Source organism: Prunus avium, chromosome 7 (assembly GCF_965620075.1).
Source record: "Prunus avium chromosome 7, drPruAviu1.hap1.1, whole genome shotgun sequence".
Taxonomy (NCBI): Eukaryota; Viridiplantae; Streptophyta; class Magnoliopsida; order Rosales; family Rosaceae; genus Prunus; species Prunus avium.
This window is the reverse complement of record NC_142290.1, coordinates 21,811,130-21,883,218: the sequence shown is the minus strand read 5'-3', so window position 1 is coordinate 21,883,218 and position 72,089 is coordinate 21,811,130. Positions and strand designations below refer to the sequence as shown.

General features: G+C 37.1%; 1 protein-coding gene across 1 annotated transcript; it reads right to left on the bottom strand.

Moving 5' to 3' along the window:
* Positions 1–34,423: 34,423 nt before the first annotated feature.
* On the bottom strand, positions 34,424–63,835 carry LOC110758098 (ferredoxin-dependent glutamate synthase 1, chloroplastic/mitochondrial). The gene is made up of 33 exons (XM_021959889.2): positions 63,313–63,835; positions 61,364–61,676; positions 59,629–60,071; positions 59,393–59,524; positions 58,160–58,258; positions 57,345–57,415; positions 55,931–56,027; positions 49,008–49,100; positions 48,131–48,276; positions 46,879–47,038; positions 45,358–45,468; positions 45,005–45,220; positions 44,457–44,614; positions 43,853–43,982; positions 43,345–43,403; positions 43,044–43,149; positions 42,248–42,344; positions 41,850–41,965; positions 41,525–41,722; positions 41,289–41,399; positions 40,779–41,018; positions 40,597–40,695; positions 39,738–39,833; positions 39,436–39,633; positions 39,043–39,117; positions 38,716–38,844; positions 38,529–38,627; positions 36,953–37,095; positions 36,757–36,850; positions 36,127–36,365; positions 35,951–36,029; positions 35,126–35,209; positions 34,424–35,010 (listed from the first exon to the last, which is right to left on the bottom strand). The coding sequence occupies exons 1-33, from the start codon at positions 63,592–63,594 to the stop codon at positions 34,846–34,848; spliced, it is 4,878 nt and encodes a 1,625-aa protein (XP_021815581.1). The 5' UTR covers positions 63,595–63,835; the 3' UTR covers positions 34,424–34,845.
* Between the last annotated feature and the right edge of the window lie 8,254 nt (positions 63,836–72,089).

Sequence of the window (72,089 nt, the reverse complement as noted above, 5' to 3'; positions counted from 1 at the left end):
CAACAGATCGGAGATGAAGCGGATTTGCCTATATCTGATCCAATCCAATAGAAAAACTTTAGAACCCAATTCGATCCGATAATCTAACGGATCCTTCACAACTAGATCCATATTTGATCCGTTGGATTATCGGATATCAAATCTAATAACCCGATTCGAATTTCTTCAGCAGCTCAAATTGAACTTTTCTGATCTATAAAAGACAATTGAAGATTGAGTAGATGAAACGCACCAAATCAGAGAGATAACAATGAACAAGCAACTCAAGTTAAACATGGCTGGCTTCGAATCCTCCATAGATAGAGACAGAATAGAGAAGAAGAAGACGAAGACAGAGGTAAGAAAAAAGTAAGGAGAAGAAGAATAAGCAACATGAGGAGGAGAGAGGGAGAGATATGGAAAAAAAAAATTAGAAAAAAGAGAGATGGAGATAGAGGCGGAGACAAAGACGGAGAGGGAGAGAGAGAGAGAGAGAGAGAGAGAGAGAGATGACTTTTGGCTCTTGAGAGAAGAAAAAGAAAAGAATTAAAAAAAAGAGAGAAAGGAGGCATGACAGAGGGAATAGAGGGAGAGCGATGCAGTTGTCAGTAGAAAACATTTTTTTACATTACTTTAATGGCCACTAAAGATTGATATATATATATATATATATATTATATTTATATATATTATATAAAAAATCAGATCGGATTATTATCGAATCAGATTTGGCTAAATTCATATCCGTCCCGTTAACTTATCAGATTATCGGATTCGACACATAAACAGATCCTGCTATTAGATCCATCTCCTATTAATTTCATTGAATTTGGATCTAGATCCGACCCATTGACAACCCTACTTGTAGGGGGAGAATGATCATGAATGTGATCATGAATGTCTGTGAGTAGATTACCGGTGGAGAATAGACATCAAGCTCTATTGTCCCCACGGTGGCTGTGGTCTCCCCATTGAAGCTGGTTAGTGACCTGACTAACTTGTTGATCTTGTTCTCCATGCCTATCTGTAGGACAACCAAAAGTTTCAAGATGTTGGCTATGCTTCCCTCATCCACGTGAAGTCATTTGATCACGGCCTGAAAATTCTAGATGTTGATGACGAGGGTTTCATTGTGCAGCAGATCAAGCCCAATCAGATCTTTCTTCTAAAGCCGATCACAAGATCGTCTTCTATTGCTGGGCAGCTGGTTAAGACTTAGGAGATCACAGTTGCATGCTTAATCTTCCTCTTCTTTTCCTTGCTGGTTGCCCAAACTCCTTGGAGTCGGCCATGATTATGCTAATCCTTATGGTCTTCTGGGGAGGTTCCTTGGCTGCATCATGGTCCTCGATTTGCTGGATAGCCTTCTTTGCCACAAACTCGATGCAATGACCTTCTCTGACCATCTCCTCGAGGTGCTTTTTCCAGGCATAGCAATCATTTATATAATGCCCGTGCGTCCCAAAGAAGGCACAATACGTGTTGGTATCCCTCTTAGTTGGATCTCCTTTCAAGGGTGGTGGTCTCTTTAGCCAGGCCTTGTCTTTCACTTGGGCCAAGATTTGATGTATTTGGATGGAGAACTTAGAGTAAATCTCATTTGCTGGGTGACAAGACCCGCCCTCAATTCCTCGAAATCCGTGACAAACCCTGTGGTTTTTCCAACATCAAACTAATGCCGAGCCCACTTACTAACAATATCCTCTTCTTCAAAACAAGGAAAAGAGGGTCGAGACTTTCTGCCAAAATTTTGGTAGAATCTCCCCTGAAAAACAGAGTTTCCCAAAAAAATTTAACTCGTCAAACACATTAAAATAATCCCAACAGCAACATGCACAATGTAAAAATATACAATTTACATAATAGACCTCTGGTCTTACATCCAACCCTATCGTGGGCGATAACAGAGCAATTCTAAAGAATTTCAATTTACAAATGCAATAAAGTTCAACGGGAATAAAAACAATTAAATGTAGCCCTACAGAAGTTCGGGCTCGGTAGTGCAAGTCTGGGCTTGGCGCTCGACTTAGCTCAAGTTATTGCTTGGGGGGCTCAAAATAGAAAACTTGTGAGTGGACAAAAACAAAGTTTTACTTAGTAAAAAACAACATACTAACCCCACCGTTTGGAAAACGCTGCTAAGACATGCATCCAAATCCGAAATATACATATATAGTTAAGGGTTAATTACAGTTTAGTACCCTGTGGTTACACCCTTAAGACATATTAGTCCCTATTTTTTCAATTTTAACAATCACATACCTCGGTCTTTTAAATTTTTTACAATGTGGTTCCGTCGTTAGGATTTCCGTCAGATCTCTCCGTTAACTGCCTACGTGGCACTTTGAGTCCCACATTATTTATTTTTTAAATTTTAAATTGATTAAAATATAAATAAAATATAATTTTTTAGAAAAAGTTGAAGAAAAAGATAATAAAAAATATTGGGACCCACCGACCCAAAACCAGCGCCCCCTTCCTCCCCCCCCAACCCCCCATTTCTTTCTCCCCTATTACCACCACCTGCACCACCTCTCCCTTGCAACCTCCACCCTCCACCCTCGCCACAACCCCGACTTCCACCACGCCACCTCTCCTATCACCGCAGCTCTCCCTCGCATCCCCCACCCTCCCTACAGCAAGCCACCCCTCCCCTCACCACAACTATTTCCCTCTCTCTCTCAACAGGGGAGAAGGAGAGCGCATAGAGGAGAGTTTTTTTTAAAAATTTTTTTGTGTTTAATTTTTTTTATTCATATTTTAATCAATTTAAAATTTAAAAAATCAATAATGTGGGACCCATAGTGTCACGTATGCAATTAATGGAGAGATATTACGGGACCTAGCCTCGAATGGAGATTTGATTTACTTGGGTTGGAGCTCACAGATGCTTGTGACATGCCAGCGTGCTGGGTAGCGCATTCTTGTCCTCTTCCTCGCCTTCTGGTTCATGCTGGACCTACTTGGGACCTCTCAAACTGCCTGTTGGTGAGTTCCACCATCATTTTTTCTTCACTATTGGATCCAAGGCCAAGGTCTCAGACTAAGTCAATCTGCTTGAGGAGCTGTCTAACCAGGTTATTTTGGTCGTCTACTATTTAAGTCAGCTGGTCGACTGTAAGACTGAGGTCTGCTAGACTGTGTGGATCAGGAGGAGAGAATTGTGTGGAGCCCAATTGCACGCGGGCTAGGGTTTCATTGGATGTGTGCCAGGAGGATACGTCAAACACAATGGCAAATGAGGGAATGGATGTAGTTGTTCCACAACAGAGCCAAAATTGGCGGTTGTACCAAGATGGCCGTGACTGGCAGTTGCTACACCGTGAGCCACGAAGGCGCCATGGAGGTGTGCCTCTAGTCCAACTGCAAAGCTGTGAGGGAGGTGGCTGCTGGAGCCGGCTGCTAGCCCTTGCTGTAGCAAGGTGGTGCTAGTCGCTGTGCTGCTAGGAGGCGTGGCGGAAAGTGGTGGCATAGTGCTCTCGGCTACGAAATATTCCTTTTCCCACATGTCATCTTCTTATTGGTAACCAAAGTATATCTTCCCACAGCCACGCCTATAAATAAACCAAGCACACTTGAGCCCACTTGACAGCCTGGGTAATTTTTCTTTTACCCTTCGTTTGGATGAAGAAATTGAAAATTACATAGAATTCTAAAATGACAGAATTTAGATTTCCATCATTTCAATTTCTAGCAATAGAAGATTTCGATCTTTGGATTTATGTATGTCAAATTTTGTAAATGATAGAATTTTGTAAATGGCACTATGGAAATTGTGAAATGACGCCTATTTTGATGGAAATTAAACTTGGGAATTTGATGCTCCAATTTCCATGATTTTTTCCGCACTTCATTTAATAAATTTTGGGCTTAACTTGCCAAACAAACCAAACAAGGGAATTGTCAATTTCTCCTCTTAAACTCCCAACTTTTAGCTAATTTCCGAGTTGTTTTCCCTCATCCAAATGGAGGGTTAGGGTTTTGAGAGCAATGGAGAGAGAGGGAGTGGGTTTTTTTATTATTTAAATTTCTTATTTTGTTAGGCTTAACTGTTGTTGATGAACTATCATTCAAATCTCTAGTTTGCCCTTGAATTTTTTTTTTTTTTTTTTCACTTGAACTTAACTTTCATGTTTGACAACCCTACTTCTTTCAATTTTGTTACCGAAACTATTAATTTACTGATGTGGAACAAGTAAGCCCCATTTTTGAATTACTTGTGAGCTTTGTTGGTACCACGTGGATAAATAAATTTTATATATACAAAATTTTCTTTTTGAAAAATGTTAAAACAAAAAATAAAAAATGAAAAATGAAAAAATAAAACCAAACCCCACTCTAAATTTTTATTCTTGAATATTTTCGAAAAAAATATATTATTTGTTTACCACATGAACTGATAAAAATGGCCTCGGAAAGTGACCTTGAGAATCTCATGTGGTCTTATTTGACGGCCTTTTGAATGGAAAGTTAATGTGGTACATTATCACTTGTTCATAAGTCTAGATGGTTGATTGTAATTTTTCTTAGTTTATGTTAAGACTCAAGATACGACATTGGAAAAATAGCATATCCTAAAATGGTTTAAGACATCATGGGCACCCTTCAATTACAAGTTGGTTTTTAGGGGCAAGTTCTACCCATGGATTCTTAACAGTTTGGATGGTAAATCCACAAAAGTGAAAAAGTCCAAGTGCCATTTGTGCAATTTCCCTTAATTTAACCATAGTGCCAGTGGCGGAGTCAATGGGGACCCTATGGCAGCCCTAAAAATGGCTTGGAGGTCCCTTGTTGGCCCTTAGCAGCCATGGGAGATGTCACGCCTCGAACCCGGGGGTCGGTGGAAACCCAATGCCCGATGCGTGAGAAAGTAAAATAAAATAAAAAGAAGCCGAAACATGGGTTTAAAATAAACTTCTCTTATATAAATAGCTCCAATATCTTACAACTTTACAGGAAATAAATAAAGCTCTATCACTCTCATCTAATTCAGCCTCAACTAGTTTAGTCCTTGTCTTGCCCATTAATTCATCTGAAAAATTAAATAGGGTGAGAGATGAGCAACCACCACTCAATAGGGATATGAGACCTTACCACAGTAAATTGATATAACTAAATTAAGTGACATGAAATCACACTGCCAAATATCACATTAATAATATTAATGCATGAATGCTCTTCATCTACTCCCGTTAGTTCATATAACTGGACATGTAGACATGCATGTCCCATACCATGCTTATATCACTTGGTCCCAAATTCCCATTTATATGAACTAACACCCATTTCAATTATCCCATAATTCCCTTTTTGTTAGTCATCTTATCTAACTCCCTGTCGCCAGCCCCGCATCACCCAATAAAAATCATGTGCACTGTGGGATCCCTGAGATCTCATACCTGCCAAGAGTTAGACTTAACTACACAAAAAATCATTTCCATTAACTCAACTACACAAAAGATCATTTCCATTACCTTATTTTCCATTAGTATCTTTCCAACCCAAGAACTTCAAATAATTTTCATGACATGATATAGTTCTTCTTTTCGCATATATCATAAAAAATAATGTAAATATCACCAATGTATATAAATAATCATGCCAACATTATTCAAATAGTTAACAACACGTAAACACCCAATATGAAGAATATCTATATAATATTAAGAACATCCATCAAATTATAATATCACGCATAATATAGTGCTCACGAAATTTAATTAAATCAATTTTTGTAAAGGCCACCAAAAAACTCCTACCTTGACACCAAAGCTTTTGCTAGAAATGTAAGGTGTTTTCCCAATTTTCCATGGTATCCACAAACTCAATCTCCCACTCTTTTTCTTAACAATTCTTCTTCTCTCTAAATTTCTTTCTAATTTCTCATGTTTTGAAACTAAAGTTATGTTCCTATTTATAGTGGTTATAGGGATAGGATAAACTTCAATATTAAAAGGATAAGAACATCCAAATTTATCCAAAAGATGAATATCTTAACAAGATAAGATCATCCAAGTTTATCCAAAAGATAATATCGTCCAAGTTTATCCAAATGATAAATATCTTCTTTTATCTGTTTAAAATACGGTCTTCACAGGAGACGACCCCGTGGAGAAGAAAATGCAAGCTGTGAGGGAGAAGAAAGAGAGAGGGAGGGAGGAAGAAGAAGAAGACAATGATTGATAGGGAGAAGAAAGAAGGCACGGCACAAACACAAATATAAAAAAAGAAGAGATGTGTTAGGGTTTTTTTTAATATTTTTATAATTCTGTTGAGTAGACCTATAAATACTAAAAGTATACATAAATAAAGTAAAGATATCACTTACCCTCTGAATTTAAAAGGAGCTTTAGGTCAAGGGTTCACACCCATTGTGCTCTTTATTTTTTTTGTAATATTCCAGATATTTTATTATTTGGGTTATTTTTTGGTGTATGTATTTATTATTTGGGTTGGTGTTATTATTTTGATGAAATTTATGGTTTACATAATACATATATGAGCTTGATTTATTGAATGTTTTTGTTAATTGGAATAAGTTTGGTGTGTTTTTTAATTTTTTAACATTGTTTTCATCTTTTAAAAAAAAAAAAATTCAGAACTTTAACACTATAATTTTATGAGGTAACAATCCTGGATCCGCCACTGGATAGTGCTAATCGTTAATAAACATGAAGTGCAAAGTCTATAATCCAATGGTTGAAGAAAATTGTATAGATAGAGATACATGGGGAATATATACTACATATGTAATATGTTTGCCTATGTAAGTCAGAGGATAAAGATAAAAAAAATAGAAAAAAGACAAAGTTTCAAATATATGACCCTGCACAATGAACCCATAAATAGTCCTTGTATTAATTCGATGTAAAATATGTTTGGTTGGGTGAACCAAGACAGAGACAAAAAGTGGGGTTTGACGGAGACAACGGCTATCTCTAGCCACCTAACCTACTTCATATCTGCCCTGGTACTATTTCTCCTCCTGTATTTATATTATTTCCCTTCCTATCATTTTCCTTCACGCTAACTCCTCTTGAATCCTCTTGTTCTATATCAGAATACAAGATCTTGGGCTTCATTTCGAATTAATTTTGGGTTGGATTCTCTTCTATCAGCGTCTGCACGGCTACACATTGACAGTGTTTTATTTGGCTTTGAAGCAAAGCGTATGTTTTGATGTTGCTAGCATGGATGACGAGGACGATGGCTGAGAGTTGGACTAGGCAACAACAACTATAGTATTGCTGTGGTCAGAGATTGATGTTCAAGTACTTTAGCATCATATCAGTCATGATTTTAACAATTTTGACTGTGTTTCTTGTGGTACTGCCGCTGGTTTTGCCACCACTGCCGCCGCCGCCTTTAGTACTTCTTTTTGTTCCGGTTCTGATCCTGGCTGTTCTCGTTTTAATGGCGTTTTCTCCTTTGCCGCGAGTTCCAGGTCATATGGCCGTCGCATCTGTTTTGATATGAGTATTAATGAAGCAGCTTTCTTCAACTTTTTGTTTGTCTGGAGGTTTGGCCAAACTCTCCCATTACTCTCTCTTTTTATTTTTATTTTTTGTAAATATATATTAACGTGAGATTGGAACTTCTTTTTTTTTTTTTTTTCTGGGAATCTTGATTTTCTTTACCTGTGAACTTACAGTCAATGAAGATTTCTTGAATGATAATGCTACTGACTCTTGTCTCTTTTTGTCTTAGTCTCTAAATTCAAAGTTATAAACATATTTAAGAGAGTGATGATCACACATGTCTTTCTGCAAGTTTTTTCCGTACCTCTTTTCTTTTGTTAGAAGGAAGTCAAAAGACAAACTTGGTTGAAACTCAAGAAATCCACCGCAGGAATCCAATCCATATCTCCATCTCACACAACTGAAGAAAAGTGTTTCAAGAGCCTCTCCAGATTAATTTTTTTCCAAGTTTTGTTTCATAGACTAATTCTCCTTCATTTATCTCTCCTCTCTCCCACTACTCTATCTCAGCACTCTTTTTCATCCTTCGTTTCCCCACATGTTTCCCTACAGCATTAACGAAAAATAAATAATAAATAAAAACGAAGAGGTGGCCTACATTCTTTCCGAATCACCGAGCGAGAGAGGTTCCCATTAAAATTTCCAACAGCTTCCCTGAGCACAATGGAGTCAATTATGTTGAAGATAACCAAAATTAATTAATGGATGAAATACTAGTGGTATAGTTAAATTTAGAGATATGGGTCATTGTTCAATATTGTACACGATTTGTTAACACGATATGAATTCACACGAAAAATTCAGTATTTGGGTTTGAGTTATCGTGTCGTGTTGATATCGTGTTGACCCGTTAAGCTAACATGTCGTTTCGTTGCTCATTCGCGAATTCACGAACCAACCCGCTAAGCGGGGGTAATTTTGTAATTTTCAATTCTAAAAAAAAAAACCCTCCTAACCCTGAATCTCTTCATTCCACATTGTTTGAGTCTGGGAGTCTCCTCCTCTCCGCAGCTCTCTCTCTCTCTCTCAAGTCCTCATTTTCTCCTTCTTCTTGCAATCTCTCATCTCTCTGTCTTTCAAGATCTTCCCCTGCCAAATCCTCTCTCAAGGTACGAATGTTTTTCAAGATCTGTCCTTCTTTCAACCCAAAAATTTATTCTTACTTCATTTGAAGAAGTATAACAAGGCCACCGCAAACACAGAATTCATATATAAAAAGTTGAAGTTTTAGGACACAGAGATAAGAACAATACTACAGCCAGGTCCACCAAACACAGAATTCGTTTGGAATGATATTGATTTTTTCGGCATGTATTATTTGGGAATGATATTTGTTTGGAATGACATGTATTTTTTAGGCATGTACTGTTTGCATTTAAAATTTGTTAAAAAATATAGGTTTTTTAAATTTTTATTAAAAAATTTATTTTCTTAACAGGTGGAACGGGTCGTGTCTTGTGATTCGCCAATTGTAGAGGGTCGTGTTCGTGTTTGATATTTTCCATCCGTTTTTGTATCGTGTCGTGTCGTGTCAACCCGTTAAGAAAAGCGAGTCTAGGTACACTACTAACAACACCGATATTATTCCTAACTTAACCACCTACAAAGCCCAATAGGTGTGGGGTTTTATCACAAAAGGCATCGGTTATATTTGTAGTGGAACCATTCGTTATATCTTGTATTTTATTTATGGCCAATTTGGCATTGTTATGCTGTGAAAATAATCGCTATTAGATTTGTTGTGAGAGAAATCAGCTGTGAAAAAAAGCAATTTGGTGTTTGGTAAACTTTTTGTTAAAAGTGTTGTTGGTACTAATTCCCCCATAATCAGAAAATGATTGCCGCATAATCATTAAACTCAGCGTCTCTTTGAAACTGATTCCTACATAATCAGAAAATGAAAGCACCTCATTAGCTGTTTTCCCTAGCTTTCTCTCACATCAATTTTTAACTATAAGTGATTTTCTCAAAGTTTACCAAACAGGTTGGGCTTCCCAATTTTTTTTTAAAATCACTTAACTACCACAGTGGGCCACACGTGGAGCCAAGTCAACATTGGAGTCAAACATTCAAGCCTAAGACGTGAACACCACATATTGGATAAGGGGTAAGGATAAACATTTAAGCCCAACATGTGAACACCACATATTGGGTAAGTGTAAAGGCCCAATTCAGGCCCAGTCAATCAACCCGCTCTGATACTGAGTTAAATTCAGAGAGACGGGTCATCGGTCCACTCCTAACAACATCGATATTGTTCCCAACTTACCACCTACAAAGCCCAATAAGTGTGGGATTTTATCACAAAAGGTCTCGGTGATATTAGTAGTGGAACCATTCATTATATCTTGTATTTTATTTAGTCAAGTTTCCGATGTGGGACTTATATTCGTCAACATAATAGACACCTCACAAATATGCATGTTGTTAAGTTGTAGATAATATTGATATTTGTAGTAGTGGGTCGTTGTTTGTGCCTGATAAATCACGGCCATAAGCTGGCCGAAGGAGCCCCTTCTCTCGGCCCTGGCACTTGTTCGTAAAAACTGAAACGCAACGTTTTGCCAGGGTACTTCGCCTTCCTAAAGACAAAAGAAGAAATGCTAAGGCATGATCATCTCGGCCTCAAGCGCAGGCCGAGGCCTAGGCCGAACAAAATCACGGCCAAGGCATTAAAAGCAAATCATCACGTGACAGCAGGGTCCCAGGCTTCATTTAATGAAGTAGTGCCTGTTTAATGCAGCAAACCCACTGGCCACAAAGAAGCATTTAATGCATGAGGGAAGATGGGAAGTGACTGAAGTCAGGATTTGGTGATGAGGATCAGAGTGATTAGACGTGGACATTCTCACAAGAATTCTGACAGCCTGAGATATTGGTTCACCAGCTATCCAGGCCATAAATACGTCTCCACGGCCAGAAGCTCAGAACCCACGATCAAGAGCGGCGGCCGAGATTCACCGGGATTTCTGGGGTCACACCACCATACTTCACGATCCCAAATGTCGATTGGACTGCCCACTTGCTCCAATCAGGCTCCACCATGCAGATTTTTAGCCTCGATTACTCCTCCAGAGACTCTTCCTATAAATACAAGACTCGAGCTACATTCAAAGGGTTCAAACACCAAAACAAAGCCTCCCACGGAGCAACTTATTTTTTCCTGTAATGCACTTTCAATATTTTTACTTGCTTTCCTAGGAGTAGTGTTAGATTGTAAGGAAAATCCATTCATCAATATATCATACGACCCTTGATTTTCAAGGCGCCGGAGCACCATCCTTGTTGTTCGTTCACTCACCCCATATATCACACGACCGTCGCTCCCTGAGCAGCGCGCCGGAGCACCGCCCAAAACCCACCACCAACACTATCACTCAACGGCCTTATAGTTCAGGCCGTGAACCTAACAGCCGAGACCAGTTCCTCTTTCGGCTACAATCGTTTGATTAGGAAGACGAGTTCAAACAGGCCCACCACTTATCCATCCAACACTCATCAACACATCGACGCACGGTAGACCGTGTTGGCACGCCCGCGCACAAACGCTCCGCACCCAAAAGCTGGAAATCGCGTGTTAACGCATATCCCCTCGGCCTGGAACTCCAGGCCGTGAGATTTGCGCGGCAGACAGTCGTGTGTTCGTCCCTTTGAAATCCTAACATGATATCATAACGGATGGTTGATTGGACTCGATCGAACCATATAAAAAAACATAGACATTGTGATACCACAAATCCCACAGAGAAAATGGGATGGGAAGATTTAAGTACTTAGGTAAGTGCGTCCTATAAGGTTATCTCCAGCCATGGGCTATATTCCAAATATAGCCCTAAAATAATGTAAAACCCATCTCCAGCCATGGGTTAAACAAAATTTTGGCCAAATTTAGAGGGCCACATTTGGCCCTTTAGCCTTCCAACCGGGCCACATTTAGCCCAGCTTTGCCCTAGGCCAAATTTTTGTGGGCCCCATGCATGTGCTTTTGAAGAAGATAAGTATTAAGTGTGGGCAAGAGCACGAATCATCTCGTGCAAATGTATATCCAATAGTCAACAATAAAAATGCTGACGTCATCGATAAATTTTTAAAAACCTTTTTAAATGTTTTCAATTCGTGTTGTTTAAGAAAAATTTATAAAAAAATTATTGGTCATGATCGTTGGAGGTCAGACCATTGAAACCTAACCATTTTTTTTTAATTTTGAAATGTGGTCACCTTTTTAAATGTTTTCAATTCATAAAAAAATTATAAAAAATTACTGGTCATGACCATTGGAGGTCAGACCATTGAAACTCATCCTTTTAAAATAAATAAATAAATAAATGTGATCACCTTTTTAAATGTTTTCAAGTGTTGTTTAAAAAAATTATAAAAAATTATTGGTCATGGAATATTGTCTCTAAATAGTAGTTTAATTAAATTAAACAATACATAGTTGTTGAATGTATGAGTGTTGTACGATAGTTTTTTTCAAAATAATAAAATATAAAAGACCCTAAAATATAGCCCTACATGGTTGGAGACAAAAAAATTTAACCCTACTCTATTCTTTAAAAAATTAATATTTTGGAGGGCTAAATATTTATTCCTGGACTACATTTAGCCATATTACTGAAGATGGCGTAAGTAACTAAAATTCAGCTCTCGGACGAGGCTTTTGGTCATTATACAAAAGGTATCAGACCGAAACGTCCCAACCCATTTCCAAAGGCCACAGGGGGACCATGGGCCAATTTTTTTTTTTTCAAATATTACATTAATTAGCTCATGCGGTGGAAAAGACATGCATGGTAGAGATTGTGATAAGGTATGATGTGAGCGTAGAAAACCATATTGTAGTGTACGAATGACACTATTAAAAAACCATATTATAAAATGCAAAAATTTCAAAAGATGCCATTATTATTAGAACATTGTTGCCCCAACACCTCGGGATGATGGTGACAAGTATGTAAGACAGGGATGAGCCTGCATACTCAGTAGAACAAAAATTATGTTGTATATCAAAGTGGTTATTATAATTAAAGAAAAGGTATATGTTTGTAGGGACAGGAAATGAAAGGATATGGTTAGAATCATTCCCTTTTCTCAAACCTTACGTAGGAGTAGTGCTGATAGTTATATCTTGTGGATGAGAGAGAGAGAGAGATGCATTGCATGTTGTAGGAAAGTGTTATATATGTCAATTGTCAACAAGGTTCGTTATCATTGCAGGTAAAGCAGCAAATGGAAACCACAAGTACGGTGCGGTTAGCAAATTGCCACTTTCAATTGGTGAGCTACCTGGTGCTTCAATAACAGGGGTTCGAAATTCGTTGAAAGCACTTTGTGGCCAGAGGAAAGCTGAACCCCGAGCAGGATTTAAACCCACCCTTCAGGTGCGGGTACACCTTGTGGTACTTACCAAAGAAAAACAGTAGATGCAAAATTTTATCAGTTTAACACAGGGACTAACTATAGTGATATAATATGATTGAGGAGAAATTTCACATTACAAAATTTCAGACATGATTAAGCGAGCAACTCTATACATAAGTATTTAGTCGTGGGCCCATAATCAAGTACCCTACCTTCCTCGCGCAGAAAGCGATTAGAAGGAACCACAATCCGTCTTCACCCTACATTCCAAATCCCGCGACAAAGCTAGAGATTATCAGGAAGCTCCTAAAACCAAAACTTAAGATTCCCAATACGTAAAGCAACCCCTTTTGTCTATGCTTTATAATTTAGTTTGCTTATGTAATTAAAACTTTAATGAATATTGTAGAGTACGGGTTCTTCTAGTGTAAATGGCGCTTAATTTCGTTGAGGAGGGACCATCTTGAGTCTTTCCTATTACTTCTTCAGTTTTGATTCAAGAACTGCGAACCTTTAGAAACATAAAAACAAAATGACTTTAGAGATAATGACGTTTAGGGATTAATGCATGCCTGTAATGCTACTCATTATTAGTCTAATTAATCAGGGCATGCATCGAAATATCATGTGAATCTTAAGTTTTTATCTAGCTTTTAAGCAGCTGCTATTGGTAATTCAAAAAGGAAAACAAATACATCATTGGCTGCTCAAGGGTATAATTTCTGTTCGATGTTTTCGCAAGCGACGAACTGCTAGGTAATTTTTTTTTGAAGTGCCAATAACAACTCTCTTGTCAACTCTCCATACAAACAAAGAAAAGAAATTATAAAATTGAAAAATAATTGAGATGAAGATGGAATTCCAAAGATCCACTGGTTCAGCCAGAGAATTTCAAACATGGAAACAGAAAACAATTACTTTTCTTAGGGTCTAATGAGGCAGAGACGTACGGATTTGTGTTTTCATTGTTTTCTGTTTCGCATTTTTGTTGACAATACGAATGGCTGAAATTTAAATCTATTATGTAAGAGTTGAATATTGTGGTGGTGTTTTAATCCTAACCACGGGGAAGAGTTTGCCTTCTTCACTTGCAGCCCACTGAAGAGACATGACAACTATGTTGTCGTCATTTATTTTAACTGAGTGCTTTGAAAGCTACCAAAAAAATGTTATGTTTTTTATTTTTTCAATTTATAGGAGACGGGTTTCAAACGAATTTAGGACGCTTTCAACATAGAGATGACCAAGTGCTAGTTGGTTCCATGATATGTTATTCAACATTTTTTGTTTGGCTCATAATACCATTTCAATCATGAATGTACACACCACTTGAGTGATCTCTAAGAGAGAAAAGTGAGAAAAGTTTTAACTGCCGCTCCTCTTGGGGTCGGTGGCCTCCATCCCTCTCCTCTTTCACTTTCCTCCACTTCTTACCCTCCCAAACCTTCCCCTTCCCTCTCCGCTTCTGCTCCTCGCCCATCCCCTCCAATCCCTCTATCTTGGTTGAGTTTGGTGGCTGCTTGGCTGTCTTTGTGACGTGGTGGTAGAGCGTATTTACTTGTTTTGTGTTGTAGTTTTGGAGCTGTAATAAGTGTGAGTTTGTTGCGGGTTTCTAGTATCTACTTATATTTTCTACTTGTGACAGTTAAAAAGTTGTAGTTGCAATTGTAGTTTGGTGCGTTGAGTTATATGTCTGATCTTTCCAGGCTTGTGACCAGTAGCAGTCGTACGCCAAGGGCAAAGTAGGCAACTGCATACTCCAATTTTTCCCAAAACAAAAATTACCCATATACAAACAAACTAATGCCTATCCAAATTCAACCAACATGCGACATGTGTAATGTGAGCCCAGCCCACTCAAACTTTCTCCTTTAAAAAAAACCAATAAAATATAAGGCCCTATTGGTCCATTCGACATTCCCCACCCATGCCCACTTATACTTTAAAAAAACAAAAGAAGCAAAGCAACCTATTGGCTGCTAATAGTATCGATAATGCAGAAATGATTGAGGAATTTAAGATTTAAATAGTGTTGTTTTGTGTTGCATTGCATTTACTTCTTGTATTTTTTTTTTTTGTTAAGTTGTTATTTATGTATAGAGATGCATATTTGAGGATAAAGCTCATTACGTCACCCATGACTAGATTTATCTTTTTATGTTTATTAATGAAATTCACTCGTACTATTGAGTTTTTAATGCAAGTTTCACCTACTTGACTTTTGAATTCTGGATCCTCCACTGCTTCTGGCTTTTTTGCTGGAATTTATGTGTGGCTAAGTGGAGGTACACCTTGTGCGCTTACTGTTGCTGATGGACTCCTCCGTATTTAGATTAACCCCTCATAGTTATTGTGATTCTATATTTGTATTAACTGCATATGGTTATTTGTATTTGTATTGATCCTTATGACTGACATACTTTAAGTTTAAATTACGAATGCAATCTATCGTCTTTATATTTTTTTAAAAAAACCCATGGATTGATATATGCATTTGGGAAAATCCCATTGTGCTTAATATAAACCTTATTACGGTAGATAGGCATTGGTCCTGAGGTTTTGGTAGTCTTGGGTGAACCCTAAAAGTAGGCCCTTGATAATGTTTGCACTAAATTTGCTCGTCACTTAATGTGCCCCGACATATGTTTATATGTTACACACTTGTTGGCTCAAACTTGGAAGAATGAAAGATTGCGACATCATTTAGTCAAATGATTTAGATATATATGAATAGTGAAAGACTTTATTTTGTTGGGATGGGGAGATGCTTAAAGTCAGTAAGCTTTTATTTTATTTTAATTTTTTTTGAGATGGGGGATTAAGGTACGTCAACATTTCGACAAATAGAATGACGGCGAACTTTGTATGTTTTGTTGTGGAACCAAACAGAATTTTACTCATGTTTTTCTCGTGTTTGAAAAATTGGGTCGAAACAAGAATTATATTCTACTTTGGCCTTTAATTCAAAACCGGCACCGTAATTGAACGCCTTAATCACATGGTTTGCACAGGGGATCGAAATGCTTTTGGAGATCTTCATTCTTTGAATATTCTTTTATCAACCTGGGATGGAAGGGAATTCAAATCAGCAGTGGAGCTAGGAATTTAAACAAGGAGCGCCACAAAAAAAAATTCAAGGTATTAAATAAGACTGGGGCACGTGTTCATTGGCGGATCTATTAAGGCATAAAGAGGCCTCTTCTCGCAGGAAAAGCCATTGTAGGGCTGCCATTTCATGGACTTTAACCTATTTCTATCTAGGGCCTGCATATAAAAGGACAAAAGGCTTTAAACAAGGGCTTTTAACAACAAGACTTTCTTTTTCTTTTACAACAATTGTAGATTATTTGTAATGCTATTTTTTTTTTTTTTTTATGACTTATGAATGACATTTGTATTGTTTAAATTTTAAGGATATTTGATTGCCAATATTTTTTTTAATATAAAGCTTTTAACCTTTCAAAATTGCATATCCGCTAAAAAATTCATGGGTCTGCCAGTACACGTGTCCTTCTCCGGTTTTTGCTTTCTCTACCATTTGATTCAAATTTTGGAATATTCGGAAGAAAAATATCACTAGATAAACAGTTAGTTAGTCATTCTTCGAATTTAAAAATGAGAAACAAAATAGAAATTAAATTAAACAAATATCAATATTTGGACATTAGATGTACCTATATATAAAGAGATAACATTAGATATCTTTTTGCCCATGCAAGCCAGAAGACAAAGAAAGTAAGAGAAACATAGAAAAAGAAAAAGAAAAATACAAAGTGTCAAATATATGACCCCGCACAATGAACCCAAAAATAGTCCTTATTCATTAGAATTTAGATGTAAAATAAGTTTTGGTTGGCTGAACCAAGACAAAAGATAAAAAGATTGGGGTTTGACGGAGACAAAGGCTAGCTCTAGCCCACCTAACCTAACTCTATCTTCCGTATTCCACTATTTATATCATTTTCCTTCCCATTTCCCATTTCCCTTTCACTTATATTCTGGTCTTCCTATCTTCTGATACATATAAATCACGCCATCTCTTGCTCTATTTATTGAGAGTATTTTCCCACATCGGAGAAGTCAAGCCTTGTATCACAGAGTATATAAGATTTGGTACTTCTGCATCTATTGTTAATTGCTCTAATTCAATCGAAATCTGTTATTTCTTCGTGTTGTTTACTTTGGTTTTGAAGGGGAGCATACGTTTCGATGCTGCAATTATGGAGGGTGTGGACGCTGCATGAATTGGGTTCATGGGTGGTATTATGCGTTCCTCAAACAGACTCATCAACATTTGTGTGCGCAGGGGCTTGATGTTGAGCAACTTTAGCGTCATCTCAATCATGGTTTTGACAATTTTGACTGTGTTTTTGGTGGGACTACCGCTGCTTTTGCCGCCACTGCCACCGCCGCCGTTGGTGCTTCTCTTTGTTCCTGTACTGATCATGGCCGTCCTCATTTTACTGGCGTTTTCTCCATTGTCTCAATTTCCAGACATGGTTGTCACTCCTGTTTGATATTAGTATGAATCAAGTAGTTTTCTTCAACTTTTCATTTTGTCTGGAGGTTTGCCAATGTATGAAAACTTAGAACCCCTCACCCTTTAATTTCTTTTTCTTTTTTTTCTAAATATATAAATTAATGTAAATGGAATCAACATTAAAAAGGAATATAAATTCAAACCTTCTTTTTCGTATTCTTGATTTACATATGTGAACTTTGTTGGCTTCAAAATCCTTTTGGCCAACCATGTGGATTATCTCGAAATAAAATAATCGACAACCGATCGTATTTGGGAGCAAAGTCATCCTTCTTTGATGTGAGTTCTTTACGCGGCGTGCTAGCTATCACGGTCGTTGGCGGCCGTGATAGCGAAGAAGGTGGTACGGTGGTGTGTGTCCATATATCTGACTTCATGAAATGACTTAGGCCGAGTTAGGAACGTTTGTTGGGTCCTTAGCCTTGGTAACAAAGCTACTTGTGTTGCATTGTGCTGGGTAGATTGTTGTGCTCGGTGATGGCGTGCTCAGTTGTCAAATGATCTCTCAAGTCCTCTTTAAATCAACAAAGAAACAAAGACTTAATTGAAAGAAAATGAGTGTTTTTAGATTTATTGGATTGCTAGGTCAATATTCTAACTTGACCTTAAGCCACGTCTTCTATACTCTCATAGGATCTTAGATAGCATGGAACATGTGATCTTAAATGGGCGTAAGATGAGAATTATTTCTGACAATACTACTAGAAGGTTGAACGAGAGGGAGTTGTCCCTTTCTTTTTTAGTATTCTTGATCCTGTGTCAAATCTCTTACATTGAGTTTTTTCTTTGTAGGACATTGAATTTGATGAAGTAAAGATTTTCTTCCCTTGAAACAATTTAAAAAATCAAATCAAATCAAAATGAAGGTTTGGATTGTTTGATTTTTTTATGAATGACATTAACTTTTCTAAGATTTCAAATTTGAGGAGAGAGAGAGAGTTTTAATATTATTTGTCCAATCCAAACACAAGAGTCGTACTTCGTAATTAGGTATATATTTTTAAGTTTGGTGTCTATGTTTTTAATACTAACATTCCTCAGTGGTTCCGTGTTTTATGAGGCCAAGGTTGAGGAGTCCAGATCCTCAGTCCCCAAAATGCATGTCTTCCCTATGTTCCCTCTCTAATTTAGTGACATTTATCTTTGAACTTAACAGAGACTTATGTTGATGTGAGTCTCCTAATTAATAAAGGAGATTTATTTCCTTGATTAATTAAGGGATTTACTTTCCTATTCTATATAGTTGACAAATCATTGTATAATTAGGAGATACTATCCTAATTGATTACTGTATCTATTTCCTTGTAAAACACTCATGTAAACTCCTATATATACCTCCTTATGGAGAAGAATAAAAACTAACCCAAAGTATTCAAACCATATTCATATTTTAGCATGGTATCAAAGCAATCGATCCTAGGTTGTCTCTAAACCCTTATCTCAAATTTCTCATATTCAAATCCTAAATCCTAAATCAAATTCCTTATATTTTTCCCAAATCCAAATCCCTCAAATCTAAAGTCCTCAAATCCTCTTATCAAAATCCCTAAACACATACCCTAAAATCTTACACACATAACTTTCAAATCCAATTCCTACATCAAATTCCTCAAATCAAACTCCTCCAAACAAAATTCATCACCTTCTCATATCACATCTTACTTCTGGTACGATGTTAGGAACCCCTACAATTCTCCCCCTTATTGCACACTCACAGAAACATGCGGTCAATCCTGCTGACCTGGCTACTTGGACTCGTGCTTCTATCGCCACCACAAAAGGTTTTACTTTTCATACGTCCTCTCAAAAAGCCGCATGGATTATCGACTCGAGTGCTACGGATCACATGACATTTGATCCTGGTCAACTTATTAGTTGCAAATCATCCACTCCGTCAGTGGTGTCTAATGCTAATGGTACCCCTTCCCCTGTGATTAGGGAGGGCTCTCTATCTCTCTCTACTTCCCTACATTTGGATTCTATATTGCTTGTTCCATCTTTGAACCATAACTTAATATCTGTTGCACAACTTACTACTACTTTGGGGTGTACTGTAACATTTTGGCCGAATCATTGTGTTTTTCAGGACATCCTCACATGAAAGACGATTGGTTGTGGTACTCAGCGGGCAAACTCTACTACTTGGACTGGGCACCGAATAGTGAGATCAATATTGGTCAAGCTTTCACAACCAATGGAACTCGTTCTGAGGGGGAGAGAGACAAAATTTGGTTATGGCATAAACGTCTTGGGCATGCCTTATTCGGTTATCTTAAGAAGTTGTTTCCATCATTATTTTCCAGTCTTGATGTTTCCAGATTCCAGTGTGATACGTGTGAATTGGCTAAGAGTCATCGTGTCTCATTCTCATTAAGTTCAAATAAGAGTTTGGTTCCATTTTCTCTTGTTCATTCTGATGTTTGGGGACTTGCTAAAATTGCCACTCCGGCAGGGCTCAATGGTTTGTCACGTTTATAAATGATTGCATGTGCATGACTTGGGTTTCCCTTCTCAAAGCTAAAGGGGAAGTCAGTTCCAAGTTTCAATAGTTTTATCAAATGGTGGAGACTCAGTTTCATGCCAGAATTCAGGTTCTTCGTTCAAATAATAGCGGAAAATTTCTCAACCATGATCTTAACCAGTTCTTACAAGATCATGGCATCATACATCAACGCTCATGCCCTTACACTCCCCAATATAATTGGGTGGCTGAAAGAAAGAACATACACTTATTGGAAGTCGTTCGTGCCTCTCTCTTTGGTGCCAATATGCCACGATCTTTTTGGGGCGAAGCCGTCGTCTCTGCAGCATACCTTATCAATCAGATTCTCTCTAGTATCCTAAATTTCCAAACACGACTTCAAACACTTCACCACCATATCCAAACACCTCCCACCCCAAACCTGGAACCCCAGATTTTCAGTTGTGTTGTATTTGTCCACTTACATGATCACCAACGAAGCAAATTGGATCCCTGAGCCGAAAAATGTGTTTTCATTGGCTATGCACCTCATCAAAAAGGATACCAGTGTTATCATCCTCCTAGTTAGAAGGTTTTTACCTCCATAGATGTTGTGTTTCAGGAACATGACTTATATTTTTCAACAGCCCAGGAGGAGAATCGAGAATCCACCACTTCTCAAATTCCTGATTTTTTTTCCCCATGATGTCACTCTGCATCAAAACGATCAGTCGCCAGTGGAAAGCAATCGGCCGCCCCCCCCTTAGTTCTTCAAATATAGAGAACCTGCTTCAAAACGACCGGTCGCCAGCAGACAGCGACTAGTCGCTAGAGGAAAACGATCAGTTGTCTCCACGTTGTCAAAATAAATAGGAGGAAATTAAACCGTTTTATGAAATTTTGCCCACTTCAGCTCCAGTACCACACCAATCACCTGCTAAGGAAGTCACTCAGGTAACATCTTTTCCTGAAATTGATAACACTAATGAAATATCCCATGATGATTTACTTTCAGAAGGCACAGAGCCTACATATCAGCTTCCAAAAATGAAGAACCGTGTCAAACCTCGAGTACAATATGAAACAGATCTTAAAGCCAAAGGGAAATACCCCATCAATAATTATATATCTCTCAGTAGATTATTAGAGTCACGTGTACACTATGTGAAGCAGTTGGCTGATATATCTGTCCCCAGTAGTGTATCTGAAGCACTAGAAGACCCAAAATGGAAAGCAGCCATGAATGAAGAAATGCGAGCTCTCCAAAAGAATGTCACATGGGAACTCGTGCCCTTACCTTATGGAAAGAAGACAGTAGGATGCGGTGGATTTATACTGTGAAACTCAAAGCAGATGGATTTGTTGAAAGATATAAAGCTAGATTAATGGCGAAGGGGTACACACAGAGATATGGGATAGACTACTAGAAGACCTTTGCCACAGTAGCCAAGATTAACACTATTACAGTCCTATTGTCTCTAGCAGCAAATCTTGATTGGCCACTACATCAGTTTGATGTCAAAAATGCATTCTTACATGGAGACTTGGAAGAATAAGTATATATGGACTTACCCCTGGGATGTAATTCAGCTCATGACAAAAAAAATCAAGTTTGCAAGCTCAGAAAGTCATTATATGGGTTAAAGCAATCTCCCAGGGCATGGTTTCGTAGATTTACTAAATCTATGAAGAATTTTGGATATACACAGAGTAATTCAGATCACACCCTGTTCTTGAAGCGTGATGAAGGAAAACTTACTGTCTTGATTGTTTATGTAGATGACAAAATTCATAACTGGAAACGGCACAGAAGAGCAACTGAAGTTGCAAAAGTATTTGTCTCAGGAATTCGAGATGAAGGATTTAGGTGATCTGAAGTACTTTCTCGGAATCAAAGTAGCAAGGTCAAAAACTGGTATATTTCTATCTCAAAGGAAGTATGTAATGGATCTACTCACTGAAACAGTAATGTTTGGATTTAAGCTTGCTGGCACACCTATTGAGATGAATCACAAATTGTGTGAAGACATGGACCAAGAACCAACCAATAAGGAACAGTACCAACGCCTTGTTGGAAGGTTGATATACCTGGCACACATAAGACTAGATATTGCATATGCTGTGAGTGTGGTTAGTCAGTCTATGCATTCACCCAGTGTTTCTCATAGAAATGTAGTTGATCGGATCTTAAGATACTTAAAGTCAGCTCTTGGGAAAGGATTAATGTTCTCAAAAAATGGAGGTCTTAAAGTTGTTGGATATACAGATGCTGATTGGGCTGGTTCCATTATAGATAGACGCTCTACTTCTGGTTACTTTACATTTGTGGGAGGTAACCTAGTCACTTGGCGGAGTAAAAAGCAAAATATGGTTTCTCGGTCTAGTGCAGAAGCAGAGTATCGAGGAATGGCTCATGGAGTTTGTGAATTATTGTGGATCAGAAGACTTGACAGAATTGGGCTTCAAGCCAGAAAAGCCAATAGAGTTGCATTGTGACAACAAGTCAGCTATCGATATTGCCCATAATCTAGTTCAATATGATCGAACCAAACATGTTGAGGTGGATAGACATTTTATCAAAGAAAAAATTGAGAAGATGATCATCCGCCTACCATTCATAAAATCAAAAGATCAACTAGCAGATATCTTAACAAAAGCTGTTTGTGGCATAGTATTTCATGACTCACTTACCAAGTTGGGCATTGGTGACATATATGCACCAACTTGAGGAGGAGTGTTGACGTGAGTCCCCTAATTAATAAAGGAGATTTATTTCCTTGATTAATTAAGGGATTAACTTTCCTTTTCTATATAGTTGATAAATCATTGTATAATTAGGAGATACTATTCTAATTGATTACTGTATCTATTTCCTTGTAACGCACTCATGTAAACTCCTATATATACCTCCTTATGGAGAAGAATAAAAACTAACCCAAAGTATTCAAACCATATTCATATTTTAGCAACTTAACACTGTTAAGGCTTATTAAACCTTAAAAATCAAAAATCAAAAATCAAAAAATCAAAGGGTTTTAACTACTCTCTGCATCAAACCGACACACCCTCCTCTCCTTCAATGCGCCGCCACCTTTATCTTGCTAGAAATTTTATCGCCATGTCCGACACAATCACCACTGGCCATTTGGTCCACCGTCGTCAACTTGATCTACCACCATCACTGCTGTCCACTTGATCCATGGACCCATTAATCTATTTCTGAAACTCTAAGAAAATAAAATAATTTCAATGGGCTCGGCCCGGGATTGATGATTTTCCTAAATGAGTGGGCTCACATTAGCTCATTTATTAAATGGGCCGACTCTTAACTTGCCGGGCCTGGCCGGCATGGATAGCTCGTCTTCCTCGCCTCCTTCTTGGTGTATCTATAAAGTTTTGGAGAGACTACGATAGGGAGATGATAAATTATTCACACCTCACATAGTCTCTATAGGCCCACTTCACCATGGAAAGGAACACTTAAATGCCATGGAGGTTCACAAAAAGAGGTACCTACGAGATTTTGTAGAAAGAGTATCTAGAGAAAGTAAAGAAACAAGTTCTTATGAAGAAGCCATTGCCTTTATCAACAATCAATTTGTAGAAATGGTTCTAGTGGATGTTGCCTTCATTATTGAGCTCTTGGTGAAGTCAAGTTTTCGACGATTCCAAAATGAAGAAGACTACATATGCAGTAAACCATGGATGGTCCGTGATGTATTGTCTGACCTGTGGATGCTTGAAAATAAGCTACCATTCTTCATTCTCGAGGATCTCTTCGATGCAAACAATTATTTTGAATCTATTGATAAGCTTTCAATAATTTCCCTCTTGTACCTATTACTCAATTTCAAAAAATATGACAAGAAGACCAAAGAAGAATTGAAGGCGATTGAAGAACTTTTTTCCGGCAGAGAAAGACATCATTTTGTTGATCTTATAAGACCTTACAACTGTAGGATGCAATTTCAAAAGTTAGAGGGAAGGGAAGACTCGAAGGAAACTAGAATATGTAACGTAACACTTTCATGTCGACCCAATATGACCGAGTTAAATTAAGGAGGTCTCAAATTTCAAGTGGATCGGAATCAAAGCTTATTTGAAATTCAATTATCATCATCATGGAATTCTTACGATTCCAAAGTTATGAATCAACGATTTTGCAGAGGTGTTCATTAAAAATGTGATTGCATATGAGCAATGCCACTACGAGGACGAGACTTACATAAGTGAGTTTTTCAATTAAATATATCTCGGTCGGATGCTGTTGTCGACAAATTTGATATCCTGCAACTGCATCCGCACTCGCAGCATTTTGGTTAGGTCGTCCAATAATAACCGCGCGTTGACAGAAAATATAGGTCGAAAACCGGCGGTTTCCGGTATTTGCAATCCAACTGCACAACCTTACCAATTGTCGTCTTAATTGAGAAATAAGGAAATAACCTTGTTGTACTATCGGGCCCTATAAGACTACTATCTGTCCAAACCATGCATCGATTGTCCCTGCCTTCACCACTTAGGTCCGATACCTTGGTTAGGATTAGACCCAATGGACTTCTAGGTGTGAGGTTTTAATTTAAAAGGCTTTAATACAATTAATAGTGGACCACTTATATTTCAACTGTGGATTATTGTTGTAATATCCAATGTGGGACTTACATATCATGACTTGTATCGAGCCACCTATACCAACACATCTGACCCTGATCATAATTATCCTCCAAATAGGTGTGAAACAAATAAAGTACACATTAATCCACTCTTCAAAATAAGAGCCTTGTAGTTGAAGTGATTAAGAGAAGAGAACAAATAAGGCATACATAACAAGTTTGTGAGCAACACCATTCATTAGATTACATCCATTAAGGGCTTGTTTGGTTTGTGGATTGAACTTCTTATAATCCCTTCTCAAGCTCCTAAATCGTAAACCAAACGAGTCATGAGGTTTAAATTTATATCTGTATTTTAGCACTTTCTTCTCTCTCTCATATCTTCCTTGTTTTTTTTCGTATTATAATTTTCATCACATTATACGTACGAGTGATTTGTAAATAAAGAAACAATTTACGTACACTCAACTAAACTAAAATGCAGTCGTATTGTCCTGTCCAATTAACTATTTGGCATGAGTACATTTATGCACACCTTTAAAATAATAGAAAATGAAAACATCTCAAAGAAGTGATTAGACATTAATAAATCCAAACGAAATTCTCTTCAATGCTGTTGAAACGTTTTTTTTATTTTTCTTTTCTCAATATCTCAACATCTCAACAACACGTGTTTATAAAAAATAAGAAATGAAAATAAAAGCAGAAAAAAGAAAAAAGAAAAAAGAAAAATCAAACCGGGCAATTAGTGCAATTACAAAAATAGGCCTGGAGGGGCATTAATAGCCAACGCTGATTACTCATTACTCTCCTAAACCCAGAATAAATATGATGCGTGCACGTACGTTGCGGTGGGTTGAATGAAGACATCTCCTTCTCCCTCCTCAAGCTGACCGGTAACCCTCTCTCCATATCCATCCAACCTAATTTACCATTCTACCCTTCTAAACCTTCCGTCCCTTAACGTTGTCGTTTTGGGGGTGTTGGGTGCAGTGGTGTTAGTGTAAATAACGTCAAAATATTAAGCCAATCCCAACAACCTCGCTGTCTGTTACACTCATTCAGACACGTAAAACAACTTTCCTCACTCACTCCCGTGGGACCCACAACCCTCACCTTCTCCTGCATATAAAAAGCTTTCTACCAGCTTTGACATTCACACCAACCACCACCTCCTTCCAAGAGCAGAAAAAGAAGAACGAGAGAGACGCGAAAAAAAAACAGAGGCAAATTGCTGAAAGAGATGAGGGTGGGGGCAGATTAGTCATTTCAACCTACAGAAAGCAGCCTCCGGATCAGAGAGAGAGAGTTTTTAGGGTTTCGTTGTTGCATGGTCCAGTTTTTCAGTGAGGTTTCAGGGATGTTAATGGTGGTGTTCGCAGTGACCCTTCTGGTGCTGCCGCTGGTGCTGCCGCCGCTGCCGCCGCCGCCGTTCGCTCTGCTTTTGGTTCCTGTTCTCATTCTCCTCCTCCTCTTTTTCATGGCCTTCTCGCCCTCCGTGGTGCAGTTGCCTGACATGGATCACCTCCCTCCCATCGTCTGATCAAAAATATAGTAACCCTAAAAAGAAAAATATGCTAGCTCCTCCTCTACTCTGTTTGTCTGTATTTTTATTTTATTTTTTTCTCTCCTTTTGTTCTTAGATCTTGATTATGAAGATCAATGGAAGTAATGTAGAGGTTTCCTGTTGATATATATATATCGGTTTCTTTTTTTTTTTCTTTGTCTTTATTTTAATTTGTGAGAAAATCGAGAAGGAGCATCAAATTTTATTTTTTTCTAGTTGGATTAAAATTTAAATTTAAAAAAAAAGAAGAAAAGGAAATGTTGCAGATCCATTTCCATGGTGATCTGGGACTGTAACATCTGTTGTTGGGAATTACTCATAATGGCACACAGACTAGTCATGATTCTGGAAGTACAAAATTACCCAAAATATACAATAGTCGCCTGTCAAGTTCATTAACTTATTATCATTTTTGTCGAGATTCGTTGGATGCAATTGCGAGAGATTCGATGTATTCTACTATGCACCATACGGTCATGTTATTATTGTGAAAGACTGTTTGTATACAGAAACGGTGACGTTATTATTGTGAGAGATTTGTTGTATATATCTTACCGACATTATATTGCTAGGGTGACGTTATTATTGTGAGAGATTTGTTGTATATATCTTACCGACATTATATTGCTAGAGTACCACACATGTGATTGACTAACAAGAGAGTCTGAAACAGTCACGCAGGACCAATGCTAGATAAAATTAAACAGCAAACTAACACATAGACCTCCGACGAGAACACTATAACACAATCCAACTATCAAAAGATCCTGCTATGAAATCATAGTCCTTTGCACAACACAAGATATTGAGAACATCCGACAGAGAACACAATACACTAAAAAGAAAGAAAACATCCACTAAGCACACCATATCCAGCCACCTCCAATAGCAATTGGCGATGAAAAAAGAGAAATCTGTAAGGAACAACACAAAGAAGAGACTAACCCCACAAACAGGCCAGGAAATAAAATAAAATAAAAAAGACCCCAAGCACACCATATCATCTCAACACTAACAAAGAAACCTCCTATAAAAACATAGTCCTTGAAACAGGAGGAGAATCAAAGATCAACTAAGAGGAGAATGAAGAAAACACCACACAACAATAACAAAACTGGCATAGCCACTTAACCTAAACATGGGGATTAAGCACAAGAGCATTCACCAGATGCCAAGCCCACGAATACTCTGAGAACACATTAAGGAAGGCGTCCAGGAGACTCCACTTGGCCAATCTCCATAGGTTTTTCAGGAGGGACACCAACATCACCCCGGATTCGCAATCCCCATTGTAGAGTAACTAGCCAAACCAGTAAATATGGGTAAAAAGATGGTACCCAACAACCTTAGTTGCCAAAAATCTAGCCCAATACCGTGAAAAGGAGGACCAAAGCTATAAACCCTAGGTGAAGAGCCGCCCACACCAAATCTCTGGACAGCGATCGTCTTTTCATGAAGGTAAGACTTGAGATCGTAGATCAGATGACGGAGAGGGAGTGAGGAAAGCCACCTCCACCCTGACCTCTGACCCCAACGAAGCAGCTTACACCATAATCGTCGTTGACTTGGAGACTGTTGGTACAATAGCAGTAGTAGACTCGCTGAAACCACCATACCAAGGCAACCACCAGAATGTCGACCCACCAAGGAGAAAGTGAATGACGAAACCAATACCCAGGATTCGAGCGAGACAACAACGAGGCCAACACCCCAGAGTCAAAGAGAGGAGTGACGTCAACGACTTGACATGGAAGAGAAACAGCAATAACTCGACTTGGAAGAAAAGTGACTCAACGTTGTCAAGTCGAGGAAGGCGACGACTACTAAACGTGGATGAAAACAAGTGTTGTTAGGCCGAGGAGGGGATGACAGCTGAACATAAAAAGCCTAAACCCTAATATTTGACGCACGTCTCTCCTCGCGTAGCGAGAGAGCAACCCAAGATTTTTCGTCGTATATATATATATATATATAGTGATACTGTTTATTGTAAAAGATTTATCATATACAATAGGCGTATACATCATCATATCATAATATCTTATTCACAATAAACATTCACATTCAAATGGCTGAGATTTGAGATGTACAAAGTCACATTGCTATTTTATTAATGAGGGTTAATTCAGTTGGTAAGGTCCTTGTATTGTGTGTAGCCCCACCAGTGTTCAAGTCCCACTACTAGCAGTCCTCATTGGTGCGCAATCTATAATTTCCTACATAAATCCATACCGGTGTCAACTGGTAGTTGGGTGCTACGCTTAAGTTCTTCCAGCTCGAGGTTGTGGGTATGCCCTGATGCTAGTGATGAGAGTAGTCAATCTCCCTATAAACTTTGCTTATATAAAAAATTTTAAAAGAAAAAAGTCACATTGCTATTTTAAGATGTGTGTACATCCTTTGTACGCAAGAATTTTCCATTTTGAAGGATTGAAGGGTTGGAACCCACTGGTAGGTTTGGGGGTGCAGTCTTATTTTAATACCAAAAACAGGGCAAAATTGCCACATTGGATAGGAAAGTACGCATAAAATAAAGCAAGAGATAAAGAGAAGGGGGGGATGGTACTAACCCAAACACCGAGAATCTAGCCCTTGAAACCAAACGCGTCCTATGTTGGGAAACTAGAAAATCTATCTGCCTAGAATGACCTTATAAATTCCGACAAAAAAAGAAAAGAAAAAAAGAATGACCTTAAATTATTTATAAAAATGAAGAGGCAGATATTTTAAGTAAATAATAAATTAACAAAAAATGGAGAATAAAAAAAAGAGTCAAAGGGGGAAGAGTTAACAACAGCACCGAGGGGTGGAGAGCACGAGGAAGACGCTGAGAACAGAAAAGAACAAGGAGAGAGAGAGAGAGAGAGAGAGAGAGAGAGATATTTCTTTTCCTCATTTCGCTTAATTCAAGCCGACATGCATGTATCCACGTGGACTCATTTTGCTTATTTTGGGAGTTAAGACAAAAAGTGAGTTTAAAGTTTAAACCATGGGCAACATATAATAATATTGTATATTTCTCTGTGGATTATCAAAACCTCATGTATTTTTGCTTCTGGTTTTGGTGGTTTTTCATGTGGTTGTGTGTTATTTTGACAATATTATATCAAAATTTGGGAAGTATCAACAAATTACCAAAAGAAAAAAACAAAGATCTTTCTAAATAGATATTATGGGTATGCTCAGAGAACATTTTTCTCACCACTTTAATTTAAAGTGTATATTCATCATTATTCTCAACACTTAACATATGTCTATAAGCAGTGGCGGACCTATTAAGGCGCAAGAAGGTGCATCTACACATTCTCTCACCGGAAAAACCATTGTAGGTGCTTCAAATTGCCCTTTTACTCAACTAGTGTACATATTACCTTATTTCCATTTTCAACATTTAAGTAAATGTCTTTGTCCTTTTACTTTCATTTATTTTTATATTACTCCATTGAATTAAGTTTACAATGTAAATAAAGAAGTACCACTCATTTGGATTCAAATAAAAATACTAGAAAATCAAATTCCCACAAAATCAAAATATGAAAAATCGATTTTAGTGCAAAATACGATTTAGGCTAAAAATGATGGCTCATTAAGTCAATATATACTTCATACTAAAATCCCATAAAATCAAGTTTTCTTATTTGATGTGTAAGGAATAAAAGCCGCAAAAAATTATCTTAAGAAAATGATTATTCTGAAAAATCATTTTTCATACTTGGGGCCAGTTTGGCATTGCTGTGCTGTGAAAATAATCGTTGTCAAATTTGCTGTGGGAAAAATTAGTTGTGAGAGAAAGCAGTTTAGCGTTTGGTAAACTTTTTGTTAAAAGTGTTGTTGGTACTAATTCTCACATAATCAGAAAATGATTGCTACATAATCATTAAACCCAGTGTTTCTTAGAAACTGATTCCTGCATAATCAGAAAATGAAAGTACCTCATTAGCTGTTTTCCTTTATAGCTTTATCTCACAGCAATTTTTAATAATAAGTGATTTTCTCATAGTTTACCAAACAGGCTGGGCTTCCCAAGATTTTTTAAAAATCACTTATCACCCCAAATAAGCAATGTCAAACGGGCACTTAGTCAATATTGCACCTCCGTTAAAAAATTTATGGGTCCGTCAGTGTCTATAAGTATAACCATAGTTATATAAATTAAAGTAAAAAGTTAATCATAGTTATGCATATGAACATGCACTAGTATTAAGAAATGTGGGGAGCATACACATTGGATTTAAGTGGTGAGCAAAAATATTTCCATCTATCAATAGCATTACATACAGCGCCTTATTTACCAACTCTTTGATACAGACACATATGGCATATTATATGGAAATTCATGTCATTGGCTATCTTATTTATTTTAAATATATATTTACTTTCAAGAAAAGAATTTCACCCAACAAATATAAAACCAAAAATTGCTCAATCAATAGTAGGCTACCTAAAAGTAAATCCACTAAATTACATCTTTTTCCTTTATGAAGATTTGTTATTATAATATTTCTCAACATTTTGATGCTTGACGAATAAAAAATAAAAAAGTATTTGTGAGGATATTTTGTTAGGATATATTTTTATATTGGGGAAATCTAGTATGTGTCTCATGTCAATAATACCTAGTATGCCCCCAAGTTGGGGAAATCTATAAAATTTTATATTGGCTTCAAGTTGGAGAAAAATAAATGATGGAGACAGAAGAATTTGAAGGCCTCTTGTTTTGATAACATCTCAATTTGGCCTGCTGCACATCAACCATCCATTATTATAACTAGTTCAATTCAAAACCCATCGCCATTATGTCTAAGTAGGCAGGGCAGCCTTTTGGTCCAATAGGCACACCAGCAAACCCTGCTTTTCGTACAACGACAAGTTGAGCTCTTAACAATGGGGCAGGTTCAGCTGGCTCTTTTTCTCTCTCTCTCTCCCTCTATCTCTCTCATATATATATAGAGAGAGAGAGAGAAAGAGCCACCGATTCTACGAATCTGGTGCAAAACGGGGCGTTAAGGTAATACTGTGGAAAGAATAGGTAAACAACTCTTGGCTCAATTGAAGTGATGGTGCATGAATGTCTCTTTTAGAATTCAGCCAGGGAGAGGGAGAATGCGATTTGTCCTAACCATGCAAGTTGTTATGTGGGGTTGGGTTGTATATATTTTGTATCTTTGTGATTTGTGAGATGTAACAGTTGGTCACTATCTTTCAAAAATTTCCGAAAGCTAACTTAAAATTTGTAAATTGTGACTTTATTAGTCGCTCCGTTTATCAGATTGTCAAATTAACCATTATTTATTTTGCGTGAAATTCAAAGGATCTTTATTTTTGCTTACATTACATGGATATCATGTTGACGTCAAGTGGGACGTCACTATGCACTAGATTTTTCGTAAGTTTGCGTAAGATGATTTTGTAGGGTCTTACATGATTGGATGCCAATTTGAAGTAGACCCCAGAGTTTGAGAGTTGGGAAATCGACTTGCCTGATGGATCAGTTATCAATATTCACGACCTCATTTAATTCATTAATAACGAGGACATAAAACACTTTCAAAAAAATAAATATGTTCACCCGTTTTGATTTGGCGCGTGGAATTTTAGGCCCAAACAAAATAAATAAATAAAGAATTAATCATATATTGTATAAAGCCAAAGACTATAAATCAAAGCACATGGAAAATGCAATTGTGGTCAGTAAACCATTTTAGCACGCAATTAACATGACATAGAAAACAATGTATAGTTCATGTACAATGCATAAACACTAGGAAATTACACTGATAGAAAATTTGTCTGCTAATTAACTTGACTAAGAAGAAACTTCCCATTTTATTTGTCATTTTTTGTCGTAAATTAAGGAAGTTTCTTAAAGTTAAGGAAATCCCGAGGCAGCTTCTCTAGCCGCCTGCCATTCCTACCTACCTACCTAGTACCTAATTGATGAGCAACCTATTTTGAAAACTGTTGTTTTAGTTTTACTCTATTCAAATTTGATCATCCTTGACCATAACAATGGCCTCTGCACTTAGTCTGCTTCAAACTGCAGTCCTAGTAGGGAGGCTAAACTGCAGTTACCTTACCATACAAGGAAGAATGGCAGTGGAAATTCTATGAATTCTGTTGGCATTCATTGGATTGAAGTTCTAACCTAAACTTGACCAAGTTACGTCCAACCAAACTAGACCGATTATAATTCTAATCCATTCTTTCTTTTATATTAAAAAATTTGTAATGAAACTAAATTTAATTTTCATATGACCATTTTGAAATGTGATCAACTTTATTTTCTTTCTTTGTTGGATCTTGTTGTAACTCCGTGTACTTCTACACTCAATATCTTGAGTTCAAACCTCCCTAGCCCCAATATCAATCTATTACCCTCCGTTTGGATGAGGGAAAATAACTCGGAATTTAGCTCAAAGTCGAGAATTTAAGAGGAGAAATTGACAATTCCCTTGTTTGGCAACTTAAGCGCGGAATTTATTAAATGACGCGCGGAAAAAATTGTGGAAATTGAGGCATCAAATTCCCGAGTTTAATTTCCACCAAAATAGGCGTCATTTCACAATTTCCATAGTGCGGGAATTCATATTTTCCAGTGTGCCAAAACTTACATTAAAAAAAAACCGCAAAACTTTTCATTAAATAAATAAAAAAAAGTACACATCTCTCTGGATCAAATTTGAAGGTTAGTCCTCATGCCTTTCTCTCCTTCAATTTATGTTTTTCTATTTCAGGGTTACCACGATTTCTAAATGGCTATCAAAATTGGGTGTTTCTGACTAAATTTATGAATATGTGTTGAATGGGTTTTGTGATCTTTGCGGCACTATGGCTGGATTTTGGGAAGTTTTAACAAAATATTCTATGCCCATGGATATTGGTGTGTGATTTGTGTTTATGGTACAGCTCTGTAGTTGTTTGCTAGCTTTATCGCTTTATGTTATCGCCTTGTTCAAATTTTACCCTTCGTTTCCTTACTCTGAAGAAAAAGCCTATGTTGCTGAAAAGCTTTTCATATACTCTGTAAGGAAACGAAAAGCTTTGTTGATTGTTATATGCTGCTAAAAATCGATTTTGGTCTTCTCCCATTCTTATTTGACTTTGATTATTTGTTTGGTAGTCTCATGACGATGCTAGAGGTTTTCAATTTAAAGTTATAAAAAATTAGGATGATATAGTAGATTTGTGTGACAAAGATAGAGCCACTGGAGAGGGCGCTGATATTTCATGTTATTCATGATATTTCACTAACCTCAACAAATGGTCAAAAGAGAAGAAATAGTGCATCAAATTCTTCTGATATTCTTTCTACATATAAAAGAGGTGATGTCAACGATGTTATTGCTGATTCGATTGCTAGAATGGCTTTATCATTTGAAGAGTTTATCTGTGCTGATACTAAGAACCTTGATCCAATGGAACAACTCAAAGCATGTGCTTGGCTGATTGAAAATGACAAACAATTTCAGATGTTGAAGGCACTCCCAATTAAGAAAAAAGAGAGTATGTTATTGATGTTTATTGCACGTGGGGAGTGATTTGGGTTGCTAATATGCTATGTTTGTTTAAGTTGAGTTATTTAGTTCATCAAACGATATATATGTTATTTTATATTTCGAGGAATACCTTCTATGTTGGTTATCAGTTTTTTTGTTCTTTCGAAATATTTAATTTCTGTCATTTACAATTTAAATGAGCTATCCAAACATTGAAATTTTCAATTTCTATCAATTACAAAATTCGACATACATAAATCCAAATGCTGAAATCTTCAATTGCCGGAAATTGAAATGACGGAAATCTAAATTCCGTCATTTTAGAATTCTATGTAATTTGCAATTTCTTCATCCATTTAATAAAAGAAGAATTTAAGTCATTAATTTGATTCGTCCCCCTACCCCTTTAATAAAACTAAAAGCTTTTTGAAAAACAAGACTGCCCAAAATTGAAAGGGGAAGCAATTTCTTCATTGAGTAAATAGGGGCAGGTACTAGAGACACAATAGGGCAGGTTTAAACATCATTCCCTAGTTTGTTTATGCATATTTCAAACTCTGAGGAATGGTGATGTGCACTGGCTTGTGGCTCAAGTGGTTTACCACTACACTCGAGGTCCAAAGTTCGATTCCCCCCTCCTCCAATATCGCTTGTATAACAAATAAAAAAGAAAAAAGAAAAGGAAAAAAGGAATGGTGATGTTTAAGACACAATTGGCAGAATAACCTGTGGAACAATGAGAATCCAAGTGTTTCGCAGGAGTACTTCTAAATTTTATCAATACAACGGCAGGATTCAAAAACAAGCGGAAAATTGGTTTCATTCAGTGGAAACTTTTCAAATCCCAAAAATACATGGATTCACATTTGTAAACTAAAACAAAATAAAATGCAACGGGTAAGGATAATATGAAATTTGGTAATCTGAATAAAAGCTCAAAGGTGATTTTCTTTATATTAGGAGCAAACGGAACAAGAATGGCAAGCAAATGTACTGTTACCAAAGCCTTCACATGAGTGAAGAGCTCTGAACTGGCTTGCAGTTTCAACAGCAGCAGTTTTGACAGGACTAGAACTATATGAACAAGCTTGAATTTACAATTTCTACCTCAAGCACTCACTATACATCTGCACTAGTGGAAGAATGTTATGATCAGATTCTTAGACTCCAGGCAGTGATGTTCTACTTGTAGCTTGTTGTCCGCAATGGTGCCAAGGCCCTTTGAAATCCCATATATTAGCACCGAGTTTTCCAGTATAACAGTCACGTTTCTTCTACAATCTATACAAGGTAGGTTGGAAACTTCTGGGTTTTTTATGTTGGGTTTCATAGTACAGTGCCAATATTAGTCTATGCGGCGGACTGCAAAGTCACATCGACAGCAGCTGTTTGCTCATAGTCTGCACATGCCTCTGGAGTGTCTTCTTCACTAGGTGGAACCAGCTGGTAAAACAGTGGTAAATATTTGTCCCACTCCTTCAGGATCGCAGAGCCCTTGCCGCTTCCAGTTTTTTCCTTAAACCAAAAAAATTGGTGAATTTTGAATCTTATTTTTTGAGTATTGGAATTGTCACATGGACATTACAATAATACATTTTCATACTGTTTGATCTTTGATTCATGCACTTACAACATGGGCTTCAATAAGGCTCTTCAGCTGCATCTGCCCCACAGGAGCATTCACTCTTTGGATTTTCACAATCTCCCTATTTACCTGTTCATAGGTTTACAATAAATTATCCAAGCTGAAGTACGTGTACAGAAATGGAAAGAAATCAACCACAATAGTTGTAAAAATGGTGTTGCAATTGTTACAAAGATATGTAGTCAAAATGTTAAGAGTCAAGAATTACTTTAGTGCTCTGTTTCAAGTAATGAAAGTGGATGTGCCACCCTTCAATCGATAAATTTGCAGAAAATGAGAATCACCACCATAATCCAAGGCAATAAATTACTGTTTATATTGCATGAAAATTCACCATATGCAAGTTTTTATTACTATTACTTAAGTTATGTCTATGAAACAGGACATTCTTTCCTAAGGGGCCCCAAATATTACCTGCTAATTAAAAAGACATGTACACGAATTATTCAAGTGCTATAATTATGATCAATGATGACTATAGACAATTGTTGTAATCATAAAAGCATGCAAAAACAAAAGAGGTGGTTTTTGAGCTTTGCACATTTTGACAGACTTAAACCAATAATTTAGTTGGGAACAAGTGATAAAATGGATTACCAAAGCCATGCAATGCTATGAAGATAGATATAAAAAGGTCTCCAAACTTACGAAGAAAAATGCACAGCAGTGCAATAAAGACCAAGATAATATTTGTAAACCATATGGATGCTTTTTATTGATTAATTTATTAGATATCAGATAGTAATAAAGAATATAATGTCCAAGGAGGACAGCCAACAAAACTGAAAAGAAAAGGCAATAACCACAAACCTTGGGGATGAAAGTATCATCTTCATCAAGAATGTATGCCAAACCTCCAGTCATTCCAGCAGCAACATTTCTACCCACTCTGTCAGAAATCAAACAGAAGTAGCTTGAACATTAACTCAATATAATTCGTATTTTCATGTCACAATAAATATGCTATGTAAAGAGATGCTACTCACTTTCCAAGTACAACTACACAACCGCCAGTCATGTATTCACAACAGTGGTCTCCAGTGCCTTCAACCACTGCTTGCGCAAGTGAGTTTCTTACAGCAAATCGTTCCCCAGCTTTCCCTCTAATGAAGATTTGACCCCCAGTGGCTCCATACAAGCAGGTATTCCCTACAATAGTTGCATCCTCAGGGCAAAACCCAGTATTCTGAACTGGAGTCACAACCAACTCGCCGCCAGAAATACTCTTGCAGAAATGATTTTTCCAATATCAGACTCTCATGAGTAAAACTGATTAAAGTATTCAGTAACTGCTCAAAATTTAGACTAGAGAAAATAGTTGGACAGTAGAGTTAGCAAATCAAATTAGCCAAACTTGATATAACCAAATTTTAGTTTTAACGTTATAAAACCCAAATGAAAACATGATTCCTGCAACAAAATGCACCTCTTGAACATGATAATCACTTTCAATGACAACCACTAAGCTAATACATCATAGTTAAAAAGCAACTCCTCTACTTGACAGACTCATAACAATGGAGAATATTCAACTAACGAACTTATATAAAGTTAAGCCAAGTCTCTAGTTTACTTGAACCTTTGAGATCTTGAAGATTGCATTGAATGAAAGATACCTTTCCGACATAATCGTTTGCCTCTCCAACAAGCCGAATGTTCATCCCAGGTGTCAAGAAGCACCCAAATGACTGTCCAGCACTCCCTGTAAAGCTGTATACAATGGAGAAAACTCATTAGCTTTCATCCCAAAAAATATATGCTGACCAGACCTGAGAATATAAATATATATGACATGACCATGCTCCATCTTACGTTATGTTCAGCTGCCCAGCAAAACCAGTGTCACCATACTTTTTGGCAACCACCCCTGCTATACGCCCACAAACTGCACGGTCAACATTGTATATCTTTATGGTCTTATAGACCACCTTTTCATTCTCAATTGCATCTGATATCTGTACAAATACAAATAATATCTCCTCAAGTTTTCGCAACAGCAGGAAAATGCATGACTCTCTGAGCTCTCTTTTATATTCATTTTCTTGATCATCAAGATAGTTTTTCTTTTAGAAGCCAGTATCTATTTTCTTGCTTTTCTTTCCATACATGCATGTTTGAACAATTTCAAAGAAAGGAATTGGTTGCTAACTGTTAACTATCACTAACACAAAATACCTACTCTTGTTCCCTCATTGTAATATATAATACTTAATGCTTAACAACAAGACATCTTCTAGTATCAAATTAAAACCAAATTTCATAAAATCATTAAATTCCGAAAAGTTTGGACTCAACAGCCAAAGATATAATAGCAACAACAACATTTCCCACTTTAAAATCACAAACTAATGGAAACAGCAGTTCTCTCCATTATCCATCCTCCCAAAACTGTAGGATTCTAACTCTAAAGTAAGTCTTTTTATCTGCAACCTATCGTGAATATGTACATGTCCTACTAAAATATCTTCAAGACTGTCATCCACAACCAACATACATCAAACACCCAAATTTGAAAATGTCTGATAAGTTCATAGAAAATCAACAAAACAGAAATACACAGCCAGCACCAACAAATGTCATCAGATACATCTGGTGATGAAAATATTGGCTGAATACCAAAATATCTGCCAATATTTTGGATTATATTTCAACCTGCCACCGAAATTTCAGGAAGAAAAACTTTTATGGTAACTGAAGGTTTTAAAGTTTTTTGGCTCAGTTTCCCTGAAATGTCTGATACCAAATATTTCAGTAGAATATCAGTATTGCAGCTGCTGAAAATCGTATATGCTGGTGAAGCATCCAAATGATGTCATGGTGTACCATTTTCCACCAAAAAAACTGGCAATCTATAAAAAGCAGCTTCGGGTGCAGCTATTTTAAAGAACGCATGTGAAGCAGCAGCTTTTTACAGCTACAAAAGCTTTGAACATTTGCAAAATATATTAAGCTTTAAATATTTTATGTATCATTTAGGTTATTTAATAAATTGAGGGTTTTTCAATTTCTGAAAATTGGCCTTTCAAAGATATGGGTTATGTAAGTAAAATGTAAACCAACAAACAGGAAATAATTACACGAGTGTTGACATTTTAAAGCTTATATATATAACCATAACGAAACAAAAAAAATAGACATACATGCGACACAATTAGATTCCCTGTGATCATTAGCTATGTCACAATAGACCTAATAAATCTCTTTTCCTTCACTTACTAGTACAATGGAACATTAAGTACTTCAAACATGCAGATCAAACCTAAAATCCCATCTTCCTATCTGGATGCCCATAAAGCTGTTGGTTTAGAGAATCTGAAGCTAGAGAGTTATCAGAAAGTACAAACAGCGTTTATTTAGCTAAACAAGCAAGCATCAGTCCAAGTATTACCTCTGGATCTGCTAGTAAAATATCATCTAGAACAGGTCCATTAGTGTGAACATCTTGATTCCTGATCATGGTACTGCTCCATTTTGGTAATCCAACATTCTGGAATCAAAGGAAGTTATAAGGAAAAATCATGTCAAGAATATTAAATGCAGGGGCAAGAAACAAAATGTATTATTCAAATACATACTGAGAGAAGATAACTGAGATCAAGATGTTGTGTTTTCACTAGAGATATATCTCGCGGCCTAAGTAAATCTGTCCTCCCAATGATATCGTCTAACTTCTCATATCCCAACTGTGCCAACATACCTCTTACCTGGGGAAAACAATAATCAAGAAAGAAACAATATCATATAGGAAGATCAACCTTGACAGAATGACCCGTATGGATTTGTCAAAAGTACAATTGTACACAAATAAACAAAAAATAAAACGGCAGATGAGAAATTTAAGCACGAATCCTGTTCATATATGAAATTTAAAAAAAAAAAAAAAAAAAGAGACAGAAGGTTACCTCCTCAGCAACATATAAGAAAAAGTTGACAAGATCACCAGGAACTCCAGGAAATCGAGCACGCAGTTCTTCTCTCTAAAGATAAATTGAACAAAGGGAACGAAATAATGCAACCCCAGTTTCCATTAGAAAGAAAAAAGATGAAACAATAAAAAAATGGAAAATGCTAAACATACTCCCCTGACAGTTCTTTAAATTAATTTTTCAGAACGTGGGCTATTGATGTTGCTTGACATGTTTATCGCTCACACCCACCCCATGCTTATATCACGTGTAGCAGGAAACCAAATGGCAAGCCACATGTCGTTCCATGTCATGGAGTAGCCCAAGTCTATAAGATTCTTAAGTGTATCATTACTCGTAATAAAATATACGAAAATCAGTCTCTGATACCTGACTGGCTACGCCAACTGGACAATTATTTGTATGGCAAATGCGGGCCATAACACATCCCGTAGCAATCATTGCCACAGAGCCAAATCCATATTCATCGGCCCCCATTGCTGCAGCCATTAGGACATCAACTCCACTTTTAAAGCCACCGTCAACTCTTAAAATGACTCGTTCTCTAAGTCCATTTGAAAGGAGTGTCTGTCAAAATTTTCCAAATACCAAATAACACTTAAAGCATATTCAAAGACATCAAATCAAAAGAAGAAGTCACCCTATCTAGTTCTTAAGTTTCATTGAATTACCTGGTGTGTTTCTGTCAGTCCTAGTTCCCAGGGACCACCAGCATGCTTGATGGAACTTATAGGACTGGCTCCAGTTCCACCATCATGGCCTGATATCTGCATATTATAAAAAGAGGTTTTTGTCTCAGAAAAATGAGAAACAAATAATAGATATATTAGTCACAACTTCTGACAGCTGGTTTCCTATCACACTGATACTGCAACTATGCAATCACTTCGAAAACAAGTAAACTAGTATGAAAGATATGTTATAATAAAATAATATTAATAAAGTTTTAAATGTGAACCTGGATGCATTTGGTGATAAAAACCATAAATATAAAATACAACTTGCAGGCAGAACAGAAAAGAAAGTACTTATTAATGCCTTAAAGCAATGTTTGCTATAACTTAGCCAATAAAAATAAAGAAAAGACATCTCATGAGAGGTATGTTTTTTTATAATTTGTTATAAATACAGGGAGCAGTTTGTTTTTTTGGGATATCCGTGTAGCAGAGGACTCATTGTTTCTTTTTTATAACATATATTATGGGTATTACATTACAACTTAATAAACTGCTGTCAACTTACTAGACAGCAGAAAATGCAGATGTAGGATTTTTCTTTTTTTCCTTTCATTCCAAGAAGCAAAGTGGATAACATTTAGGAAAGAAAATGATAAATGATGGCTAAAAGTATTCTCTTCACTGTTACCCAAAGAAACTTAAATTCATGATGTTGACAGCAACATAAAGAGACACAGAAGCTAGACCATCAAAATGAGCATCCTACCCAGTACATAAGAGATGTATATTTTAAAAATAAGACAAAAATGATTAACATAATCATTCAGTGCCCATTCAAGGTTAGGATGAGTACCTGTATGACATCAGCATTACCCTTTGCAACACCAGAAGCAACAGTGCCAATTCCAGCTTCTGCCACAAGCTTTACTGACACCTTAGCCTTAGGGTTCACCTATTCATTCGGTATCTTTTATCAGCAATCTTGTGATATTTCAGTAAGAAATTAAGCATACCAAATTTGCATCAAATAATCACCTGGTGAAGATCATAGATCAATTGTGCAAGATCCTCTATGGAATAAATGTCATGGTGTGGAGGTGGAGATATGAGTGGAACCCCAGGTTTGGAATTTCTCAACCTTGCAATATATGCACTAACTTTTTTACCAGGCAATTGGCCACCTTCCCCAGGCTTTGCACCTTGTGCAATTTTGATTTCCAGCTGATCGGCATTGACCAAGAAGGTTGGAGTGACACCAAAACGTCCTGAAGCCACCTGAAGATATATCAAAGATTTTTGTGATATATTGGTTAAAGGAAATGCATAATCAAATCCATTTCAGTTATCATTTTATAGACAAAGGGCACCCTAATACTTAAAGATTGAAAGAAGGCTACTTTCAACTGCACTTCTCAAATATTTTCGTATATACTATTACTGAAACAAGGTAGTAAAAGCTGTTTGCAGCTAGTGCCACACCGGATTCCTTATAAATATGCATTGGGGAGTCCCTGTTAAATTAAAGAAAATGTTCAATGTTGTTACCTGCTTGATGGCACTTGTAGCAGTATCTCCATTTTGAAGACCTTTGAGATGTGGAAGGGTCGGAGAGTACCCATCAACGACATCTGTAAGTGGTTTCCAACGAATAGGATCCTGAAGAATGGTTACACAATCTAAATTTTACAAATATAATCATCATTGAAACACTGAATTGATGAAATAATGCATTAAAAGATAACTGTATATGCACATGAAAAAGTTGGAGGTAAAAGCTTTACCTCGCCACCTTCTCCAGAATTTGACTTGCCACCTATTCTATTCATTGCAATGGCTATAGCCTCATGGGTTTCTCTTGAAATAGCTCCAAGTGACATCCCACCAGTGCAGAACCGTTGAACAATAGATACAGCAGGTTCAACCTTTCCCACAGGAATTGGAGCACGATCACTTTTGAACTCAACAAGATCGCGAAGCACCTAAGGTTGAATTAACAAGGTAAAGGTCAAAATCAAAGATAATCCAATTCTGGAATTTTCTTATAAAATCTATCATGAATTATTGGAAAATAAACAGGAAAAAGAAAAAAATGACTTGAGCACTCACATTCACAGGTCGGTTAGCTAAATGCTGCTGATAAACTGAAAAAGCATTTTCATTTTTTTGGCGAATAGCTTTGTGGAGCAACTTTGACATCTCTGGGTTGTTTCCATGATACTCGCCTTATAATAAAGAAACAAACAAGGGTTTCTTAAGAACTTTTGAGGAAGAAAATAATTTGATCAAGCAATGACATCAGGTATGAAATAATTTGATCAAACATATACTTTGGCTGAGTTCGAAATAATTTTCATTTTACACAACTAAAGCCAGCATATAGATTTGCTTCCAGCTGGTATTCTTGTTACCCAAATTTTACAGTTGATTTATTTATAGAAGTCTGGACACTGCAGTGAGGTAAGGTCACCAGTCCCTGAAGATAAATGTTTGATAATAACAGTTACCTCCTGGTCTGAATTGTATAAATCCAAAATTTTCAAGTCTTTTAGCTGTATCCTCAGAGAAAGCCTTCACCCAGAAAGACAAAGTCTCCCTTGCAAGCTGGGAAAGAAAAACAATTCAAATAACCAAAAAATAAATTCACTGGATATGTGAGTCAGGAGAGCGTGATATTTCAACCACAATATTGTTATGACAGTCTCCTAACAACCTAAGATTGGCTGCACAATACAATTACCAGACCTAAATTATAAACATGGAGATGAGTCAATACGTGCAATCTGAATTAAATATATATAACATAATTTATTAATCTACATTTAACTGAAACATAAATATATATATATATATATATATATATATATATACAGAGAGCTTCCATTGAGGGATCCCTCAAATAAGCTTATTTGAGGGGCACCCTTGTAGAGCCCACTCCGTATTGTATTTTACTAATCCAAATGTCTATTTTGTAGATATTCATTCAAAGATCATCTCTACAAAAAATAACTTGAATCCGATATCATTTCACCACTCAATTGAATTATTGAAATTTTAGTACTTTCTTGAAGCACCGTGTTCATTAATTTTGTAGCGCACAATTGGACGTCAAAACGGTTTTCAATTTCTCTAATTTTTTGCCAGGATGATCTATGAATGTAGACTTAAAAAATTGATGGTTTGGATCGTTGAAAATATATACACTACATATATATGTTCAGATATAAATAATATTTATATGCATGATGATGGTACCGCTGTTCAATCTGCAACCATAATTTTCAAGTTTTCCATGATTCTTACCTCATCAAAAGTTAATCCACCAACACTTGATATACTCCCACAAAATGCGAGATCAACAACCTCCTTCCCTAATCCATAAATCTCAAATATCTGTGCACCGCAATAACTATATCCGGGGAAAGAGGTAAAAAGGATTTGTCAATTAACTGGATAAAGTGAGGGACAAAACAAATTTACTAAAGATAAAAATGAGTTAAGAGAGCATGAATATTAAATCAGAATTCATAGCTTAGAAAGAAAGATACAAACAAAGATAAATTTAAATTTTAAAAATTTAAAAATAATGAATCAGCATTTGTACCTTGAAAGCAACGAGATGCCCATTTTGGAAAGAATTTTACGAAGACCAGCCTTAACAGCCTGAAATAGTTAGAAACAATCAGTTTCCCAGTATTATGTATTCAACGTGTGCAGTGGACGAGTGGTAAACCTTGTTTAAATAGTATTGATAAACGCAAGTTCCAAGAACAAAAAGGAATCATGGCTCATTTTATTAATTACATTTTCAACCAGGAGATCCATAAATACAAAACTACTTATTTGCTCTTGCTCAGTTGTTGGATAATGCTTAGCACGTATTACACCACCACTCCAAGGAAAAACATATAAAAGAAAAGAAGCTACTTTCAAGATTTAACAAATTTTCCCAACATATGGGTTGCAAAAGTTATTGCATACATAATAATCCATTAAAAACAGGAATCAAATTACCAAAAGTAAATAAATCAAACTTACAAAGAATGCCTTCACTTGAATTAAAAATGTAAACAGAAATTTTACTTCTTATACAGTTGTACTATTGTACTGACCTTGCAGAAATTCTTTTGAGCTTGTTCAATCGTTACAGTGGGCATCTTCCCATTCCGCATTAAATTTACTGTTTTAGTACTCAGACGCCATTGCCGACACGTCTCCAATGCCAAGTATGGGCACACAGCACTGCAAAGACCAATTAAAAATATAATGTTATGCATTTTGAAACAGATAAAAAATTGATAGGAAGTAGGTCTATACATTTTGTGAAATTCATGCAATGAACATAACAAATGAACATGAGGACCCTTAAAATGCATAGTATAACATTTTTTTTATGTTGTTTCAAATATGGAAAAGTCACTCATACAGTAAATTGGAAAACTCCCAGCATTTGTAAATGATGAATTATAATCTGTTTTAGTTTTCTGGTACAAGCTTTTCTTATAGTCAAGATGTAATATAAATTGAATAATATGGTAAAGTACCAGGTGGTGAACCTAAGATGAAGAAAATGTTTCTACACTACACACAAAATAAAAGTACACAACTTTAATGGCAATTACTATTCTATGTTTATTGACACAAAGCAGCAACAAAGAAAAGTAGAAAAACACCCAAAGATTCTTTGAAAAATAACTTGTGTGATGGAGAATTGACCTTGCACCATATCCAATCAAGCAGGCAAACTGATGTGTGCTAAAGCACTGAGCAGTATCCACTATGATAGAAGCTGACATTCGCAAGCCATTTTGAATAAGATGCTGATGAACAGCACCAACAGCAAGAAGGATTGGAATTGCAGGGCGAGTTGCTTCCTGAAGTACAGAGGAGAAAAAACAGAAAAGGCATCACTGAATTGTTAAAACTTCTATCACAAGGCTAATCTGATAAAACCAATGGAAATAAACTGGCAGAGAATGAGTCGTAAAATCTTTAGCATTGATTACCATGTTTTAGACAATAGAGCAATTCATACCATTGGTTTTGACATTCAAAGCAAGACTTCCAAATTACAGCAAGGTGTTAAACCCTACAAGCTAAAAAAGAACCGAGCAAAGTGCTACGTAGAAAATAAAAGAATAACAGTAAGAAAATGACTCAACTTATTCTCATTGTACAGGCCGATCTTACATCAAGTTCAAAAATGGTTTAACAAAGAAAAACAAGTTTTGCATGAATAGAGAGAAGCTCAATTGAATCCTTACCAGCTCATCAGACCGATCAGAGAGCACAAGCAATTGGCATCCATTTTGAACAGCTTCATCAGCAGCTTCACAAAGCCTATATAGTGTCTTTTCCAAGGAACCATCAACCCCTTTATGGATATCAAAAAATGTAGGTAAAACTTGGGGTTTCAACTGAGCATCCTTTAGCAGCAAGTCAAGTTCCCCTTCATTCAGCACAGGACTAGACAAGATAACCTGGTCCAGAAAATTATACAAATTTTAATTCATAAGATCTATATTAAAAGAGAAAAAACTAATACATAATCTTCATTTCAACGACATTATAGTTGCCATCACATATATCTGAGGCAGAGTGGTACATGCTAACAAACCTGTGATGCATTTTCAGGTCCAACCTCCAAAATATTTTGTCTTTTTCCAATGTTGACTTCAAGAGACATAACCAAACCTTCTCTAAGAGGATCAATGGCTGGATTTGTAACCTGCAAAGAAGAAAATGAATAACCAATGGGCAAAACAAATATGATATTAACATAATAAAACTCTTACAAAAATAAATAAACTATAAAATCAAAAGCCAAATTTTACATTTATTTTTAATAGAAACGAAATTTATTGAAAGAAAATGAAGAGGAACACACAAGTGGATAAGACATCCACAAGACAAACAAGCAACAACAGAAAAACAGACTTCAAAAAACCAAAGACACCAGCCAAACTACACAGAGACTGCTACACCAGAAAGACCCAAAGAGAACAAGACAAAAAAAACACTTCACATCACAGCAGCAGCCATATCCCTCAATATAGTGGAGTAAGAATAGTCTTTGAAATCTGAAATGACAGAAGCCCATTGAGCTGCCCAGAATTTAACAAAAGCCACATTTTACATTAACATCAATAGATTTACAGAAAGAACATACAGACCATAACATTAAGAATAGTTGTATGATGTGGTTGAGACTTGATTCCTTAACATCTTTTAGGACATTTCCAGTGTGAACTAATGAAGTTCCTTATGCAGATATATGACAGCATGACAAAAGGCTCAGTTTCAGTTCCACTAGGGTAGAACCTTATTTTTAAGAGACATTTCAAAAAATACAAAATAAAAACATAAAAACTTCTACCCTTTTGGAAATACGACTAAAAATAAGAGCTTCACCCTAGTTGAAATGAGACTAGGCCCTGTGTCATGTTGTAATCTATCTGCATGAGGAACAACAAGATTAATGATTCTCAATCTTTGTACTGTTTCATGTTGTTTCTGTCCACATGATTTGGAACAAAATACCCTCAAGACAGAAAATTTAGTTCGTTCGCTGTTCATGCGAAAACAAATACTTCTGACATGATCCAAAAAAGAAGACCCTATACTTGTCCATCTCCACAACAGTGTGTTTTGTGCAAAGGGGCAAGGGAAATTGCTAATCATATTTCCTCTTGCAGTGATGAAAAAGAATATATATCATCTTTTGCATTGGACCTTCATAACGCAATCTGGGTTATGTTGCATTTGTTTGAACTGGTAGGGATTTGGCCATGGAATTGCAATTGCTTGCTGGGGAAAAATTATTTGGGTATTGGAGCCGACAAAACGGCAATTATTCTTTGGTGCTGATAAGTGCATCCATACTGATGTAAAGAGACCAAGAGTCATTTTAACAATTATGCATATACAACCCATACAGCAGTGGATAACTGATTCTGTTCTACTCTCTTAATACTCTATTTAAAAGAATATAATCAAAGGGAAACTCAAATGTTTGGTAGATCAATCATCTAATTTTGGCATACAAAATAATAAGGGCTCCTCATATTTCAATGGAAATTGTAGTATAGGTAATCTAGGCATCCACTCACAAGTTCAATAAAAACTGAAAGTAACGGACCTGTGCAAACCGTTGCTTGAAATAGTCATAAAGCATATGCGGCCTCTGAGATAATATTGCCAATGGGATATCATCTCCCATGCAAAATGTTGGCTCCTTCCCTTGTGAAGCCATAGTCTCAATAACCATTTGGACATCCTCACTGGAGTAGCCAAATGCCCTGCTCCGATAGAAGTTTACAATAAATAAGCCCCACTCAAGAAAGTACTTATGTAATAACCATACTCAAAGTAAAACCGCGGCCATCACAAAAAGACTGGAAATGTCAATAAAATAGACAGACTAAATCAAGTAATGCAGTCAGCCTGAGACATCAATACGATACTTTAGATAGAAATCAACTTATCCATTCCATTGTCATTAATTCAGTACCATCCACTTAGTTTCTATTCTCTACAGTTCATAGAAATCAAAGCCATACATTTGCTTTGAGGTTTTTGCACAAATATTCAATTTGACAAATTTATCATACTTTAATTATTACATTTTATATACCCTTTGGTATTACTTTTTAAATGGAAATACCTCCGGCTAAATACTTGCTCTGCAGCTTACAATGCAATAAGATGCCAAAGAGAAGACAAAACAGTTCCAAACCTCAACAGAAGGTGTGATCAGAAAAGCAACTTTTCCTTGGGAAGAAGAAAGAAACCAAAAGAGCAAGTATGTTTACTGCTACATTTATTTGGCTTTGACAATTTCAGGAAGAGAAACCTCACACCCAGGGAGATTTTCTTCTTGTGGAACAATAAAAAATGTACACAGTGGAAGAGATAATATCTAACAGTATTTTTTATGAGAGCACATCGGTATGCTAAAACCACAGTACATGATATCTTATACCACAACAATCAAAAACTGAATATTACTTTTGCGGGTTTTTAACTGTAGACGTCCCTGAACTTTGCCCCCAGTTGCAATTGGGTCAGTGAACTTTTTTTTTGAGGCAATTACATCCTTTAACATCCAAGTCTGTCAATTGGAACTATTTGTGAAGTTAAAGGATGTAATTGCCTCAAAAAAAAAGTTCACGGACCCAATTGCAACTAGGGGCAAAGTTTAGGGACGTCTACAGTTAAAAACCCTACTTTTGCTATATATCAGCAAATAGTATGCATATCACAGAAATTAAGTAGGAACATCAATCATGTGGGTGCAGCAGAAAATCATGACTATAATACTGATAAGAACTTATATGAGATTGCTACCATATCTTTGCATTTACGAATAGCCAGTGAAATAGATAACTCACTGTTGCCGCCTTAGGATTGCATCATTTTCTGCAACAGTGCCTGAAAGGAAGTTCACAGCTTTCAAGGATCGCATGTTTTCCTGGACCCACTTTCCATATGGATGTGACAAGGCTACTCGCTTTTTAACTTCTGTGTTCTCATAAACCTGCAATTTGAAATGCTTAAGATTTAAAATAAGCTTTAAGGTATGGAAGCCTAGATAATGGGTAGCACAGCTGAAAAATAAAAAGAAGGGTTAAATTTTGATGAAAATATGCCTGATTTGAAAAGAAAAAAGAAGAAGAAACGCATACATCAACCTATGTACTCTCATGACCAAACAATATGAAATGCTCAGGTTAAACCATGACCATAAAGAAACATTACATACGCAAGCCAGTAATAATTTCATTTTTCTTACTGCACCATCATCAGTTAACAAACCTCGACACAAAAACTGACGGAGGGCGAATCGGTTGTGAAACATAAGTTTGGGTACGAGAGTGCAAAGGAAAAAACTTTAGGTACTAAGTGCTGAAACTCGGTAAACTTCTAGGTAATAAAGGGTAAACTACTCAGAAAAAAAAAACAATAATCAATTTTTTTTTTTTAAGATAAACAATTTTATTAACCAATAAACAAAGGAAATACACAAACAGGAATAAAGAACATTAAATATATATAAACAATAATCATCATAGTTACTTCAAAACCATCCATCTATATATAGCACCAAGGAAAACCAAAAGAATGTTGTACAAACTTGGCCTGTCAATAAATCCACAGTTACTACCATTGTTGGGACTAAATGTTCATCACAAACAAATCCAAAGCAGCAATCTTATACAGAGACAAAGCAACAGAAAAGAAAAGGAAAAAACTAAGTGCTCTACAAACCTGACCACTTATTAAATCAGCAGCTATCATCATTCCAGGACCTAGACGGCCTTTCATTGTAATTTTTGAATCATCCACAGGTAGAACACCGACCTGAACAAGATAAGCACACCGAATATCTTTTAGTACATTGATCGTAAACCAGAGTCAACAGCTTCAAATGTTTAATCACATCAAACACATTATGAAGATAAGATGTTAATAACTCATCACTGTATAATTTTCATAATAGTGATTACATTGAAGAAAGGACAGTCTGGCCAAGCAAACAAGCAAATTTAAAAAATTATAAAAACAAAAACAAAAACAAAAAACATACACACACACACAACATCCTAAGAGATAGTGGCATCCCAATCCATGTTCACTGAAGAAAGTGCTGAAGTTTTGGATCTGCCCGTTGGGTCCCACTCTAACAACACCAATACTGTCCCCACTTTACCACCTGCCCAATCCGTCAGGTGTGGGGTTTTACCACAAAAGGCCTCGATGTTAGTTAGAGTGTGGTAATTCTATTTAAACCCATTTGTTTTCTTTCACCCCACCGATGTGGGATTCCAACACTCCCCCTCACGTAATCACACGTGAAGATCCACACATCGGCAATTGAAACTCAGAGGTCGGCTCTCGTTGGGCCCACTTGTTTTCAATGGAACTCAAAGGTCGGCTCTTTTCAAGCTTCGTTGGCCTTCCGACTTGTTTCTCCTTTTTTTAATAAAAATTTTAATTTTAAGAGTCCGACTTGTTTCTCCTTCTTGGTGACAAGCTTCGTTAGCTTGTACGGGCCTTGGCTCTGATACCATGTTGAAGTTTTGGATCTGCCCGTTGGGTCCCACTCTAACAACACCGATACTGTCCCCACTTTACCACCTGCCCAATCCGTCAGGTGTGGGGTTTTACCACAAAAGACCTCGATGTTAGTTAGAGTGTGGTAATTGTTAGGATTTTGGCTCGTCAAATATGTCCTAGTTGGTTTAGGATTGCTTTAAGAAAATTAGAGGTATTCTTGTCCTAGAGGGATTAGGAAAGAATTTAAGTTTTCCTTATTCAATTCAGGTTTGGATTTCTAGAAGCCTATTTGGTTTTGGATAAGTGTAATTTCCTAATCCACTTAGGAATAGGAATTCAATCAGCCTTAGGACATGTAAGCCAACTCTATATCTATAAATAGGGTGTGGCAAGGCTTATTTTAGAGAGAGGAAAAACAACCAGAGACAGCCAAGAGTTTTGAGATTAGTTCTAGGGTTTGCAAAAGTTCTGTAATCTCTATTATTAATCAAAGGAGCGGTGATTTCTCTACCTAGAGAAATCACAACTGGACGTAGGCAAAAGTTCTGCCGAACCAGTATAATTCTTATGTGTCTAAGTTTCCTAATATTTGCTAGTTTAGTCTATTGCCGTTGGTTACATTAAAGAACAAGATCCAGCAGCAAGTTATTTAACAATTGGTATCAAGAGCCTGGTTCAAGGGTTCTACGATGTCTAAAGGGAAGATGAATGCGGATCTAGGACCCGTGTTAAAACCTTTTGACGGCCAGGATGACCTCACGGATTGGCAAAAGATGATGAAGAACGTACTAATACAGCAAGATTTGGATGATGCACTCAATGGTGAGAAGCCGACAAGCATGACAGACGCAGCATGGACTAAGGTTCTCAAGAAGGCCAAGAGTTCCATCGAGATCCATCTTACAAGATCAGTTCGGTCACACATCACTGAAAAGATGACTGCCCATGAAGCATGGACAAAGTTGGAGAATGTTTATATGGGCAAAACCGTGTCCAATAAACTTTTTCTAAAGGATGAACTATTCGGACTTCGACTGGAAGAAGGAGGTGATATTGAAGATCACGTATGCAGGTTCCAGAATTGCATAACTAATCTTCAAAAGGTTGAAGAAACTTACAAAGATGATGATATGGCTATCATCTTGCTAAGGTCTCTACCTTCGTCTTTCAAGCACTTTCGAACAACTCTAATGTTTGGAAAAGAGTCCCTCAAGCTTGAAGACGTAATTCAAGCTCTTCAGTCATATGCTAAACTAGATGATATAACTGAAAGTTCTCAAGGCCTTTATGCCAAAGGCACGGAGAGGGGGCGGGAAAAGACCAAGGAAGAGAAAACAAGCAACAGAGGTAGATCAAAATCCAAGAAGAAAAAGGAAAAGAAGGAAGGTTGCTTCGTATGTGGTTCAGCCGATCATTGGAAGAGGAACTGCAAGATTTGGAAAGAGAAGAAAGCCAAGATGGAAGGAAGCTCAGGTTCAGCTAGTGCAGTCACCGAGCATGAGAGTGACGGGGAGCTTCTTTCAGTAACATCAGGCTCCAAGGCTTTCACAAATTGGATTTTGGATACCGGATGCACTTTTCATATGTGTGCAGTAAGAGAATGGTTCGATACTTACAAAGAAGTCAGCAGTGGGGAAGTTTTAATGGGGGATGATTCTGCATGTCCTGTAAAAGGAATTGGCACTGTTCGAATCAGAATGTTTGATGGGATGATACGAGCTTTGGGGAACGTTAGGTATGTTCCTAGACTAAGAAAGAATTTGATTTCCTTGGGTACTTTAGATGAGGCCGGCTATGGATATGAGTCTAAAAAGGGAAGACTCAGGGTAGCCAAAGGATCACTGGTGGTAATGCGGGGTGACCTACAACCCAATAAGCTATATAAGTTAATTGGGACCACTATAGTCGGGGGAGCAGCTGTTTCTGTAAATCAAGGTATAGAAGACCAGACTGAACTCTGGCATCATAGGCTCGGGCACATAAGCCAGAAAGGGTTGCAAGAATTACACAAGCAAGGCCTGTTGGAAGGCGTGTCATCTTGCAAACTAGACTTTTGTGAATATTGTGTTCTTGGAAAGCAAAGGAAGGTATCATTCGCGAGTAGCAGTGCAGATAACCGAAGCAAGGAGCAACTCAGCTATATTCACTCAGATGTTTGGGGCCCTGCACCAACCAAATCAAATGGTGGAGCTAGGTATTTTGTTACTTTCATGGATGATTTTTCTAGGAAGGTTTGGGTTTATTTCATGAAGCAGAAATCCGAGGTTTTTGCGAAGTTCAAGGAATGGAAAACAGAAACCGAGAATCAAATTGGAAGAAAGATCAAGTACCTGAGAAGTGACAATGGAGGTGAATATACAAGTAATGAGTTTACCGATTACTGCAAGCAGGAAGGCATTGTAAGGCACTTCACAGTAAAGAAGAATCCCCAACAAAATGGAGCTGCTGAGAGGATGAACCGAACTCTCATGGAGAGAGAGAGGAGCATGCGATTTCATGCAGGATTGCCTGATAGTTTTTGGGCAGAGGCTGTTAATCATGCAAGTTATTTGATTAACAGATCACCATCTACAGTTCTCGATTTTAAGAGTGCAGAAGAGGCATGGTCTGAGAAGCCAGTGGACTATTCCAAGCTCAGGGTGTTCGGCTGTAGTGCTTACGCACATATTCCAAGTGATGAAAGGTCCAAGCTCAAACCAAAGTCTACGCATTGCATATTCTTAGGTTTTGAGAAAGGAGTGAAGGGTTTCAAGCTTTGGGATATCAACAACAGGAAAAAGGTTGTCAGCCGAGACGTTGTCTTTGATGAGACAACCATGCCTCTGAATAAAGTCGAGAGCAGTAGGGAGAAGAAAGACGATGCTGAAATTGAAGCAACAAAGATTCCATTAATCAGTTTAGATGAAGAAGCTCAAGTGGAGCAAATTGAGCAAGATGTCGAATCTGATGGTTTTGAGGAAGAAGAAGAGCATCAGCATCGTTCACCAGTTAGGAATCAGGTGGAGCAAGAAACAGGGCAGTTTGAAGGTACTCTAAACCGCCAGACATCCCAAATGGTTCGAACTCCAACCAACAATCCACCTGCATTCCAGAGATGCATAACATTGGACAAACCTAATCGAAACAAGAAGAAACCTGACAGGTTTGGGTTTGACCAAGACGAAGTTAATTATGCTCTTAACATTAGTCAAGGAGATCCAACTACTTATCGAGAAGCTATAGCAAGTGATGAGCGAGATAGTTGGATAAGTGCTATGACAGAAGAAATGGAGTCTCTTTACAAGAACTCTGTTTGGGAGTTGGTTCCTAAGCCCAAAGACAGAAAGCTAGTTGGATGCAAGTGGGTATTTAGGAAAAAGGAAGGACTACATGAACAAGATGCCGTGAGATTCAAAGCAAGGCTCGTGGCTAAAGGGTACTCACAAAAGGAAGGGGTGGATTATGATGAGATCTTTTCACCCGTAGTCAAGCATACTTCTATCAGATTGCTTTTAGCAATGGCAACTCAGCATGACATGGAGATTGAGCAGATGGATGTGAAGACAGCATTTCTTCATGGGGATCTAGAGGAGACAATTTTCATGGCTCAACCAGAAGGATTTGTTGAATATGGGAAAGAGAACCTAGTATGTCAGCTAAGGAAGTCCCTGTATGGCCTGAAACAGTCTCCAAGACAGTGGTACAAGAGGTTCGATTACTTCATGCTGAAAATCAATTTTAGAAGATGTTTATATGACTGTTGTGTGTACTATCATGTGTTCCAAGATGGGATGATCATATTGTTATTGCTATATGTGGATGACATGCTAATCGCTTGTCAAGACAAGTCTAGAATTCAAGACTTGAAGAAGATGTTGAGCGAGGAGTTCGACATGAAGGATCTAGGTGCAGCACAGAAGATCCTTGGCATGGAAATTCAGAGAGATAGGACTGTTGGAAGGATCTGGATATCACAAGCCAAGTATATTCAGAAGGTTCTTGAGAAGTTCAACATGCAAGAAGCAAAGGTAGTTTCAACTCCTTTGGCAGCTCACTTCAAGTTAAGTGGGCAACAGTGTCCTAAGTCCGAGGAAGAGCAGCAAGTAATGGAGAAGGTTCCTTACGCTAATGCCGTGGGCTGCCTTATGTATGCAATGGTATGCACACGTCCCGACATAGCTCAAGCAATCAGTGTCGTTTCCAGATACATGGCAAATCCAGGAAAGCAACATTGGGATGCAGTCAAGTGGATTTTGCGTTATTTGAAGGGTTCTTGGCGACGAAGGATTATGTTTGAGAAGCAAAAGGAAAATGCAGGGGTATTGGGATATGTAGATGCCGATTATGCAGGGGACTTGGACAAGAGAAGGTCAACTTCTGGTTATGTGTTTACATGCGCAGAAGGACCAATCAGTTGGAGGGCACTACTGCAACCAATTACAGCTTTGTCGACCACAGAGGCAGAGTATATTGCGTTGGCCGAAGCTGGAAAGGAAGCAATTTGGCTTAATGGCTTGGTAAGTCAAATGGGAATAACCCAAGATTGTGTGAAGCTAAAGAGTGATAGTCAAAGTGCCATTTACTTGGCAAAGAATCAAGTATTTTCTGGAAGATCAAAGCACATTGAAGCAAGATATCACAGAATCAGAAATTGGGTGGAGTCTAAGGAGATTTGGATTGAAAAGGTTCATACGGATGACAATGCCGCAGATTTCCTTACAAAGATAGTGCCGGTCAAGAAGTTCAAGCATTGCTTGAACTTGATCAATCTCGTTGATTGATTAAAGTGGAACACCTCCTCACTTGAGGTGCAATGAGGCAAGAAGATTGCCAAGGTGAAAACTCTTGAAGATTTCCAGAGCTGCTTCAAGGAGGTTCAAAGATACTCTAGGGTGCAACGATCAAGACTTGGTTTGACTCACCAAGGTGGAGATTGTTAGGATTTTGGCTCGTCAAATATGTCCTAGTTGGTTTAGGATTGCTTTAAGAAAATTAGAGGTATTCTTGTCCTAGAGGGATTAGGAAAGAATTTAAGTTTTCCTTATTCAATTCAGGTTTGGATTTCTAGAAGCCTATTTGGTTTTGGATAAGTGTAATTTCCTAATCCACTTAGGAATAGGAATTCAATCAGCCTTAGGACATGTAAGCCAACTCTATATCTATAAATAGGGTGTGGCAAGGCTTATTTTAGAGAGAGGAAAAACAGCCAGAGACAGCCAAGAGTTTTGAGATTAGTTCTAGGGTTTGCAAAAGTTCTGTAATCTCTATTATTAATCAAAGGAGCGGTGATTTCTCTACCTAGAGAAATCACAACTGGACGTAGGCAAAAGTTCTGCCGAACCAGTATAATTCTTGTGTGTCTAAGTTTCCTAATATTTGCTAGTTTAGTCTATTGCCGTTGGTTACATTAAAGAACAAGATCCAGCAGCAAGTTATTTAACAGTAATTCTATTTAAACCCATTTGTTTTCTTTCACCCCGCCGATGTGGGATTCCAACAGAAAGGACAATCTTTGAATTAGGAAGTGACTGACACCCAAAGCAAGACCCAGAATCTATCTTGTCACAAAAGAAATCCACCGCCTCTCTATCTTTACTCTAAAAGATGAAACTGTTTCTTTCAGACCAAACCACCGAAAGAATTGCCAGCACTCACAGAGACACTGAAGCACATAGGACACCAATTGACGGTAAGAAGCACACTGGAAAGTACTGCAAAATTACTACAGAACTAAACACAACAGGCCAGGTGCTGGACTCTCATATTTCATACGTTATAAGATCCATCTACTCCTTACGTAGTAGTATTCCAAACAGAATTAATAACGTTTTCTCTTTCCCAGTTAACCATTTAGTACTTCTAGACGTCACTAACACTTCTTGCAGATTCTGAACTCCCACTGATTGACTACTATTAATGACTCACTCTTAGACTATCATTAGTAACTAGACAAAATGAATATACCCTAGCTTTGAACCGTTTTATTTTTATTGAATAGTTATGTTTATTATCCCACAAAAAACAGAGCTTTATTAATTATCTCAATCATCAGCAGAGAGCCAGTGGCACGAACCAAAGTTGTGCTCCATCCATCCAAGCACTCAAGCTTTCCCGAACATTAAGAATTTTGAAGTAATAAAGGAAACAGAGCGCACCTCAGATGCAACATATACAACATTATCAGATGTCCGCCAATACCTAGCCGGGCGAAGTCCATTGCGATCAAGACAGGCCCCAACTGTTTTTCCATCACTGTACCATATAAGTTAGAAAGCAACAATGAGAAAGAATAATTGTACATTAAAAAAGGATACTATTCAAAATGCAAATGTGACTCAGCAAAGAACAATTTTCAGTCACAAAACTATACTACTGTACAAAGATCACAAAGCAATATGGTGTGTAAACATCATTGATCCAGAGCCATATATTTGTCACACAAGTATACTATTTTACAAAGACAAAATTTCATCACAAACTAGTTTTTTCAAACCTTCTAGGGAAACAAAGAAAAGACCTACTTTCACACCTCAGTTTTGGTAGTCTACTACCCAAGGATGAAAGTATAGGTGTCCATGCTAAATTGATCCAGTATCCAGATTCACATAAACATCAATAGTCTTCTGGATTTTACAAAATTTTCAATGAAAATATCTGTAAAAATTATGAAAACAGCGGAAGTTTTCTTATAAGCATGAAAATATTGAACAAAAGTTTGAACTATACCAGACTAATGAACGAGTTAAACATGTGAAATTCATAAAATAGCATAATCAATAAATCTTTATAAATATATGAGATGTAGCTGCTGCCCATGTAACTCAGGACAAACAAGAAGTAACAAATCTTTATAAATATATGAGATAGCTGCTGCCCATTTCATAACTCAGGACAAACAAGAAATAGCTCATGCAGCTTTAGCAGCTGCTTCCTTCAAATCAAGCTGTTGGTGGAATTTGCACATCTAAAAAAAAGTTCCGCTGGAATACTGGTGTCAGTGGAAACTCAAGTATTTCTAGGGAAAGAGGTAGAAATCCTCAATTTCCACCAAGACAGAAATTTAGACACAATTGTGGAAGGATACACTTTCAACGCTATTTTCAGTGTTAGTGCTCTCAAAAGAAAAAACCACGAAATATTGGCCCATATTTTCATTCTGGTGAGAATAGAATATAATTCTCAAACCAACACTAAAACTAAAAGACCATGTGTCTCCTAGCCAATCTCTGATACCCTAAAGCTCTCGCCATGCGCATCAAAATCAAATTGGATCATTTGCCACTAGCTGCAAATCTAGAGGTATTTAATAAGAAATCTCATACAATTAAAGAAACAAAACACTATTTGAAGCAGTACCTAACCATATGGAAAACTAAAAACATGGATACTGCTGTTATATTGTTCTTAGGCCACACAATGAAATAGCTTTTCACTAAACAAAACAAATGAGACAATGCCTCATTTTAAGCAAAGCACTCTTTACGTTTTCACCTGCTTTTAGTTATGCAGACCCTAACAAGGCATCTACTTGTTCTTTAATATCGTATGCATTGACTTCGGAAGCTTTACCTGAATAACAGTAAAGCAGGTCCATCCCAAGGCTCCATCTGACCCTTGTAATAGTCATAAAAATCAACCACCTAAAAACAGAAACAAATTAAGTATAAATATAGCATAACCAAAATGTGGGATAACTTAAGGATTTACCAATTTGTTTCAAGATGCAATCTGTTTAGCTCAGACTACAAGAGTAGTGGAAAATGATAGATTAAGAAAATCCAGACATTAGAGAGAAAGAGAGAGTTTTTCCTGTTTTTGTATTCTCAAATTCTTTGGTATGCCATATCTACAGGACAAACAAATAAAACAGAGAAGCCTAAAATACCCTTGCAAAATAACTAAAGGCACCCGGAGCCAAACAACAAACAACAACAACAACAACCTGCCAAAGAAACAAGTTGACAAATGGCAAGCTTGTAATATGACTATTTCACTTCGCAGAATTTAAAGGGTAGAAAGTGCCAAGACTAAGTACAACGATTCAACTAGTAATTAAATCAACATGAAGGCTTTCTAAAAGTAAAGACAGGTGGATTGAGGCATTGAGAAACGAATTTTTTTAAAATTAAACACACCTTAAGACGTAAAGAACAAAAGGATAGTTAAAACGGATTAATGAATCTAAGCCCCATTTGGAATCAAAGGCTTCGTTTAATTATGGAATCACCGAAAAGGTTAAACAAATGGACACAAACCAGATTAAATCTATATAAATAAATAAAAATGAGCCACAAAACATATGTAAGAAAAGAAAGGCAAACTATAATGCAACCACATGCATATTCACACTTTAAACCAAATGTTGAGATATCAACTAAGATTACCTCAGGATATTTTATCGACAAAGTTGGGTGATTTTTGTATCCCTCTGGGACAAGAATCATTAGAGCCTCCTCAGCACTGCGGCCACTTCTTAGTAGGAACTAAGCACACATAAAGAAGAGAGGATGAAAGGCAACAAGTCAACTTGAGGGGAAAATAATTATTCGAAATAAAATAGAAGCATAACAAGTGCTAGTCAACCAAGAGAGAATGTGTGTTCCAGAAATCAAAAACTCGAAAGTTTGGAAGAAGTATAAGGGCAGCATATAAATGGAGACCAACTATCATGAAAACAGGCACATCACTCAAAACACAGAAATGAAGATGAACAACTCATCATGAATCAGCTTCGAAACCAAGCTCGACCAGATACTAATCAGGAACAGACAGATTAGCATAAAGTTACATGGATAGTTCAGAAGTGAAATCAGCTTTTTATTTCACAAAAATCTACAGAAAAAAAAAATTAATAATGCAACACATGTCCACAAAGATATTTTTTGTACTATAAACTTCCTTGGTAACATCGCAGCATGTATTATAGGTCGAGTTTTTTAATAACCTAAATTCATTTTGGACTGCCATTGAAACAGTAAAGGAGAGGATCAAAGAAATATCAATTTGCAGAATAAATCAAAGAATTTCCCAATGACTTTATATTTCGTTAGTTTTAGACAATAGACCATTTATTAAGAACCAAAAATGTGGAGGATCAGTAGGAATTGACAGATTGTCAGTGTACTTAATAAATAAAGACATGAACGTCAGAATTTAACAACAAAAATGAAAAGGCTTCAGGCATGGCAACCCTTTCCATATCTATAATGATGTGGAAACAACTAGCACCTAATTATAACTTTCGGTATTAAACAAAACATGATGAAAATACAATTAGGCCAAAAGATATTGCACCGAAACATCATACTCATAATGCAAAAAATTTCTCTGAACTGAACACATTAACTTGGTTTTATCCTTAAAGCAAGTGATGCCCAGAAATAAGCATCCAGAAAGCTATAAGTAAAGTGTGATTGGCTCTACTTCAGTTTTGTGAAGACATGCTGCAATATCATCAAAATATTGGACCCACTTGAAGAGAGAGAGAGAAAACCAATTTTACAAAACCCACTTGGAGATAGGTTAGTTTTTCATTTAATTTATTTATTTCCTGTGAGTCATCAAAACAGAACTCTCTATAAAATTATAAATATGAGCTACATATGTTAATTCCATACTTCAGCTGCACTATCAAGATTTGCAGAGTCAGATGCCGTCGGATTGCCGTATGGCCGAATTTCATTTTCACGACCATTCCATACAGGTGATTTCAATGAGGCTTCACGAGATTGCATCCAGTTCAAGTTTCCCTGAACATAAATGTGGTGTCAACTTAAAATGAAACTGTAACTCATACAACCAATTTAGAAATTATCTAGAAAACTTTTCAAAAAAAGGAAAAAAAAATGAAAACCTGTATGGTATTAATCTCTCCGTTGTGACCAAGTAACCTCATTGGTTGTGCAAGGGGCCATCTGGGAGAGGTATTTGTGCTATACCTCCGATGATAGATGGCAAAAGGGGATTTATACAGGTCACTTTGGAGGTCAGAATAAAATAAACCAAGAATTTCTGAGCGGAGCATTCCCTTGTAAACTATTGTTTGATTGGACAAAGAACAGAAATAAAGCTCATTTCCCCAACTTTCTGAGCTTGCTGCTTTCTCAATTAACTTCCGGCATATGTACAGTTCTCGTTCAATGTCCTCAACATTTTCCTCTTTAACAACTTTGACGAATACCTGTTGTATGTTGGGCATTGTTTCTTTTGCATAGTAACCAACTACAGAAGCATTCACAGGAACAGGTCTCCATCCAAGCACTTCAAGACCCTCTTGTCTAAAAATATTCACAACAACTACAAAGAAAACAGAATTTACAGTCAAACAACAGATTATATGAATAGACTGAACTTAACTCAGAAATTATGGCAAACAGAACTGACAGAAACTGATAGATAAATAGACAGATGGTTGAGAGATGCATGTAGAAAAGCTAGACAGAGATAGAGATAAGTACGTATGCTTCAAAATTGAATTAGTATTATTGTCGAAAGAAATAAGAACTCGATCATATAAATTTACGTTTCTTCTAGTAATCGACAAAGATTATTCATTGCTACGAATAAATTATAAGAAAGAATGAGCACCCGTTTCTTATCTCCCATCTACTATTTTGCTGCTATTTATTCATAAATCAATATTGGTCAGTTCATCAAGAAACTTACATTGAGAAACAAAAAGGCTTTAAATCTAATCAAATCATTTTTTTTTTTTAACTGAGGTATGTGAAATTAAAAACCTCAAATGGGCTATGGAAATCATGAGATGTGACCTAACCATTACACCTTACACGAGTCATGCTTATTCAATGTGAGGGCAGAAACCAGACACAAAATACTGACCAAATGACTGGATTAGCTAGCTTTGAAGCAAATAGTCTGTCCAAACTCATTAACTAGTATAGAAAAATAGGATTGCAAAAGACTAACAATAATAATATGGAGGACAAGTTATTGAATTTATAAGGTTGGTGTAGTACCCACTAAAATACAAGTCCCTACCTGGGTGGTGGTTCATGCGAAGCTAAATACTTGTATGATTCAAACAAGCCCTTATGTATGTTAATCTCAACACTGGTCCGCTTTGTGTAGAATGGAGGGAGAGGGTGATGTTGATGTTTTCTCGCATTGCAATTTCACACGGCAAATTTAGGCCAAGTTGTTAGATATGTCTGGACTGGTATGGGCTTGTCCTTGTCGGTAGAAAGGTTATTGCATTTAGAGGCCAACAAAAAGGAAACCACTCATTGCGGTGCTTGATTTTGGTTCTTTTGTGGATTGTTTGGTTGAAGAAAAAAAAACATAGATTTTTTAAAAGAAGAGATACGATCTTCTTTTGAATAGGAATAAATTTTTAGCTTCTCTCTGGATACCTTTGCCAGAGAATTTAAGAGATAATACCAAAACCATCTTCAGACCGAAAATAAGATAAAAATCATCTTGATGGGTGAGGAGGAGGGTTGACTTGCTTTAAAAATAACTCATGCAGACCTTAACCAAAATTCAAGAATTATGCACATTATTCTATCAGTGAAAACAGAAATAAATTATTGTGACCCACTTAATTCAAGGATTATAAAAAAAATCACCTTTTTTGGCTTCTTTCATAAGGTCATCATCTTTTGGGAGGAAAACCATTCCAACACCAGTGTGCAACTTGTCAAAGGAAGAAATCCCTTGCTTGTTAGCCCAATTGTCAAATAGATCCCATGGGATTGAACTCATCAATCCCGAACCATCACCAGAGTCATTATCTGCTCCACAGCCCCCTCGATGTTCCATGCAGCCAAGAGCAGTTAGAGCATCTTCAATAATCCCATGGGATGCTTTGTTTTCCAAATTGGCAATGAATCCAACTCCACAAGCTCCCCTTTCTGCTATAATATCATGCAAGTCTGCAACCTGTTGAGCATGGAATTTGATTTTCTAGAAATAAGGGCTTGCAATAACTCATTCCAAATGCATAAACAACTACTGGGCCAGAAAAGAAAGAAAGTGGAAGAGAACAGAGGGTCAAAGTTTCTAACAAATTTTCATGAAAGACAATAAACTTTCGTGAAATAAGTCTCTCTCTTGCTTGGTCCTCAAGACAATGGAAACGATTGACAGCTATCCCGCACAACCACTGGTGGAACATAGTTCGGGCTGAAGGGGGTCATGCCTCCCCCCTCCCTCCCAACCCAAGATTTCAAAATTCCCTTGACACACCAACTATGGGATAATTGTCTCTTTCACAAATTCTACTCATACAAAACTCTTATACAGAGTACAACCTTAGGACGACTAAATTTCTGGCATATTAGTGGGTAATATCCTGCAAACTTTATATATGGTTTACTTTTAGAATTAATATTTCATATTACAGCTGTAGAGTTTCAATTAACACATATTCATGCAGAGAAACTAAATAACCACCCTATTGTGTATTAGAAACTCTCCTAGGGGTGTATCAGATATCAATCCTCATTTTTGTATATTTCGCCAAAAAAAATATACAGGTAAACCACACATATGTTTCGTCAAGGTACTAAAAACTATTTTTAAGAATTAATCAATGGAAAACACCAAAACTGGAACTGAAGGGTATCACTGGAAAGAACTCCGAAGCTCTTCTATAATACTTATCAACTATAGTAGGTAAGGCGGCAACCTGTAATTTGGTAGCATATTATCTCATATGTATGTGTTCCAGCAAGAATTTTCTGTAATGAAGATTGTCAAAAGTAGACTGCATCATATCTAGTATATTGAAATGAAAAGTAGACAGAAGTTTTTACTTATTTTATGATAAGATGAAGATATTGCTTAAGAGGATATTGCAGTGAGAAATTCTATTTTGATCTTTCTTATTATCATCATGTTTGTAATTAATTTGACACCTTAAATTTTACTCTAGTATAGATAAATCTAGGAAGCACAAAATCTCCTCCAGGTATGTCATGACAATGTTTGACAAAGGAAGGACACCTGTAAGGGTAAAACATATATACAGACATTCCATACATGTCTATGCTATTTGATTAATATGCCATGCCACTGGGTAGCATACCAGGACATGCCTATGCTATTTGTCTCTTTGATTAATATGGTTGATGTAGTCAGTGGAGAAAGACTCAAATAATCACAATACTGCCTTCAGTTATGAAGAAGCACCATTTGACAAGCATATCCAACTCGCAGACATGAATTATAGCGTGGTACTTAGGAAACATCCCTGAGCATTTCTTTGACTACATTAGTTCACTATTTGTAACTGAAATCATTCATCTTGCGTTTAGCAAAAGTCAGAAAGACTTTAACGCTTCAAAGCGATGAAAAATAGATACTTCCAAAAGCCCAAACAAACAGTGGCTTAAGACCTTGAAGAACAACTGCATATCAAATAAAAGAAGCTCGCAAACACCAAACAAGGGCAATGAAAACAAACACAAGGAACACGTTTGACTCTGTTCTTAAATCCCATTTTCTATTTTCCCGGGAAAACGGTTTGTTAGGATCGGAACCAAACACCTCCTCCTCTCAAAGTCTGAAAGCATACCTTTGGCTTCAAATCCGAAGAAGGAGAAGCAGCTGATTGATCCAAAGCAGCATCGCTACGTCCAAGGTCAAGAACAGCTTTGACCGAGTAGTTCCTGGAAACGAATTGAGGGAAGGACCGATGCTCGGAGGCTCCGAATTTCCTGCGGGTCCGCTTCGATTTACAGTAGAGCCCGACGAAATCGACGACGAAGAGCCCGTTCCGAAGAGGCTGGGCGGGTGAGCGGCCATTATTGGAGCAGTGAACCAGCTGAGGAATCGGAGCCACTGACTGCAAAGCCATTTTGAAAACGAAGAAGAAGAAAGAAGGTACAGATAAAGAGAGGGAGGGAAGGAGGAGAGTGAAAGAGAGAGTGAGAGAGGAGTTTGTGGAGAAATGAGAAATGTGGTGTGGTGTGGTGTGGTGTGGATGAGAGTTGAAGATAAAAGTGAGAGAGAGAGAGAGAGAGATAGAGAGAGGCTCGGAGAACCAAAACCAACCACCCGCGTCTCACCTCACCTCTGGCGTCTACTTCGTCTTCGTTCAATTTTCTTTCATTTATTTTGTTAACTGGGCCTCCCCCTCCGCAGCCTCTATCTCCTGCACCTCGGTGCACCCGTCTTACGCTGCGTCCTCGCCCTGCGTCTTTTTGTCCCTTGGGGGCTCCCAAATCCCACTATGTGGGAGAGATCAGAAAAGGGCTCTCTTTTTTCTTTTTTTTTAGTGGTCGGTTTGTTTTGTTAGGAAAAACAATAATGATTAATTATCAAGTGAGAAAGAAAAAAAGACAAACGAATTTGTACTTGCTTGGTCATATATGCGGCATCGAGGATGAGTTGTAGGTTTAATTACGTATGCTCGTGCGACAGACAGCTGATTGGGTCAAACTCAGACATGGCCCGCCGGACTTCCTTGTGTGTGAGGGTTAAACAAAGAGTTTTTATAAAAAATAGCCAAAATTTGCGTCCCAATTTCATAAGAGATTTTTATAGAAATGTCACTTGAATTTATATCTCAATTTCAATTTGTTATCTTAAAGAAAAATTTAAGAGCAATGTCACCTTAATTTTTCAAAATCCATGATTTGTCATTTGACTTTAACATTACCCAATTTTCCATCCATTTTTAAGGGTACTTTAGTCTTTCCATTTTCAAAGAAAAAAAACAAGACCTCTCTCCCCAACACCACCCGCCTCCAAAACGCATCGCACAGGACCCCTCCCCTCCCCTCCCCCCTCTCTCTCTCTCTCTCTCTCTCTCTCTCTCTCTCTCTCTCTCTCTCTCTCTCTCTCTCTCTCTCTCTCTCTCTCTCTCTCTCTCTCTGAGCATGTATAAATTTTTGAGAAATAGCTCAAAATGCCACCTATTTTATAATTTTTTGTGAAAATACCACCCCTCCCCTAAAAATTTAAAACTATCACTTATAAATACATTTTTATTGTTCATTGATTACACACATATCACTTTTTTCAGAAATTTTGGTCTATCTCACCTCTCTTATTCTCTTTCTGGCGCAGCTATATGTCTCTCACTCTCTCTCTCTCTCTCTCTCTCTCTCTCTCTCTCTCTCTCTCGCAGCTCTGTCTCGCTCTCTCTTTTGAATCACGAACCCGTATTTTAGGTATATCTTCTAAATAGGTGCTTGCAACCTTGAAGCTCTACAGGATCGGCGACCTTGAAAAGGTAGGGTTGATGGTTATTTTCTTAATATCTGTGGGATTATGTGAAATAGGTTTTGTTTGATTGCTTGGGATTCTGTTAAATTGGTTTTGGGTTTAATTGCTTTCGGTTAGGTTTTTTGAATCTTCATGCTCATCCATCTGGGTTTGACCAATTGCATTTAGATTGATCTGGATATGTGAATCTGGAAACTTGGGATTTTTCGTTTGATGTAGTTGATGCTGTTGTGTTCAAGTTATTTTGCAGTCGTATTGTTGTTATGTTGTTGTTATATTGCTATTATATTGTGGTTTTATTACCTTTATATTGCTGTTGTATTGCCTTCTTATTGCCTGGTTATTGTGGTTGTACTGTGGTAATGAAATGTTGTTTTGTCATGGTCGAAAATGGAGACAATTGTTATTCTGGTTTGCTACAATGGAAAATGGGTAACTTCAAAGAAGATGTTCAAATATGAAGGGGGTGACTCAAAAGGCTTAATAGTTCCACGGACCATCACATTTGCTGAATTGTTAGATCATGTACATCATATTGGTAATACAAATTTGGTATTTTCCCAAATTTCCAATTTTATATGCAGTGCTTTGTATTTGTTTTTCGGCCATATCACGTTTCTATATTTTCGTTGTTCTTTAGATTTTGTCATTTTCAATCTTTCTGTGATTTGAGTATATTCAGAAATTGGGCATTTCCCAGTAAGGTAATTTTTCCGATTTTCCAATTTGGCAATTTCGTTTTCTATGTTTTTAAAATTTCCACAAATTGCTTAGTTACATAATCCATTTTTGGCCTGAAATCCAATTTTATTGCTATTATTGTAATGCTCTAATGCTCTAAATTACAGCCAAGGAGTAAATGGTGTACATTTCAATCCAATCAATTTAATTCACCAACTACATACCCAATTTCGTCATATATAGACATGCAACTAACTCCTTGAACACAATATAAAATAGACAAGTTCCTATACATAACTGAAGCATAGGCAGCTTCTTAATGTGATGTTTGGGAAAGGTCATTATTCTGCACTTACACAAAGACAAACATTCTCCAGTAAAGCTGACCATATTTTTGTCTACAAGTTTTCAATAAATACAATTGTGAGACTGAATGTACCTTTTGAAATTTGTTTTTGCATACTGCAGTTGTCAATTGTCCCCAACAATAGTTAAAGATGTCGGACATACGGCCTCCAAACAAAGATGTCGGACATACGGCCTCCAAACGAAGATGTCAGTTACTCGAGAGACCAGCCGTGGCATGTGCCGTTCCCATCTCCACCTCTGACTCCAATTGCCACCCTATTGCGTGTATCCCAACGATAGTTATTGCTACCATATTGTAATTATATTGCTCTCATATTGCCACTAGATTGTCTGTATATTGCCCAAATATTGTGGTTCTATTGTATGTATATTGACTAGGGCTCGTCATTGGGTTTAGAGTTTAGGGCCTATTTTATTCGAAAACAAGAAGAAGAGAAATGAACAACGTGCCTTTCAAAAAGAGGCACTTAGCTGCATCATAATTACACCGTAAGACATTGTAAGAAATAATTATTAAAAATTATAAGTATGAAAAAATTATTTAGAAAAAAAAAAGAAGGTATGAATAAATATGCAAATGCTTGGTGATGGGTTGAAGAAAAGCATGATTGTATTTGGTGGTATGATTATGTTTGATGATATGATATGTTGTTCGACTTAATCTTCATATATGTAATTGTTGTATTAATAAGTGACACAAATTAATCTCGTAATCATCCCATTATTAACTAGTAATGGGTCAAGATGAGTAAATGAAATGAAACAAAACAAAAAACCCAAAATAAACACAAACAACAATTTCCAACACCCTTTTATTGCCACTATATCGCCACTGTATCACCAGTTTATTGCGTTTTATGCACTTCCTCTGTTTTCTACCCATTATGCAAATTTTGTGTTATGTATATGATTGGATTGAGCACAGAAAAATGAACAAAATTACGGACCAAATGTTAAAAAAGGATACAAAAAAGAGTAGAAGTCAGTGGAAATGAACACGTCGTTTCAAACAAGTAAACTGTTATACCTCCATAAAGAGCAAGTATGCTTATATATCAAGCAGTACGAAATAGTTGAACTTCATAATCTAAATAATAAATAGGCTAACCATGATTGCAACTCGAAAACAAAACCCAAAAATGGAATCAATGTATGTGCCATGTAAGGCAATTAGCCACTTCCACCGACTGTACAATATTACATTTCACCTTGCTACACAGAATACCTAAACCAAATAGCTCTATTAAAATGTATGGATGACCATATAAAGCATCTCTAGCACAGTTCGATGTATGCATCTTCATATAAAGGATTTCCTGACATAATTAAGGAGCACAGTGAATTCCCAAGTGATAAGTGAAGACTGAACTTAATTCACTGACATTATCATATTTACCTCATATATATGCCTCCCCCTTTAAAGCCTCAATTGCAAGTTTGAGTCGGTAATATGTAATCTTCGAAGATTCAACTTTATCCAACGAAATGCCGGTATTAAGATGCTTAATGAATTTGACCGTTATGATTCCGCACGAGGTATTGTCGGGCCAATAAGTATAGAAATTAGAACTGCAGTTATGTACAATATCGATAAGCTGCACTAAATTCACATAGCCTACCCATCACGTTGTTGTGGCACATCTCCAATACTGCAAATCGTATAAAAAAACCAACTAATTCATCCATTGAATAAATAGGTGCTTTGATACCTCTTCCTACAAATTGACAAAGGACACCATCGTCCAATGAACTCTATTAATTTTCATTGAAATAGGAAAATAAATATTGCTTAATATTAAAATTCCAACAAAAGCTACTGCAACTGCAAAAACAAACTATAAAGATTCATGTGCCTAATGTAGAGACTATAAATGAACACCTACAATTTCCCTTCTTTAGATGAAACAAAAACAACAAACAAACACAAAATTCAATTGCATAAATCGCCAAAACCATTAAAACCACAAGGGAAAGGGAATAAAACAATAATAAACTAACAATAACACAGCACTACGATGCCAATATAATACCACTAAAATGATAATCCAACATCAATAAAACAGCAATACGATACCAATAACAGCAACAAAACAACAGCAGTTTCAGACGAAGAACAAAGAACACACTCCTTCACTGTTTCAAACAAGGAATCATCACAATCAAACAATTTCAGAGAAATCCTTAAACCCTAAACCAAATTCAGAGAAACCCCTAAACCAATTTCATAAAAAACCTATAAACCCTAAACCAATTTCAGACAAATCATTAAACCAATTTCAAACAAACACCTAAACCCTAAATCAATTTCGAAGAAACCCCTAAACCCAAAGAAAATGACGATGAACAGTACCTTTTGGATGTGAACAGTGGAGTTCAGCTTCGATGAACAGACACCGTTGAGGGAGGAAGACCACTGCGTCACAAAGAGAGAGAGAGAGAGAGAGAGAGAGAGAGAGAGAGCGTGAGGGCTAAGCGAAGACGGACTGAGACTTGAGCGACAGAGAGATAGAGCGAAGAGAGAGTGAGAGCTGAGCTACAGCGAAAGATGGAGCCAAGAGAGGTGAGAGAGAACAAAATTTCTAAAAATGCGATATATGTGCAATCAATGGACAATAAAAATGTATTTATAGGTGATAGTTTTAAAATTTTGGGGGAGGGGTGGTATTTTCACAAAAAATTATAAAATAGGTGGCATTTTGAGCTATTTCCCTAATATTTACTGCCCCCAACCACCTCCACAGTACCCCCTTTTAGGGATGGCAAAAATCTCCGCGGGGGCGGGTCCCCAACCCTACCGGGGGAAGATTTAGGGGCTAAACGGGTATCGGGTACGGGGATCCCCGAACTTGAAAAATCCTCGACGGGTATGGGGAGGGGATGGTATTGGCGTCCCCATCCCCGAACCCGACCCGAAAATATATATGTTTATATTTAAATAAATAAATATATAATTATAATATTTATGTTTAATCCTAAGTTAACCTCCCTCTCCTAATTCTTCCTAATCCTCTTTGGATTTTCATATTGATGTGATTTTGAATAGTTGAGTTGAACTTTATAGTTAATATGAATGTGTTGAATGATAATTTAATATGAAACTTAATGTTAAAATGTATGATAAATATTTTTTATGTAAAAAAAATCGGGGATTCGGGGCGGGTATGGGGGATAGTCCCCCGACGGGGACGGAGACGGGGATTCCCCGAAACCTATTAAACGGGGATTGGTTTGGGGATAGGGGCGGGGATGGAGAGCGGGGACGGGGATGGTATTGTCATACCCGGCCCCTACCCGGCCCGTTGCCATCCCTACCCCCTTTAAACCAAACACAGACTTACTCTGTCTGTCTTAACCTTTAAAAAAAAAGGGAAATTGGCGGCTTTGCCCCCGGCGCAACTGATTTATTCAATAATATTCCCATTTTGAAATCTAATCACAAATACCCCCTATAAAAACTCCCTATTGACAGTATATTGCCCATCCTTCACTTAGTTTTTTTTTCTTCTCAGTCATTGCTCTTCCTCTTCTTCAAATCTCACAGAAAATCCACCTCCACGAATCTCACCTAACTCCATATCCTCTTAGTTATATCTTCCATCTCCTATTTTTTCTTTTCTTCTCTCTCTCGCTCCCTCCCACGATGACGGCAACTGTCACCTCCTCAGAAACCTTAACCCACATCGGCGATGGCGACCTCACCCTCTCTCTTTCGGCAGCCCTTCTCCACCTCCATCTCTCACTCTCTGTCACCTCTTTCGACTGCCGTTCTTCCCCTCCAATTCAACAAATTTCTCAATTTTTCTTAGCTTTCCTGAAATCCATGGCATCTCAGGTACTCAGCTTTTCTGCTTTACTTTCATACCCATATGTTATTTGGGTTTTCTTCTGCTTGTTTCAATTCACATGCATGTGAGGTGTTGTGTTCATATTGTCAATTTGATTGTTTGAGATGGCTTGAAAAAACTAGAGAAAAGCATATTTGCAATAAAGAATGCGGTTAGGTATGTAAGATTCTCTCCACAAAGGTTAGAGGAATTTGAAACATGTGTTTTGAATGAGCGAATTGAATGCAAATGGCTTGTGGTGTTGGATGTCCCAACTAGGTGGAATTCAACATATTTGATGTTGGATGCCGCTTTGAGGTTTGGAAAAGCCTTTGTAAGAATAGAAGAAGATGATGATGTCCCATTTGCATCTTGGTTTGGTGAAGATGAACCGGTTGGGGAAGATGAGGGGATGGTTGCATCTTATAGGCCTAAAAAGAGGGTAGGGCCACCAACTAAGGAAGATTGGAGCAATGCTGTTACCTTTGTCAATTGTTTAAAGGTATCTTATGATATGACATTGAAGATGAGTGTTTCTTTGCATTCGGCATCTCACACCACCTTTCATAATTTGATTGCAATTGAGGGTGAAATTGGTGATTTGTTCTTTGGAGAGCAATTACCAAGTCAAACTCACACCTTCATGGTTTTGAAAGATATGGCATGTAGCATGAAGGTGAAATTTGAGAAGTATTGGGGTGACCATGATAAAGTGAACCAACTTTTAATGGTAGCACTTGTTCTTGATCCTCGGTACAAGTTAGGGAATTTGGAGTTTGTATTAAAGAGGAGGTTTGAAAACCCGCAAGATGCTACTAAGAAGAAGAATGAAGTGAAAGAGCTTTTAATGAAGCTTTATGAGGAGTATGCTATCCCACCACCTCCGACTCAATGCACTAGTGCTAATGGTGATACTATCTACTATTAATATTACTATGACAAGTTCTAGCAAAAAAGGAGGAGGAAAGCACCTTTGGGAAATGGAAGAAAGTTGGATAAAAGAATCTCAAGCAAGTAACACCGTGATATTGGAGCATGAAGTTGATAGTTACTTAACCGACCCAATTGAAAAACTGGTTCCCAACTTCGATATTTTGAAGTGGTGGAAATTAAATAGGGTTAAATATCCGAGTTTGTCACTTATTGCAAAGGATGTGCTTGCTATTCCCGTATCAACAGTGGCTTCGGAATCATGCTTTAGCACGGGTGGTCGGGTAATTAATTCATTATGTGCTTCTTTAACTCCTAAGATTGTGGAGGCCTTAATTTGTTCTTAAAATTGGTTAAGGTCCAATGACATCTCCGTTATACAGTATGAGCCAACCATTCAAGAAATTGAGTTTTATGAATCCATTGAGTCAAGTATTTGTTTTTAGTTTTATGTGATTTAATGATGTATACTATTACTATATATATAGTTTGCATATTTGCCTAATGTTTTAATGCGTTTATGTTTTTTATTTGTAGATCTTACAATTTTACCGGCACCGACCAACTCAAGTCCTTCTACGTTCCAGTGATTGTTTAATATGTGAAGCCTTCATTGGTGTCATGTTTTAATTTTTGGCTTATGTTTCGAACTTCTAATTTGGTTTGTAATTTAATTATCAATTTTTACATTGGGTTGTATAATTCTTAAGATTGTATGTTTGGATTGGATAACCATGTTTTATATTTGGAAGTTTTGTATGTTTGGATTGGATGACCAAGTTTTGTATTTGGAAGTTAAAATGCATATGCTTGGCATGTAGAAATTATTAAAGTTTAGGCCAAATTTTTATAGGAATGTGAAACAGGCCCTTATATGCTACTAAAACCCAACACAAACAAACAGAATTTTAAATAAAAATAAAAATAGTAAAACGGCCCAAACCGACCCAAACTCGAAAATTAGACCGAACCAGCCAGTTTGGCTTGGTTCGGTTTTTGTCCTGTTTTTTCTAAAAACCAAACCGAACAGGACCGAAAGAACAGTACCAATTTCGATTCCAATTTGAGCTCCGGACCGGATTGTGCCGAGCCCTAATTGCTATACAACTCTTCAAGACACGTTTTATTCCTCCATTATGGTGCACTTGAAAAACATTTGAAGAGTTGCATCCCAACTGACAATCAAAGAAGCTACATTTTTAATTGTATTTTCTGTCATAAATGCATATAATTCTTCTGCGATTAATCGAGGAGTTTGGTTTTGTCTCTCTATTCTCGGTCAATTTTTAACAAAAACATACAATCCTTGGAGATGCTA

Excerpts from the sequence above, each read along its gene's own strand:
- LOC110758098 (XM_021959889.2), bottom strand. The coding sequence starts at position 63,594 with ATGGCTTTGCAGTCAGTGGCTCCGATTCCTCAGCTGGTTCACTGCTCC. Across the intron at positions 39,118-39,435 it reads CAGTTGGCGTAGCCAGTCAG|AGAGAAGAACTGCGTGCTCG; the intron begins GTATCAGAGACT and ends ATTTATCTTTAG. Across the intron at positions 38,628-38,715 it reads ATCTCAGTTATCTTCTCTCA|AATGTTGGATTACCAAAATG; the intron begins GTATGTATTTGA and ends CTTTGATTCCAG.